Raw genomic sequence first — 72,089 nt, 5'->3', positions numbered from 1 at the left:
AGAGTTAAAACCTTTCTGCGTTCTGGGAAGACCAGTCACGAAATCCATCGTAATGTGCTCCCATTTCCATTGAGGAATCGACAATGACTGCAACGTCCCAGCAGGTCTCTGGTGCTCGATTTTCACCTGCTGACAAGTTAGGCACTGAGAAATAAACATGGCAATATCCTTCTTCACACATGGCCACCAATAGAGTCTACGAAGATCCTGATACATCTTGGTGCCACCTGGATGTATCGAATATGGCGCGGTATGTACCTCTGTCAAGACGTCTTGTCGAATATCATCACCAGCAGGAATACATATACGGCCTCTAATTGTCATCAAACCATCTCTACTCATCTCAAACTCTGAATTACCTCTCTCCTCTGCTCTAGCTCTCATCTCTGTCAACTGTAAATCATTGGCTTGCTCTCTACGGATCCTGTCCGTCAATGTAGCCCGAATTATCAACGCTGAAAAGCAAGCAATGGTTCCCGGAACCACCAAAGCTATCTCTTCTCGCTGCAAGTCTAACAACAACGACTTCTGGATCATAGAACTCAAGGAAGAACTTGACTTACGGCTCAATGCATCCGCTACGACATTCGCCTTACCTGGGTGGCAACTAATAGTCACATCATAATCTTTGACAAGCTCTAACCACCGTCTCTGTCGCATATTGAGTTCTTTCTGAGAAAACAAATATTTTAAACTCTTGTGGTCCGTGAAAATTTCACACTTTTCGCCATACAAATAGTGTCTCTAGATTTTTAGGGCAAAAACCACAGCTGCCAGTTCCAGATCATGCGTAGGATAATTTTTCTCGTAATCTTTCAATTGACGAGAAGCAGAAGCTATAACTTTTCCTCGTTGCATCAGCACTGCACCAAGACTCTTCTTCGACGCATCGGTATAAACAACAAAGTCCTCTGAACCACTGGGCAATGCAAGTACCGGAGCTGTCGTCAATCTATCTTTCAACTCTTGGAATCCACTTTGGCATTCATTGGACCACTCAAACTTCACAGTTTTCCTCGTCAAATTGGTTAACGGCAGGGCAATCTTGGAAAAATATGAAATAAAACGACGATAATAACCTGCCAAACCAAGGAAACTACGTACCTCTGATACAGTGGTAGGGATAGGCCACTTCTATGTCGCCTCAACTTTTACTGGATCAACCGCTATACCATCCTTCGAGACAACATGGTCTAAGAAAGAAATCTGCTCCAACCAGAACTCACATTTCTTCAAATTAGCATACAACCTCTTCTCTCTCAACAATTAAAGAACAACTCTGAGGTGCTCTGCATGAAGCTCTCTGGTCTTGAAATAAATCAATATGTCATCGATGAAAATAATGACAAAGCTATCCAAATACGGCTTGAACACCCGGTTCATAAGATCCATGAAGACTGAAGGAGCATTGGTCAGACCAAACGACATAACAAGAAATTCATAATGACCATACCTGGTCCGAAACGCTGTCTTAGGGATATCAGACTCCCTAACTTTCAACTAGTAATAGCCAGATCGCAAATCAATCTTCAAAAACACTGTAGCCCCTTGCAGTTGGTTAAAAAGATCATCTATCCGTGGCAACGGATATTTATTCTTAATCGTCACTTTATTGATTTCTCTATAATAAATGCATAGCCGCAAAGACCCGTCTTTCTTTTTGACGAAAAGAACCGGAGCTCCCCATGACGAAGAACTCGGCCGTATAAAACCTTTATCCAATAGATCTTGCAACTGCGTTTTTAACTCTTTCATCTCTGTAGGGGCCATTCTGTACGGAGCTTTGGAAATAGGAACCGTACCAGGAACTAGATCAATCACAAACTCTACATCTCTGTCCGGCGGTAAACCCGGCACATCATCCTCAAAAACATCAGGGAACTCCCTCACAACATTAATATCATCAATATTCAACTTCATAATTCTATCCGTATCAACAATCGAAGCCAAAAACCCATCACAACCTCGAAACAACAACTTCTTGGCCTCAAGACATGAAATAAAAGGAAAGACCAGCGAAGTACCTGCACTGGCGAGCATACCTTCCTTATGTTCATCATCTACAAATTTCACCTTCTTGGCAACGCAATCAATCACTGCACTGTAAGCTGATAGCCAATACATGCCAAGTATAATATCAAACGCAACCATCGGAATAACAATCAAATCGGCATAAACCACTCGCTCATCAATTTGAACAGTACACGCATACATAATAGATGTCGGGCAAAACACATCTCCAGAAGGCAATACAACATTAAACTGGAGGGGAAGAACAGAAGGAACTAAACCCAAAGATCTCAAAAATAGTTCAGACATAAAAGAATGAGTAGCACCTGTATCAATCAATGTCGTAGCTACTCTGCCTGAAATTAAAATAGTGCTAGAGATCACAGAAGAATCATTGTTTATACCTTCCTTTATCATGGTGAAGATGCGACCCTGCACCTTCTCTTTACTCGATCCCTTCGGACAGTCCTTGGCGATATGGCCTGCAGTACCACATCGGTAGCATGTGTAAGTACCAAACCTGCATTCTCCCCAATGAGGCCTACTGCACTTGGGACACAACGACTTCTCTGGATCAAATGGAACTGTTGGTGCTTTAAAACTCGGTTCTACCTTGCCTTTCCCCTTGTAACTGCCTTGTCTTCTTTGGCTCGAACCTTGACCTCTTTGAGCAATAGCCTGGTGCCTCGCCTGTCTCTCTCTAGCAATATCTTTCTCATCTTGCTCAGCTAACAGTGCTTTAGCCACGATCTCTTTAAATGTCGCCGCCTTGGACATATTGATGTCCCTCCTGATTTCAGCTAGAAGTCCTCTAATGAAATGAGCACCCTTGTCTTTGTCATTTGAGGCAATATGTGGGGCAAACAGACAGCCCTCCTCAAACTTCAAGATATACTCGTCAACATTCATACTTCCCTATCGAAGCTCTAAAAACTCAGTCACCTTCCGAACTCGAAGTGCATCCGAAAAATACTTGTCGTAGAAAAGATCCGTGAAATCTTGCCACTTCAATGTCGGAACATCAACACCTACCTTGGTAGCATTCCACCAAATATGTGCAGCTTTGACTAGCATGAATACTGCACAATCAACTCTATCCTTGTCTTCATACTTGAGATGATCAAATATCGCCTCAAGTGCTTTAACCCACTCTACAGCCACCAATGGATCGGTACTTCCTGCAAACTCAGGCGAATCCATCCTCTTGAAAGCAGTAAAGATCCCATCAGTTCCAACTGCTTGAGCCACTTGGCCTCTTCCTTGGCCTCTACCTTGACCTGAACCTTGCAAACGAAGCGATTGCTGAATCTGCTCACTATGAACCTTGGCTTGCTCTTTCAGTAATTTGCCGAACTCGTCGACAACTCTCAATGAGGAGCAATCCTCCCCCTCTGCAGCCTTTCTCTTACGAGGCATCTACTCCTACAATGTGCTCACATAATACATATCAACTGATAACAATAATTAGATGAAGAAGAAGACATACCCGAACCGTTGAAAGTAGACGAAGTCATATGCATTGGTCCAAAGAACGTTGCTCTGATACCACTTATGTAACACCCTCTGAACTCAATTAATAAAAATCACAGCGGAACTCTAAATAAAAATTTTGCTTGAAGGGAGGAGGGATTTAAAATACATTTCAATGTACAATCAAAAGTATATACATGATCCATAAAGTGTTGCACCAAAATACAAATATTATTTTGATCATGTATAGCAAAATATCTTCTTCCTTCCATCTTCTATGCATATGACATCGGCTCCAATCAACGTCCTGGTCCGTCGCTCTTATCTGCATCACATGAAATATCTGGAATGAGTTATAAAACTTAGCAAGTGGAACTCTTACATAACAAGCTATACATATCATACTCTGTAAAACATGACTTTGAAATCATTAAATACAATCAACTCTGAAACATGAATATCATAGTATGAATAACAATAACGATGGTATTTCTCTTTTCTCTGTTGGATTGATATCTAGATAGTATCTCTGTCTCTGTACCTATATCCCATCGATATAAATCGATTACTCTGTCGGGATATAAGCCTATGGGCGTTGATCAACTAATTGCATGCAATCTCTGACTATGAATCTATCAATCCAATAAATCATTTGAACTCTCTTTTTGGCATTAAACCAAACACTTTGTATATTTTTTTCTTTTGTATTCCCTTTGACATAATTGAGACATAAAATGCCTCTAATATACAACAAAGTGTATTAATACATAGCATGAATCAAATGGAAGGGAATAACATGTTAAAACCATTGAAATACAATACATATATTATCATGTGAGCACAAGGAATGAATTCCACTTACAACCCTTGCAACACTTGGTTCTATACTCTTGGTACAAATCCTACAACAATAAACCAATTATAGAACCATCAACAACTTAATAATCAAACAACCATACCATTAAATCCATAAAACCAACACAATCAACAAACCTAATATTTCTCCCCAACACCAAAATCAAAAGAATAACTAAACCAAAAGCCTACCTTAGCTCCTTGAACTCAAAAGAACCTTACTCACAATTCAATAATCCAACAATAAGCTTGAATCAAATAAAGGAAAGAAAGAAATGTAGGAACCCTAGTCTCCCTTGAGCTGCAAACCAAGAAATGAGAAGAGAAATGAGGAAATAATGAGCCAACTCTTATATTATATCACTTAAAACCAAAAACACATTTATACTGTTCACAGACCGCGGGTGCGCTACCTTCTTCACAGCGGGTGCGGTGTGCCTTCGGCACTTCATCCAAAAATTTGAAACTGTGGACCGCGGGTGCATTGCATTTTGGAGTGCGGGTGCACTCTGGAAACCGAGGGTGCACTGAAAAATGGAGTGCGGGTGCACTCTCCTCTGAACCAACAATTAACTTTGCAACTAGAATCGATTCGCAACGTCGTTTCTCCTCATATTTTGGCAATACTCCCAACAAGAAAGTTGCACCTCTATGTCTTATCTAACCACTCCAATTGGCCTCATACCAATCGGCTCAACATAGAAATTACCATGAATAAAATCGCAACGACGCTACAATAAAACCACACATCAACTATAAACAACAATACTATAAATCATACATCAAGATTCTAAACATCTAAACCATGCTTAAACTTAACCAAATAGTCCATAAACATACGAAATCTAAAACCTTATCGTTCACCAAGCTTGGATATTACAGGAAAACTCATTGAAGAACCACCATTTCACGTCGCCAAATAATTTGTTTCAACTGGTGTTGATCTTCATCTGGAAGATATTGAGAATTCTGCCAATGAAGAAACGACTTTCTTTGATGACTGGTACAAGGTTCGAGTATATCATCCTCTTACTTTATTCAAGACAAAAGGTGCTTTCGAAAAAATGGCCAGAAATTAGGAAAAAGTGTTTGCGCTTGCCAAAACTGAGAATGTGATCGAACCGATGAAACGCAGAGGTTTTATTCATGATCAGCTTAAGCGACAAAAACTGGAATAAGTTTTAAAGACTATTCAGTCTAACTTTGATGCCAAGATTCCAACTGCTGCTCAGGATCAGAACGTGATCCATATTCTCTCTGAACGCTTAAGATTGATGAATGAGCAACTTCTTGCTCAAGAACAGGCGTTTTGTGAGCCTGTTCAATATTCAGTAGGTTTTGTTCCAGAACTTGCTCAGAATAAGCCAGTTGAGAAAAGAACCATGGCTTCTCCAAAAGCTAACGTTTCTAGTACGTCAGCCTCTCCCAAATTACCTACTCACTCCTCTCCTCTCCTCTCATCTCTATCCGTGAACTGGCTTCAGTGGATGAAGTCGTTCAATCCATTGCTGTTGATATCTCTGCTGCACCAGAAGCAGCCCTGGCTGATGACATGGTTCAACCGGTAACCTCTCCAGCAGCTCAACAATTAGCAGAATCAGATGCTGCCAAATCTCTGTCACTGCCAAATTTGGAGATCTTCTCTTCTGATTATCAAAGAGAAATGGTAGCTATCTTGATTGATCAAAATATAGCCGCTGAACAGTCGGAGGCCATCGAAGCCATGCAACCAGAAGAAAGACAATTTCCTGGATCCTCTGCTGCTGTTGATAGATCTTCTACTGAACAAATTCCAGCTGTCTCTACTGGTCCATCAGATCACACTATTTCTACTGCCTTAGCTGTTCTTCCTACTGAGTCACCTACTCGCACTGCTCACATTGTGCATTTAGCTTAAATATCTGCGTGCATGCTTGCTAAAAGTCCATCCTCCGATGAAGAACATTTTGATCTTGAATTTGAGATTGATTCGCTTAAACGGAACATTGAAAGAATCTCAGAGATCATCAAAAAGATGTCTTTTGAACATGCTGGTGAAGTCAACGCCACCAAATTCTTTCAAGATCGCATAACGAACAATGTCATTAAAACACCAGAATTGTTAGCCAAGCTTGAAGTTGAATCTGAAATCTTCATGAAGAACGTCTTGACCAGTCACGCCAACATAGTTCTTGGACAATCAGATGCTCTACGAACAGTTGCTGCTCATGAGTCATCTCTTCGATCAATTTCGACTAAAATGGAGGCTACTGATTTGAAATTGGAATCCATTGACACCAAGATTGAGTCCCAATCTCAGTCTATTCAGATTATGAATGATTGTGTTTTGAATCAAGTCTCATTTTTGGAAATGATGAAAGATAGCATTATCAGTCTGTCGGGCCGAATGGATGAAATGCTAACTCGCTTTGATGCCAAAAAGGGGGAAGAAGTGAGCAGAACAGAAGTAAGAACAGAGGAAGGTAGATCGGGAAGACATCATCTAGCAGAATCATCCCTCAGAAGCCAGGAACCTCAGGATGACGATGATGCATTCTTCAAAGACATTGAAACTGATGATTAATTTTTGTTTTAATTCTGATTTACGGTTTACTTACCCTTCAATTTATAATTCTTATCTTTGTGATTTAACTGTTTTCTTCTTTTTACTCACTTCTAGGTTTTGGCATCACCGCAAAGGGGAAAATTGATAGACTTAATTTAATTGCGGTGATGATAGTCAATACCAGTAGATCTTGTTAATTGTAACCAGAAGACTATATAAAAACAGAAGTTCTCTTGTCGCCTTAACTAAGCAGTACTCTTCGAGTACTTATCAGTTTAGAAAAACAGAAGCAGAATTTGACTCACTGTTAGAAACAGAACCTATCCTTGATATATTAAATGTTACCGTTACTTTACCAAGTACGAGTATTAAATGCTTCATTAATGCTGAACAAAGTCATTTAATACGCATTACCTATTTTAGTATGTAACAAGACTAATTGTTCTGAAGCCTTTTTGCAGGAACTAATTTTAGCAATAAAGTTGTTTCTATCAGAAGTCAAAGAAGCCGTTTTGATTATAGACGTTGGATTCAAGTCATCTATATATATGGATCAAACCCATTTGACGCAAAAAAAAACGCTTATTTCTTATCGAGACACATAATCTATCCAACTTTACATTGAGCAATCGCAAACAAATCGTTATCTTCCAAGCTCAACTTGGAGAAAAGCAGTACACGCTTAATATCTTACATCTGATCTTTGGAGATAATTTTGTACTGCTGTTTCTTCAACTCTTTTAGTAAAACGCTTTACGATATTCTTTTGAAGAAGAGTTTGTAAACTTTAAAAGAGTCTTTTCCAGAACCTTGTCATATTGAATCATATTTTGTTGAGTTACTAAGAGTTTCAGTAGGTAAAGGATAAGTCCTGCTGTAGTGGGTGTGTACGAGTGTTGTACTGTAAAATCCAAAGTCTTTTAGTAATACCTTCTGGAAATAGAAGAAGGGGAGACGTAGAAGATTTTATCTTTGAACTTTCATAAACAACTATTGTTCTACTGCCTACTGTTATTACTGTTTTTTACCCTACTCCATCGGATTGTTTCCGCAGTTATTATTGTGATCTGCTGGACGTATTCTTGAACAAGAATAACTACAATCTCTAACAGGATTCTAGCACCCTTTGCAAAATCTATCAGTAAAGGAAAGAGTTTATTCACCCCCCCTTTAAACTCTTCATCGATCTCCAACACAATTATTATGATAAACTGTTATCGTTTCTTGATGATGTTGTGGAACAGGGATTTATTTCATTACCTTCACGAAGGATGTTAGTTTCTGCTACAAGTGAAGGTGAATTTATTGACTTACTGCAAGGATTTAGTCATGAACCAGATCCATTCTTATCTCAACTTAATTGACAAACATCCAAGAGTAAGAAAAGAAAATTCATGTTATGCTAAACTTGTGATCCAACGGTATGTTTTAATGTTTTTTTTAAGGTATGAATAATCTGCTCTTCTTCTTCTCTTGGTTTTTTTTATTATATGAAATATATATATATATATATATATATATATATAGTAATAATTATAATAATTTTTAGTTCAATGTCGAGTAAGGTGTCCGTAAAATGCACCTGAGACGCATTAGTTAATAATCGTGTGTGTTTTCAAATTGTGTGTGTTTTCAAATAAAATAATTTCTAAACTTTTTTTGAGAATATAGTTAAAAGATATGGTTTGTGTAAGGCTTGAGATTTATTAGTCTTCATTGATGTGATATTCGGAAGATATGAGTATGCATGACATGTAATGAGAAGCACTAAATGAGATTATGAAATATTGCATTGATGAGACACCGCCCCCGTACTTCCTTTTCTACCGCACCCGCGGTAGGTGGACAGAAAGTTAGAGTTTTTGAAGATAGGGAGACCGCACCCGCGCCTAGAGAAGCACCGCACCCGCAGTGGATAGGCAGAAAGTTGGCAATTTTTACAGTAGGGTCACCGCACCCGCGGTCCAGAAGCAGCGCACCCGCGGTGCTGCTACAGTAGTACAACCGCACCCGCGGTGCAAACCAGACCGCACCCGCGGTCGGCGATGCTAGGATATTGATAGGGTTGCCGAGAGTTAAGCGCACCCGCGGTGCCCTGTGCGAGAAAGCCACCTTTGTTTCTTATGATGACACATGGCATATATATATATATAGAATTGTGATGAGTCTTCATTTCAGGAGTTCCATCAGTCAAGAATCGAGGGAGAGAGTGTGAGAGAAAAGGGAAGGCTCTTTCATCTACAAAGCTAGCTTGTGCAAGATTTAACCATCCCAACCTCAATCCAAACATAGATTATTGCTCCTCTCATCAAGTGCTACAAAGGGATGTAAGTATTGTTCATTTCCAGCATGTTTTGAAATCTATATGTTGGAGGAATGATGATTTGAGTAGAGATATATGTTCTTGAGATTTTTTACATCGTAGAAACGTAAACGGATTGAAGAAATGATATCGTATATGATTGTTCTCAATTTCCATCATATACATATTCCGATTTCCGCAGATTTCGAGATGCTAACGAGTATATTATGTTGGTTATGAATTGAGGATTATGGTTTGTTGATATATGTTGAAATTCTTATTGTTTGAATTGATCGGTATATCGAGAATCCGCCGTTATGCCGTTGAAGTGCATTGAAATGAAATATTGATTCCTGTGTGTATTGAAGTGTACTAGAGCTTGATAGAATGTACATTGATGATGTCATTTCAGATTTGTATTGGCGACTTTGACATCGAGACTTCGACATCGACAGAGATTGTGCGACGAAAGGTATAATTCATGTGAATTCGGGAGATACGACTCGAATCAGACTTGGTTGGAGTTTCCCTAAATCACATACTAGATTTATTATTTATATTTGATTATGATTATGTCTTGTCCCCGTACTCCATTTACCCGGGGAGTACGAAGATGCACAAAGATCTGCAGCTATTGTATTGGTGGCCAGGGATGAAGAAGGATATCAGACGATTAGTATCCGAGTGTCTGACTTGCCAGTTAGTGAAGGCCGAGCATCAGAGACCAGCAGGTTTGCTCAAGCCTCTCCCTATTCCCGAGTGGAAGTGGGAGAATGTTACCATGGACTTTGTGACCGGATTGCCGAGGTCAGCCAGAGGATCGAATGCTATCTGGGTGATTGTAGATCGTCTTACCAAATCAGCGCACTTCTTGCCTATTAAGACGACTTTCACCATGGTACAGTATGCGGAGTTGTATATCCGAGATATAGTCCGACTTCATGGCATTCCAGTATCTATCGTATCTGACAGAGATCCCAGATTCACTTCCTTGTTTTGGAAGAGTTTGCATTCGACTATGGGTACGAAGTTGCTGTTTAGCACAGCTTTCCATCCGCAGACCGATGGGCAGTCAGAGCGAGTTATTCAGATTTTGGAGGATCTTCTCCGTGCTTGCGTCATTGATTTCTCTGGGAGTTGGGAGTCGAACTTGCCATTGGTAGAGTTCACCTATAACAACAGCTTCCAGTCTTCTATTGGTATGGCTCCGTATGAAGCACTGTATGGCCGCAAGTGCAAATCTCCTGTTCATTGGGATGAAGTAGGAGAGAGAGCAGAGTTGGGTCCAGAGATTGTCCAGCAGGCTCCAGATGTAGTAGTCAAGATCCGTGATAGGATGAGGACTGCTCAAAGCCGACAGAAGAGTTATGCCGATCAGCGGAGGAGAGAGTTAGAGAGAGTTAGAGTTTGCAGTGGGCGATCATGTTTTTGTGAAAGTGGCACCTATGAAGGGTGTCATGAGATTTGGGAAGAAAGGGAAGCTCAGCCCGAGATTTATTGGACCCTTTGAGATCCTTGACAGAGTTGGGACGCTAGCTTATCGTGTTGCTCTTCCGCCGAATCTGGCCGGAGTACACAATGTGTTCCACGTCTCCATGCTGAGAAAGTACATGGCGAACCCTTCACATGTCCTGAACTTTGAGCCGTTGCAGCTTACTCCGAACCTGTCTTATGAGGAGAGACCAGTGCAGATCCTAGCCAGGCAGGAGGGAGAGCTTCGGAACAAGCTGGTTAAGCGAGTCAAAGTCAGATGGCTCAACCATTCAGAGGAGGAAGCTACATGGGAGTCTGAGCCAGAGATGAGAAGTCGGTACCCCGAGTTATTCGGTGAGTTCTAATTTCGAGGACGAAATTTCTTTAAGGGGGGAGGATTGTAGAACCCGTAACTTAGACTACGTATAAGCCATACATAATTCTAGTATTTTAAATTAAATTAACTTCATTGCATGAGTATTTAAGTGTTTCTTTGAAGTTAATCCAGTAGCTTAAATTTTTCCCTTTTCAGTTAATTCGGTGAGGCCGGACCGGAGTTGGAGTGAAGAGATAAAATTTACTAGTAAGAAAACATTTTCCCAAAATTTATTTAAAGATAAATAATGAGTAAATTTATTGTAAAAGAAGGTTTAAGGAATTATTTAAATAAGTTGAGATAAGTAGTAAATTGAGTTCAATAATTAAATCCTTAATTCTCTAAAATATTTAATGAGTAGATAATACACTAAAGATTTAAAGTTCAATATTTAAGAAATATTTTCCCCTCCTCTTTTATTATAATTTTCGGCCCCTATGATTTGATTTAAAAGTTTATTTGACAACTCATTTAATTAATAGTCTTCCCTATCCATTTTTATTGGGAAATAGTTTTATCACAACAAATCTTCCATGATAATTAATTTAGCAAGATCCCACCCCACCTAGCTAGATAAAAATCGGCCATGCTCCTTTTTTTTAAGATTTAATTGTGATTTCTTTTCAACTCATTCTTTATTTATCCCCTTAACTTTTCTAGATGGATTTATCCTCCCCAACTTTTAAATCACTACCAAGATTTAATTAAACCAATTCTCCCTTGCACCTAGACCTTAAAATCGCCCATATACACCTCCAGTATCCCCAAGAAAAATCTTTGATATCATTCTTTTCCTTATCACTCAAACTAGTAGATAGAAAGAATATTTTCCCTTCCCTTTATCTTGTATCTTCCCATATATTTTCCCTAGCCTTCCTCCCCATCACAACCACCGAAAATTGGAGAGAATTCAGAGCATTTCAGAGAGGGAAAAACCGTGAGAAAAGTAGAGAAAACAAGAGGGAAAAATCGAAGGAAAGCTAGGTAGAAAAGTGCACTCCGTCTCCTCCGCGCCGTATCGTCTATTCTTTTCGTTTTTCTTTCAAACGAAAACCAAGGCATGTCTTTATTTCTTTCAAACCTCAATCAAGCCATAGTAGTATTTTTAATACACATCAAACTCATGAATTTACTGCATGAAAACCGAAATTTGTTCAACCCATTTTCGAAAATAGTGTGTACAGAATTTGCTGTGTTCCCTTGTGCTTCACGTTTTCTGTGGTGTTGATGATTCAGGTGGTTGGCTCGACTCCAGGGGCTCGAGGTTGCATATAGACACGTACTAGGGTGTGTCAAGACCATGTTGGTCCATTCGTCCAGTCCCATACATGCTGGAAACTCACATGTGACAGCAACACCCCAAGCATGCCCCTTCTCCATTCGATTTTTTTGTTTGCTGTCAAAAAGGGTGACGTTCTGCTTGTGGCTGCCCTAGGGGCTATAGCCATGATTAGAACATCTCCTTGTTATGTCTAAGACGTGACCAAGTCGTCCTTTCAAGGCTTGGCCCATGGTTGCATCGGTTTTTAAACCCAAAGCAAGAACAGCCCCTTCGCCCCTTTTTAATTCTGCATGTGTCCCTCGGTTTTTTGATGGTGTGGTGTGAATCTTGGTTGGCCTATGGCCCTTAGCCATGGTTCATACCCTACCACTGGATGTCTAAATCGTGCCATGGTCAATAAAATGGCCACTGGAACGACAAGAGACAACGAACGAAGCGAAACCCCCCAAGCGCGCAGATTTCATTCTCGGCTAGGAGTGTGGCCGTGTTTCTAGTATGGTTCGGATTGTGGCCGGCCTAGGGCCCTTAGCCATGGTTCAAATCATTCCTTGGGATGTTGTTGAGAGGTTATGGTCGGTGGTTCAAGCCCCAATGGCCAAAAGTCTCGCAAACAACGCGATGCAAGCGAAGTTGCTGCTGCTGGAATTTGACAGCAACTTGCTGTGACGGTTCGGAGGCTCGTTTGAGTTCTTGGTTGGCTTTTAGCCTATGGCCTTGGACTGGACAGTGCCTCATCGAGTTAGGAAGGTCGTGTTTTTGACCGTTTGTGATTCGGATAATTTTTGAGGTCGTACGAGAATTTACAGTGCGGTGTGCCAAATTGACTCTCGAAAGAGCGTTTCATGTTTTGGCCTCCATTTCACCTAGATTTCGACCCTCATCATTTTAGGAGCATTAGTTTATAATTTTAAGCATATTTTAATCATGACTATACGTCGGTTCAGTGTTGGTTCGGAGTCATGATTAAATACGAAGTCGTTAGACGTAATTGTCGCATTTTCAAACTTAATTGCATAGTTTGGTCAAGTAAAATCTATTGCATATTTTTTTCATGGCATATTTAGGTCGCAGCGAGCCTGGGAACGATCCAATCCAGTTGGTAAAATAGTACAGGATTTTTCATTATGTCATTTAATTATATTACGTACATAAAAATAGAAAATACTTATTTTTGAGATTTATGCGATATTGCTTGTGGTCAATTCACTATATTATGGGAGCATTATTTTACTCGATCGCCAGTGACCGATCACTTCTGTTTGGTACCACCCGGTCGCCAGTGACCGGTCAGTTCAGTTTGATACTCCCCCGGTAGCCAGTTACCGATCAGTTCAGTTCAGTGCAGGGGCCACTTGCGTAGACCATAATCTCACCAGAAAATTATTATACTTTATTTCAGTACAGGGCTCCAAGGAGCAAACATTTTACTATGAGTTTTCAGTTCAGTTATGCACGTATTAAATTGCTCAGTACAAGTTATTCTCAGAATGCCTCATGACATGATATTTTATCCATGCAAATTATATTTTTCTCGTTATCTACGATATATGCATGCTGAGTCTTTAGGCTCACTAGACTTGATTGTTGTAGGTACCGATGAGGTCAGGGCCGAGGGCGGGGACCAGTGAGCCAGCTTGGGTCGGCAGTAGTGGCACCCGAGGACCTCAGTTCAGCATTTATTATTTTATTCCTCAAACAATTTTTATCAGTTGTTGGATATTCTTAAATTGTTATTTTTGCAAACATTAAATTCTTTCGCTGCTATTTTTAAATATTAAACATTATTTAACAGTTTATTTTATGAATTTGATACTTCATTTAGTTTAAAAGAAAATTTTTAATTTTCCGCAAATTTTCAAGCACGGATTTCATAGGCCCTCTACATCCCATAAGCGTGAGGTGGCCACAAGACATATCGCATATATCTCAAAAATAAACATTTTATAATTTTATGCACGTAATATAATTATAACCCTGATTTTACCGAATGAGTTGGATCGTTCCCAGGCTTGCTGCGACCTAATTTTATTATGAGACATGCAAATATTTTTATCTTGAGAACAACTTCGTAATCGAACCAAAAACGGGGCCAACGAGACCAACAACTAAATTTTTAACCATGACTCCGTACCAACTCGAACCAAGATCGAACCATCGTTTAGTCATGATTAAAATACACTTAACATGATGAAATAATAACCCTAAGAATTATAATCCACGAAAATTAGTGAATGGAAGCCAAAATCTTGAACGCTCTTTAGGGAGTCACTTTGGAACATTGCACCGTAAATTCTCGTACGACCTCTAAACTTAACCAAATCACAAACGGCCAAAAACATTACCTTACCAACTCAATAAGGTACTGTCCAGTCCAAGGCAATAGGCTATAAGCCAACCAAGAACTCGCACAGCACCTCTGAACCGCAGCAAAGCTGCTGTCAAAACCCGTGACAGCAGCCGTGCTTCCCTTGCGTGGTTTGTGAAACCAATGGCCATTGGGGCTTGAACCACCGACCAAAGTCTCTTAACAACATCCTAAGGCGTGGCTTGAACCATGGCTAAGGGCTAAAAGCCAACCAAAATCCAAGCACACACCTATGACAACTCAAAGCTCCAACCAAGAGCACCAAGAATTCTGTACTGTGATGTATTGAATTATCTTGCTGTCTTGCATCGTTCCAGTGGCCATATGATCGACCATGACTCGATCTAGACTTGATGAGGTATTGTGTAAACCATGGCTAAGGGCTAAAAGCCAACCAAGATCCACCCAAACCCCCAAAATCCGAAACCAACTCACACGAAAAATCAGAAAAAGAAACCGTGGGGCACTTGTCTTATTGTTTAAAAATCTTGATGGATTCATGCACCAAGCCTTGAAAGGCTGTCTTGGTCACGTCCTAGAAATGCTAAGGGAAGGTTCCAACCATGGTTACAGGCCTTGGACCAACCACGATTCGAACAATCACCTTAGACAACCAACAATAAAAAAAAAAACGAGACTCAAAATGGCAACTATGGAAGAGTTGCTGTCAAGTCCCTTTCCTGCGTGCATGGGCTAAAGCCAATGAACCAACATGACCCTAACACACTCTAGTACATGTCTAGATGCATCCTAGAGCGCCTGGAGCCAAGCCAACCTACTGAAATCACCAAACAAGCCAAAACCGTGAAGCATGAAGGAAGGGGGTCGAAGGGACTGTGCAGAATTTTGTGTAAATTTGCTGTCATATTTCGGTTTTTTCTCTTAAATCATGAAAATGTGATGTTTTAAAATACTTATAGGACTTGATTGAAGAGAAATGAACAATATAAACATGCATGGAAATTTGTTTTTGAAAGAAACAAATCAATACGACGAACACGACGCGGCGGAGACGGAGTTGTATTTTCTTTTCTCTCTTGTTCTTGCTGCTACTCACGATTTCTAGCTAGTGTTTCCTCTAAAATTTCGAAGGGATGGGTGGAGAGAATGCTAAGGAATGAAGTGGAAGGTTACTAATTAAATGGGGAGTTTGAATGACAATTAAAAATCTTTCTATCCTGGTTGGATTGATCTAGGGAATTATAGGTGAGATGGCCGAGATTTGGTGTCTAAAGCAAGATAAAATTATTGCTTAATCTTGCATTTTAAATTCTTGAAGTCTTAGATATCCATTATGTATTTTACTAATTTAATAAATTATATTAGGATAATCATTTCTTGCATGGCATGACTTGATCCCTCAAATTAATTATTAAAATGTTAGGTTAAAATTTCTTGAATATATTAGACGTAGATAAATTTTATCCCAATTAGTGACACATTTTAATTTAGGGTTTAATTAACTATTGAACATAAAAGAATTAATTAATAACTTAAGTCTAATTAATTAAATAAAATCTTAAAACATTCTCTATCATTAAAATAAATTATTCTTTGTCTTAAATTAAATTTAGGAATATTTTCTTATTATTAAATTTTATATCAATACTCCAACTTCAGTCCGGCCTCGCATATTTAACCGAAAGGATAAAACTAAACTTCTGCGATTCAAAATAAATGATCATGACTTAACCAATTTTAAAATGAATTAAACACTCCATAAATATATATATATATATTATTTTTAGTTTAAATAATAGTAATTATGCATGGCTTATACATAATCTGATTTTTTTTTTCCCGGGTTCTACATACCCCTGTCTACTGTGGGGGTAGGGTACAAGAGCCTTCTTCTTCTCGCTCTTCTATTGGAGCTCGGGAGGAGAGAGGGGCTGGGTCTCGAATTTCTCAACTTCCTCTTTACCACTTTGAGAATTTCAGCCCTCATGATTCGGTTGTTTGCACGGTGAAAAACAATTTTGTTGGGCCCGAACAATATACATACACGATTTCAGGGATCTGAACCCTACCTACAGACCCCTTTATCTCGACCCCTTAGAACAGTAGTCGAAGTGGCACATGACATCATTCTTCATGAGACTCCTAGTTCTGAAACAACAAGCCAAAATGTTGGCCAATAAATTTTTTAAGAGAAAGAATAGTTTGAAGAGCAGGATATGGCTGAGCAGTCACCGCTACAGCCCAATCCATCTTACAGACCAGTGCTTGGGAGATGGAACGAAGAAAAACCTATTCGAACATCCTTTATGAGAAGTGGGTTTCCCCCTAAGCCAAGAAATTTTTAAGAGAAAGAATAGGTTCAAGAGCAGGATATGGCCAAGCAGTCACCTCTGCAGCCCAATCCATCTTACAGACCAGTGCTTGTGAGATTGAACAAAGAAAAACCTGTTCGAACATCCTTTATGAGAAGTCGGTTTCCCCCTAAAAATTGGTGCTCGGTTTTTGTGTTTTTTGTAAAACTGGCCCATGGCAATACTCTTGATATATACAAACTTAATTAAGTAAAAGAGCCGCACTAATTGGAATTCTAAAATACCTAAAGAGGACCCCTAAAGACAAAAAGGATGGAATAAGAGTTGGGAGCCGACTTACTAAGAGATGCGCAATAGTGCTTGCACATTTTTTGTATGATTCGGGACACATGAAATCTAAGACCCATATCTATTTGATTGGCAAAAAAAGTGTACAAGCCCTCAGTGGATTATGTGCCCTATCATCTATGCCGGGAACGTGTAAGTCAAAGCAAGTAGGCATGCCCGAACTCCTTCGTATTATCACTTGGATTACATTAAACACAATAGATTCGTCTTCATCAAGTGTGTTTTCAGGGAAATTACCTTCAGTGGGATGATGTCATCATCGTGGGATCATAATGTTAAAGCATCATGATTCCTATAACAATTACAGATGATATGACATCACCAACAGTCTTCACCATTCTAGCATAAAATAGACTTTTGGGTAATTGAAAAAAAAATTCCACATTCATTTTTGACCCTCCAGCCGCTTTCAACATATCAAATAAGTTATCAAAGCAAAACCTATAAAGATCAAAATATGGAATCACAAATTTCTCGCCACCTCTATACAAGTCATTACAATGATAATCAAATCTCCCACCTTGCCACAACTTGATATCACTATCGAATACATGATTTTCCTTTACTGTAAATGAAAAATATATGAAATTATCTTACAACAGAATTTCCACTGTTAATTAAACTAATCGAAACACAAATTTAAAAGAAAAAAATAATATACACAAATCTTAAAGGAAAAACAATATTTTGCTCAGAGAAGACACGAATACCTATATAGCTACCAGATACAGGTCACAAAGAGCATTCATTTGACAATGCGATGCAATATGCCAAAACTCTACCTGCTGACGCTATGGGGAAGTGACAAATCGAGAAGTTAGGGCATAAGGTTGCTCGGTTTCAAACATTTGGCAGCTGAAACTTAAGTTTTTAATTTAAGGGTTAGGGTGCACGAAATCTTTTTTGCTATTTTATTGTGGTATTTTAGGTTTTAATTCTTATAATTAATAGAATTCTATGCATTCATTAAAAGTCTATTGATATTTTAAATATCTATAGATTTTTGTAGATTTTTTAAAAGTTGTTTGAATATTATATGACTTTTTAAAATTTTACAAAAGTTTACATTGAATACCACTAAACTTTTATAGAATATCTAAAAGCTTAGATTGAATAACTCTAGACTTTTAAACTCCATAAAAATCATTAAAAATTTAAAATCGATACACCGCATTTAGTTGAAAATTTTAAATTCTAGTCAAATACACTCTTAATCTTAATATATTATATAGATATTAAACCATTGGACTAGAACAATAGTCGACAAATTATGGTAACCATGTAAACCATATATATCATATTAAGCAAGTCATTTATGAAAAATTCATTCGATAAAATATTGATAGGAAAAATCAAATTCCTAAATTATTGATCAAATGTCCACCTAATGTACCGTACCAACTCAGAGCTGGAGGCATAATATTTTGTATCCTTGGATAACGACCAAGCAGTTTGTAATTAACGTTGGGCTTTAAAGTTCACTATTTGGGCAAGCTTGGTGCTGTATTTTGGTTTTTGGGCCCAACAGGCCTGCCACTACAGGTAGTCGATGTAAACCCTAATTCCTCTCTTCACAACATCGCTGCTCACATCTTCTCCATGTCTGTTTCTTCTGCGTCTCTTTGTTGCTAACTGTGATTTGAATCTCAATTGTTTCTTGTTCTGTTGGCAGAGACTTCGTAGAACTTATGGCGAAGCTGAGTAAAGGAGTAAGGACTGGGGCTCAGAAAGGGGGAAAAAAGAAGGCCGCAACGTTTGTTATCGACTGCGCGAAGCCGGTTGAGGATAAGATCATGGAAATAGCCTCACTGGAAAAGTTCCTTCAGGAGCGCATCAAGGTCGCCGGGAAGCCAGGGGCTCTGGGAGACGCCGTTACTGTCACCCGGGATAAGACAAAGATCACCGTTACTGCTAATGACACAAACTTCTCCAAGAGGTAGCTTCATTTAAGCCCACGATTTATAATTTTATCCTTTTTTTAAATTGTTGCATTGTTCTTGTTTAGTGGAAGCATGTGCTGGTAGGGTCCCAACTAATCCTGAAATATTTTTTAGACCATGTTAATATATGGTAGCATAGGGGATAGTCCGAAGGATAACAAACAAACGAAAAATGAAGGATTCAAAGAGAAGATTTTTATGATGTAGTGCAGCTGAGACCTCTGTTGTAACTGCATCGAGTTTTAGCATTTTAATGCAAACACTTTTATTTGCAAATTGGAAATTCTCTTGTGGTGCTACTGATGTGTATATCTGATGCATCTGTGGTTCGTGACTGGTGCAGTGAAAATGAAGAAATTTTCAAAATATGCTGATCAGCTCTTTTGAATAAATTTTATGCACATAGTGGGTAGGGTATTGTTCATGTTTAGGTTATTAACTATGCAATTTATAGGTGAACTTGATGTTCCTCGTCTTTAAAATAGATGTTCTTGTTTGTGCACCTTTTGGTGTAACAATTTCACAACCAGCTGCATCTGTTATTGTAGTGTAGGATTTGGATGTTTGGAACATTTCTTGTGAATTCATTGGGACCATTTCATTCTCATCTTTCCACTGCACCGAATAGTCAAGGAAAGCAGAATAAAAAATGGCCGTGGAGTTGTTGAATGATCTCTTGCATAACCCTTGCATGGCCATAGCCAGTATTTGCATTATGTTTTATAGTATTTGCACATTCTGATGGTGACTCAATTTAGTATATCTATATCATCGTCGTGTTTGTTATGTTTAGTGTGTTTCTTCATTATGCCTTGTTTTCATGTTGATAAGGTATTTGAAGTACTTGACAAAGAAATATCTTAAGAAGAATAATGTGCGTGATTGGCTCCGAGTTATAGCTTCCAACAAAGACCGTAGTGTGTATGAATTGAGGTACTTTCAACATTGCTGAGAATGAGGCTGAAGAGGAGGATTGATCCAAGGGAGTATCTTCAGCAGTCTAATGTATTCCTCTATAAATTTGCTTTGTTTTCTCTAGTATCGTTGCGCTTGTGTCTCAACTGCTATAATCTTGTTGGTTGAACCAGAGATGCTATTTTTATATTATTTCCTTTTGGATTGGAAAGGAGGATATGTATTCTTTTGGGTTAATGTTTTTCTCATTTTACCTTGTTAAATAGACCCAAAAAAGCACATGCGTTAATAAACTATATTTTTTAATTCATCTCCACTTTCAGCTCAAATAGACCCAAAGAAGCACATATGTGTTAATAAACTCACAGCTTAATGGAAAATTTGGAAAGGGGAAGATATGAAAAAGGAGTGAATTTAATCCACTTTCGATGATCGGAAGGGTACCATTTTCATGTGCTTGCTTCTGGTTTTGTTTCCTGAAATGGGAGGAAAGAAGCCAGTTGTGTTGTATTTGATCCTTTTAGGCAAAATAGATTAAATTCACTCCTTTTTCATATCTTCCCCTCGCTCAATATACTACCTATTGATTTGTTTTGTGTAGTTATGATGTTTCTTGGATCGATATTCTGTGTAATTAACCATTTCATGCATGTGAAAAAGGTAATTATTTTCTAGCTTATTTGTAATCTTTTTTGTTTATGTATAGATTGTAATTCCTTTTAGTTTGCAATATATAATAAAATGAATTAAAAAAAAAAATACAATGACAGGGATCATGGAGTTGTGGCACACCTTTATTCGAGTCAAGTTCAAGTTGAAATGTGGGGGTGTTAATTTGGATGGGTTGGGTCGGGTTGAGCAACAGTACTATTCAAAAATTGTTCAACTCGAATCCAACCCGAACCCGATCCAACCCGAAAACTCTCAACCCGAATCTGAACCCGAATCACCCCGATCAATCCGTATAACCAGATTTTGAATTTTTTTAAAAAAATTAAATAAAATTCAAAATAATAATAATAATAATAATATTTTAATTTAAACACATAATAACAAAATGATATGAATCCATCTAACTCCACCTCAAAAGCTAGCTCATGAGAGGAGGATTGTGAATGCATATATATTTTCCCCAAGACAACTCTTGCTAACCGATGTGGGACACATCATTCCCGACCCCTTTAGATTGCATGTCCTCGTGCTAACTTCTTCGTTAACCCGCACTCCAGGGCACTTCCAGGAACATGCACCCACACGACCAGTCAAGAGTATGGCTCTGATACCATATGATGTGAACCCACCCTCGTGCGAATGAAAAGCAAACACAATTAAAAATCAAATTGCGCCCTCAATTCAAATACGAACAAGGATCGTGTTGTGTTGTCCCGACCTTTTGAATCAAGTATGGTGTGATTTTCACCCCTAAACTACGAGGTTTAGTAATAATGAATCACGATGAAAAAACAATCGAAAGTAGAACGAACCTTTAAAAAACAAGTCAATGACAATCCGCACAAGACGATCGACAAACGCCACAGAGTTAAAAACTTTGATAAGTTTGATTTGTAACAAAGCAAAAGCTTTAATGGTTTGAGGGAAAAAACTCTAAAACTTTGATATGTTCAATCAATAATCTGAATTGTGTTCATAATTTTCGTCCATATACAAACTCAAAAAGATATCAAAAAGATAAGTTGCCAAAATAATTGAAATTCTAAACAAAGAAAATATTCTGCGCCGCGCAACTTATCGGGTCCAACCGAACCCGATCATTTTTTTCAGGTCAGCTATCGGATCCAACCCGATCTGACCCGAACCCGAAAATCCCAAACCCAAACCTGATTTTTTTCGAATTGACCCGTATCGGATTGGTGAGTCGTGTCTCATTTTGACACCCCTATTGAAATGGATTTAGTCAAAGTTGAGTCATTCGAGTCAATTGCAAGTCATTCGAGAGCCATCTCAACTTCGAACTTATGTGTTGGTATGAGAGGTCATAACTGTTCTCGCACTCAAGGCACAAGTTTAAAATTTTTAGTTTCGACGTTCGAAATTTTCATTGGGCGTTGTATAAATTTAAACAACCATAAGGTGAAACGTCTACTACTCGTTTTGCTTAAAAAGTACTAGAAATTTTTTTTAAAAATCTTATATTCAATTCGGCCGACACATACCAACACACTTAAAATATTTTTGACACCATTTTAAAAACAACCAACTAATATTTGAAAATCAAAGAAAATATCTCGAAACATAAAATCATCCAACATTTTACCAAACCTAAAAATAATATTTGAAAAGTATAGCCCATACTATCACATCTCAAAAATCACTCAAAAGCATAAATAAATAGTCGTAAAAATCTTTAACATAAACTTAAAATCATAAGTGCGGAAAATAGAAGCGCTGGTCCTCGGGTTATGTGCACATCCAGTCCAGTCAGATCAAGCATCAAGACCTCCACTACTCTCAACATCATACTCACCTGCATCGATCACCCCTAATGAGTCTAAAGATTCAACACACCATAATATTGATAACAACATAATACGTATACAGATCACATGCGACAGTGAAAATACTTGTACTTAAAATAAAATTTTTATGATCATACATAACATAAACATTTTCATATCATCTTCAACATATTCATATTCATCATAAACATATACATATTCATATTCGTGTTCGGTTGATTGTGATTTTCGTATTCGCATTGGGGACGATGGATCCATCTACATGTAACCACATTACTGAGAGGCAGGAACATCATTGACACTCTCACCCGTCAACTGAGCATTGACCTTACGTATTAACATATCATCGTATTCGTATTAGTCACAATCCCTTCACATCATTCAACATTTCGTATTTCCATCACATTATAAAAGCATGCATAAAAATATCATTTTTCTTTTAAACCAAGCATGCAACATATATTTTAAATATTCATAATAAATCATAAAAATCCATAAACATTTAAAATAAGCATTTTAACAAAAAAAACAGCAATCAGACCACTGCCACGACGTTTACTAATTTCTACGTGTAAAATTACCGTTTTACCCCTAGATGTAAAAATCCTCGAATTTGACTTTTTCTTAATAACATTCACTCTAACATGTCCCAAATAATTATATAAGCTTAAATTAAATTTCTCATAATTTTATTTAGCTTAATACAAGACTTTTTAATTAATCCTTAATTATTCGTTTTTAATGTATTTTAATCACAAATTAATTCAAACTTTAACATAAAATTCCTAAATTAAAAACTTAGACTTTTTATATTATTTTAGCCCTCGTGAACCACGACTTGACCGCCGTGAGCCATGTTTCGAATTAATTTGTTCATTGAAAACCCTAACCGAGCGCCTAGAGTACACCTCGAGCCATCTCCAATTTTTATCGAGCCATGCTCAAACCATCATGATCCAACCTCGAGCTAGACCCCTTATGGACCCTACTGGACCCTTAGAACCCTAAGGACTTGACCCTAGCCCCAAAACCGAACCACAAAACCAGAAGCATGAAGTGGCCGAGAACTTTCTTAGAGCTTACGACTCTACGTTTGCGCCTAGGACCTAGCCAACCGAGCCAGCCCCTGACCCTGACCCTTGAGAACCCTTCCTAGGACCCTAACCACTTGGCCTAGCCTAGCCCGAGACTCCTGGCCGAGCCCTTGACTCCCCGCGCGTTGTTGCACACAAGCGCGATGCATGAGTTCTCTCGGACCCAGCACTGGTGTTCGAGTCCTAGCGTGGCTAGGATTCCTTCTCTGACCCTAACACAACCCTAGCCAACCCTGGTCCCAGCCTTGATCGAGCCAAGCCACAAACCCCAAGAACCCGAGCCCCTATGATCATCAAATATCAATTTCGGTTTCCAGCTTTTGTTTTTCATGTTGTGCAGGATATTGGTTGTGTTCTTAGGACCCTAACTCGTGTAAAAACATCCTTGATCAATAACATAATCACGGCATCCCCTTAACAACATAATAAACATGATTTTTGCATCAAATTCAAGTCTTAAAATTAACATATGATACAAAAACGAAATTGTTTCATGATGTAACTTGTTTTTCATGCAAAACGATTTTTTAAATAAATACTATGGTGTGATAGATTATTGAAGGAAAGAATATGGCGTGTCTTTGAGTATTTAACGCACGATTATTCGTTGACGATTGAAGAACGACGACGAGGAGACGACGGTTTTGAAAAACTCTAGTAAACTCGATGCTTTTCCTTAAAATTTGATGTGTGCCGTGAATGAGGAGAGAAAAGAGTTTGTATGAATTAGGGGAGTGGGGCGTGGGGTTTGGTAGGTTATGGGGTAGGTTTTATATATTATATAGTTAATTAACTCACTAATCAAAGCATTGGCCCATTAAGCTCATTAATGCTTAATTAAAATATTTTGTTTAATAAAATTTGTTAATTTATTAGCCGGGTTGCCAAAACGTTCGTATTTTTGTTGAAAATCCAACACCGATAAAACTTACGTCCCGACGTATAAACTTAAATCAAAACCCCTTATTTTCAAAAATATGAAAAAAACATCAACTATAATTTAAATAATTAAAAACAATTATTTAATAAAATTATTTTTCATTTTTCAGCCCTCGGTCTCCGTTTCTCGATCGCAACTCGAATAAATCTTAAAAATACATTTTAATGCATATAAGTAGAAAAACTACTGAAACATCATATAAACATATCACATAATCAATTTAGCAATTAAATAACAATTTTTCATATTTCCTATATTTGCATGCAGTTGGTTTACGTCGTCTTAATTTTGGACTTTACAATTCATCCCCCCTTAAATAAAATTTCGTCCTCGAAATTAGAACTTACCGAATAGCTCTGGGTAGCGACTCATCAAGTCCCTCTCGGTTTCCCAAGTATCTTCGTCTTCCGAGTGATTCAGCCACTTGACCTTGACCATTGGAATGACTTTGTTTCGGAGTTTTCTTTCTTGTCTTCCCAAGAGTTGGACATGTCTTTCTTCATAAGTCATATTTGGAGCCAATTGTAGAGGTTCATGATTTAGTGCATGTGATGGATTCGACATCTACTTTCGCAGCATCGAAATATGGAACACATTGTTAACTCCAGAAAGCATCGGTGGCAATGCCACTCTATAAGCTAGTGTCCCAATCCTCTCCAAAATCTCAAACAGACCTATAAATCTTGGACTAAGCTTGCCTTTCTTACCAATCGCTTAACACCTTTCATAGGTGCTATTTTCACAAACACATGGTCTCGCACTCCAAACCCTAAGTCCCTTCGTCTCTTTTCAGCATAACTCTTTTGTCGGCTTTGTGCAGTCTTCATTCTCTCTCGAATTTTGACTACAAGCTCGGCAGTCTCTTCAATCACATCCGGACCAATCTCTCTTCTTTCCCCAACCTCATCCCAATGAATAGGAGATCTACATTTCCTACCATAAAGTGCCTCAAAAGGAGCCATCCCAATTGATGATTGATAGCTATTATTGTAGGTGAACTTCACTAGGGGTAATTTCGATTCTCAACTACCTTGGAAATCGATCACACAAGCTCTCAGTAGATCTTCTAAAATTTGTATAACTCTCTCGGATTGACCATTGGTTTGAGGATGGATTGTTGTACTGAATAATAACTTGGTCCCCATCGCTGCATGCAAACTTTTCCAGAAAGATGACGTAAATCTCGGATCTTTGTCAGAAACAATAGACGCGAAAACCCATGCAGACGAACTATCTCTCGAATATACAGATCGCCATACTGAATCATGGTGAATTTCGTCTTAATAGGAAGAAAATGCGCTGATTTGGTAAGACGATCAACTATCACCCATATGGTATTAAATCCATTGATAGTCCTCGGTAATCCCACAACAAAGTCCATATTAATATTTTTCCATTTCCACTCGGGAATAGGAAGTGGCTTAAGCTTCTCCGTTGGTCTTTGATGCTCTGCTTTGACTTGTTGACATGTCAAACACTCGGTCACAAAATGCAGAATGTCTCTCTTCATACCCGGCCATCAATATAATAACTGCAAATCTTTGTACATCTTCATGCTTCCCGGATGAATAGAATATGGTATGTCATGAGCTTCCTTCATAATGAGATCCCTCAAAGAATCGTCACTAGGAACCCATAAACGATCTTGATAACAAACTATACCATCCACCTCAGAATATAACTTCCGGCCCTTGGCTTCATCTCTTGATCTCCACTTTTGCAATTTCTCATTAGTGGACTGTCCCTCACGGATTCTATCTCTCAAAGTCGACTATACTGACAAGGTTGCAAGATTAGGTGCCTCGCCCCTAGCATATACTGTAGGCTCAAACCGCTATATCTCGGACTGCAAGGGTCTTTCGAGTGATAGATGAGTAATAACTGCTGCTTTTCGACTCAATGCGTCTGCCACTACATTAGCTTTTCCCGGATGGTAGCTAATGTCACAGTTGTAGTCTTTCACTAACTCAAGCCATCTTCGCTGTCACATATTCAACTCTTTTTGGGTAAATAATTACTTCAAACTTTTATGATCGGTGAATATCTTGCACTTCTCTCCATATAAGTAATGTCTCCAAATCTTCAATGCAAAAACTACCACTGCAAGATCAAGATCATGAGTAGGGTAGTTTTCTCGTGAACCTTCAACTGTCTCGACGCATAGGCTATAACTCGGTCATTTTGCATCAGAACTGCACCCAAACCAAGTTTAGAAGCGTCGGTATAGAGAACATACTCTCCTTGCCTCGATTGAATAGATAACACTAGCGCTGATATTTAAGGCTTGCTTCAACTTGTCGAAACTGTCTTGACACTCGGATCCCCACACAAATTTTGCATTCTTCTTTGTCAAGGCGGTCATGGGTACCGCTATATATGAGAATCTCTGAATAAACTTGCGATAATAGCCAGCTAGTCCCAAGAAACTGTGAATCACGGTAACACTCTTCGATACTGGCCACTCTCTCACTGCCTCAACTTTAGGATCAACTTTAACGCCATTGCTAGAAATTATGTGGCCTAAGAATGCAACTCTATCAAGCCAAAACTAACACTAGCTGAATTTTGCATATAACTTCCTATCTTGCAGTACTTGCAGTGCTGTCCTTAAATGACGACTATGCTCCTCTTTGCTCTTAGAATATATCAAAGTATCATCAATGAAGACTATGATGAATTGATCAAGATACGGCTGAAATACGCGATTCATGAGATCCATGAAGATAGCGCATTGGTCAACCCAAATAGCATGATAATAAACTCGTAGTGCCCATATCTAGTTCGAAACAGTGTCTTGTGAACATCGGACTCTTTCACTTTTAACTGATGGTATCCAGAACGAAGATCAATCTTCGAAAATATTGATGCTCCTTGCAACTGATCAAATAAATCTTTTATTCTTGGTAAAAGATACTTATTCTTAATAGTGTCTCTATTCAGCTCTCGATAATCAATGCAGAGTCGCATACTACCATCTTTCTTCTTCACAAATAATACAGGTGCGCCCCATGGAGAATAACTAGGGCGAATAAAACCCTTATCCAGCAATTCTTTTATTTGATCTTTTAATTATTTCATTTCAGCGGGTGCTAGACGATAAGGTGCTTTAGATATAGATATAGTACCCGACATCAACTCAATAGAAAATTCCACCTCACGATCGGGTGGAATGCCTGAAACGTCCTCGGGAAAGACGCTAGGAAAGTCTCTGACAATATCAACATCTTCCAACTTCTGACTGATAGGAGCATGTGCGGTAGTGACACATGCTAGAAAAGCTTGTCATCCACATCTAATAAGCTTCCTCGCACATAGAAAAGAGATAATGTGCGACATTTGCTTGTTTCTCGCCGCCTCAAAGACAAAAGATTTACCACTAGGCGGTCGGATAGACACTGATCGCTGACGAAAATCAATCGAAGCTTCATTTGCTGATAACCAATCCATACCAAGTATGATATCAATTTCAGGCATAGAAAGTACAATAAGATCTGCCCGAACCACATCTTTGAATAAACGAAGCTCCAGATTCGTGACAATTTTAGATGTGAGCATTAGATCACCGGAAGTAATAGAAACTTTGAAACCCAATCCCATATCTTCAGGAATAATATTCAGTCGCTTGATAAAGGTTTCAGATATGAAAGAATATGTAGCTTCCGAATCTAGCAGTGCATTGGTTGCTACACCTTGAATGATAATCCTCCCTGCGGCGAAAATGTCTTTTAAATCTTTTTGTGTTGAAACTTAAGGAATTGCTATCATTAATTTCTCAAAGTTTAAGTGAAAATTACGCATTAAACTTAAGCATTTCTCGGAAAAATTGCATTTTATCCCTTCAATTTTTCGAAATTTACATTTTTGTCCCCAAAAGTTTCAAATATTTGCAATTTGACCCTTAATATTTTCGAAAATTTACATTTTAGTCCCTTAAATTTCAACAATTATATATTTGGTCCTTAAATTTTATCTTTTCGATAATTTGCATTTCGGTCCTTACATTTTTCGAAAAACTCAATTTAGTCCTTAAACTTTCGAAAATTGCACTTAGACCCCTCAAGAATTTCGAAACCCTTATCCAACTCTTAGTTATGATTTTTCTTTATTTTTAGCCATAAAACTTTTTATTTGGAATTGTTTCCTCCTTTACATAAAATTAAGGCTCAAAAATCAATAACCAATTCTATGGTTTCTAAAATCATATCTTAATTTCCAACTAAGGTAGAGAATGCAACCTAATTTCTACTAGGTTAATCTTGATCCCAATTCAATTCTAATAACCAATTTAACATTTCATACAATTAAAAGCAATATAAAAATGTTAAATGACTAGGTTACCCATAATGAGCGTAGTGTCTAGCTCCTCCTCGGCTTCTTCTGCGAGCATAACATATGCTCTCCCAACAGTAGGTGCATTCTTCTTCGGCCAATCAGCAGCTTTGTACCCTTCCTCCTTGCATATGAAGCATCTAAAAGATCCCCACATGCATTTGCCATAATGCAAGCGATTGCACTCCTTGCAAGCTTGCTATCAGCAGGCTTTGGTGCTCCAGGATGTGGTGGCTTTTGTGGTACTTGCTTCTTGACTTGACCTTGGGGCTTTTGAGGTCCTTGAGGTCTAGGAGGACCCGTATATGGCTTCTTGTTTGGCTGATTATGTTGTTGGTGTTGCTGTCTCTTACGCTGCGCTTCAAAATCAATATCTTTCAAGGCTTGTTCAGCTTGAAACGCATAAGCAGTCGCAGTAGCATAATCTATAGGACGCATCATCATAAAATAACGACGAATAGTGGGCCGTAGCCCATCAAGAAAGTGTCTCAACTTCTCCGCAGCGTCCTTTGCAATAAGGGGTACAAAGTGACAACCCCTATCAAATCTCCTCACGAACTCAGCAACAGATGTCTCTCCTTGACGGAGAGTCACGAACTCTCTCTTCAATCTCCGTCTAACATCGGCAGTGAAGTATTTCTCATAGAAAATCTCCTTGAAACGAGTTCAAGTAAGAGTAGCGATATTGATTCCATGCTCCACTCCTTCCCACCACAAAGAAGCATCATCCCTAAACATGTAAGTGGCAAATCTCACACAGTCGACGTCTCTCATATTCAGATAACGAAAGTGCACCTCGACCTCAGCAGCAAAGGGATCGGTAGTGCCAGAAAATTCATTCGGCGCTAGCCTCCAGAACTGATCATAAACATCTTGATGTGGCCTTGGTGCTTGCTGAAACTGCTCAAAGAAACGAGTCATCCCCTCCAAAGCACGAATAGCAGCATCCCCATTAGGAGGTGGGGGTGCATTAACATGATGATCCTCGGTAGCCTCTGTCTGCCTTTCAGTATTAAGTGCGCGTCTAGGAGGCATTGAATCTGAATGTTTTCTAAATTCTAAACATAACCAACATGCATTTAAATCTAAGTTCTCTAATCACGTAACATGTCCTAATCTATTTAGCAATTTAAGCATATAAAGCATATATTCTCAAAAAGCTAGTAAACATGCGACGTAAACAAATTATTCATGTAATTATGCAGGTAACATCATATTAAGTCATATAAAGTATGTAAACTTACAAATTTGAGGCTTGACGACTGAGCTTCTCGGCACTGATGGTGTCACAACCCTTTACAGAACCATTGCTCTGATACCAACTGAAACGTCCACTACTCGTTTTGCTTAAAAGGTACTAGGAATTTTTTTTTAACCTTACATTCAATTCGGCCGACACATACCCACACACTTAAAATATTTTTGACACCATTTTAAAAACAACCAACTAATATTTGAAAATCAAAGGAAATATCTCAAAATATAAAATCATCCAACATTTTACCAAACCAAAAAATAATATTTGAACAGTATAGCACATACTATCATCTTTCAAAACCATTAAAAAGCATAAATAAATAGTCTTAAAAATCTTTAACATAAACTTAAAATAATAAGTGCGGAAAATAGAAGCGCTGGTCCTCGGGTTATGTGCACCTCCAGTCCAATCAGATCAAGCATCAAGACCTCTACTACCCTCAACATCATACTCACCTGTATCGATCACGTCTAGTTAGTCTAAAGACTCAACACACCATAATCTTGATAACAACATAATACGTATACATATCACATGCAACAGTCAAAATATTTGTACTTAAAATAACATTTTCATGATCATAAATAACAAAAACATTTTCATATCATCATCAACATATTCATATCCATCATAAACATATACATATTCATATTCGTGTTCGTTGAATTCAGATCGTTGATTGTGACTTTCGTATTCGCATTGGGGATGATAGATCCATCTACATGTAACCACAGTACTGGACAGCGGAGACATCAGCGACACTCTCACCCATCAACTGAGCCTTGACCTTACGTATTAACATATAATCGTATTCGTATTAGTCACAATCTGTAGTGCCCAAATTCAATACACGTATAACTTATGCATTATTAAATTGTTAAATATTTTATTTAAGTTTAAAGTGATGTTAGTGATGCATGATTTATTTAAATTGCATTATTTTAATGTTTATGCGATGCACGTTAAAATATTTTTCAAGTGTCATATTTCAGGCGATTATTCGAGGCGGGATTGAGGAATAGAGACCGGTGACGAGTTTGACAATTTTTAAAATGCGGTATTTTATTTTACTTTAAGAATGGGGCATTTCAATTAAATTATGAAGTGTTAGTCTTTTAAAGTCTAATTTATTTATTGGGTGACTTAAAGATTTTAAAACCTTTAAAGATTTAGTGCTTGTGCTTTTTATTTTAGTTAGGAGATTTTTATTTAAAGGTTAGTAGGGATAGTATTTTCATTAATTGGTTAATTGAGTTAACATTTTAATTAGTATATTGATTAGCATGGTTAATGGTTTAATTAAGCAAAAATCACTCCCTAAAAATATCTAAGACACGCACACACACTCCACACACGCACATACACGTATCACACAACACACAAACACATACTCATCCATTCATTAATATTTTTGAAAATAAAACTAGGGTTCTTACTCCTAGAAGCAGCCGCCCACTTCCCCATTAAATTCCCAGCAATTTTCGTGTGTTTTCTTCAAAGATTTTAGCGCCATGTTCGTCCCGGATCAATCCTCACGCCATCTCCGCTTCGGTATCGTCGTTTCGGTATTTTAATCATCAAAAGGTACGTATATTCTGTTATTGCTGCATCGATCTCGTCATATTATGCGTTGTGTTGTTATTTATGCGTAAAAATACATGTGTGAAGCGTAGAAGTTTGAGCAATTATGTTTAGAACACTTTTGAAACCATTTTAGATCTAAAATTTTGTTTTTATTGTCTTTTTTTAATACTGCGATTTTTCGGTCGCGATTTTGAGAAAACTTTCAACACGAAAATTGTAGAAATCTTTGATACATTCGATTTGACAGTAAATTCGAATTATTTGGATAAAAATTGAGTGAGTTATGGCGTTTTTCGTGGGACTGCTCAAACTGCATTTTTAAGAAAAAATTATGTATTGATGCGTTCTTGAAGTTTTATTGATGCAGGCATCGTTGGGGATCGATGGGTGATCGCTGCTGCGTTTACGTAAGTCAGGAACGATGTTGGGTTGGTATTTGGTATGCCGGTGAGTGTCGATAGGCACTTGAACTCGTTAGGAGTCGTAGGAAACAATTTGGTGTCAAATTCCATGTTTTGAGTTGTATTGTGTCGTAGGGTGAACGTCGTTGCTTTGGGGTGTTTGTACGAGGTTGGTTCAATGTTGGGGTATACTAGGATGGGTCTCGGGGTGTCGGTTCATGGTCCGTACAATCGAGTCTAAAATGATAAGCATTGCGTGTGTTGAAATTTCGTGAGTTTGCACTTCCCGTAAGTACCCGGACCCCCTCACGGACCAGGGCACGGGGTCCGTGTCTTTGTTTCCTTCGCAGTGCCAAATTCCAGAGACTAGACGGACCCTAGCACGGGGTCCGTGTCCTCACGTCTTTTCGGTGTCTTTTTACCGAGCCTAGACGGACCCTTAGACGCACCATGGCACGGGGTCCGTGCCCTTCCTTTTCTTCGAGTATACAGACACAGTATCTACACGGACCCAGACCCGGAGGGGTGCACGAGATCCGTGTACTCCGGTCTTTTGGGAATTTTCTTAGGGGTCAGTTGGGATTTCAGGTTATGGTTTAGTGCAATGTTTAACATAGTCGAGTCATGGGAATTTAGAACGTCCTTAGGATAAGATTGAGCTCGAACGTAAGTACGAATACCTACGTCTAAGTTATGCAAGTTAAGCTTTTAAATTAAGGTTAGTATGTGCAGCAACGGCCCCAAACGAAATCCAACGAATCCCTCAACGCCATGTAAGTATGTTGACGTGCAAGAAAAATATTTTCAAGTTTTTGAGATATGCTAAATGTCTTGTGACCAATTTATGTATGGGGTTGGAAAGCATTAAATCATGAACGGGGACCAACCCACCCCGTTAAAGCATGAACGGGTTTAGATCATGATTGGAAAGCGTTAAAGCATGAATGGGGACCAATCCACCCGTTAAAGCATGAACAGGTATCTCATGTATGTGGTAGTGGGTTCGCCCCTGTCAGCCCAGTACTGTGGTTTAGTCTGATCAAGCGATTTATGTTATGGGTCACTTTCTTTGAAACATGCCTCCACGCAAAAATTATGAAGTTCATGTATGTTCAAGTATGTACGAGTATGCAAGCAAGTTTATGAAAAGTTTCACGTTATGGCACGTCTAAGTTATGTACGCATGTTAATGTTTAGTGTGAGTTCAAGTTTCAAGTATGTACGTTCTATTTTAAAGTTGCATGTAGTTTTATTACGTATTATTCGTTACTACCAGTTTATACGTGTTGAGTCTTTAGACTCACTAGACTTGATCGATGTATGTGAGGATGTTTATGAGGAGGCTGGAGGTGGGGACCAAGGAGCAGGCTTGGACTGAGCAGGAGGCTAAACCCGAGGACCGCCATGTTTTAAGTTTTATGAAAACAATTAATACTTTTGTCAAACTTTAAATTTCAATCTTTTGTTGCAATAATTGTGAGACGTACAGTTTATCTCTTTTATCGAATTTTGAATGTTCACGTTTCAATTAAGAAAATTTTAAATTTTTCCGCAAATTTTTAAGTAGTAAAAGTACGGTACGTTACAGTTGGTATCAGAGCGGTGTTCTTGTAAAGGGTTACGCCTACTGCCAGTCGCAAGAAGCTCACGAAGTCACACCTCAAGTCTGTAAGTTTTAAGGTTTCAAATTTATGTTATGTAGTAAGCATTAAGTTCTGATTTCAGCATGTGCATATTTTAAGTTCAAGTACGTGCATCTTATGTTGTCTATATCATGTTCATGCATGTGGGGTTTACGTGTTGGGTAAATTATTGGAACAGTATGCCTCCTAAACGTGTGATCGACCGTGAAGCAAGGGATGAGGACAGAGAGCCTCGAGTGGAGAGAAGAGACGCTCCTCCACCTCCACCTCCGGACATGCAGGCACAGATGCTTGCAGGTATGACGCAGTTCTTCGCACAGTTTGCAAGGAACCAGACTGCAGTAGACGCAGGAGAGAGGCCCAAACCGGAGGCGGTGTATGAAAGATTCAGGAGGATGAATCCAAAGGAGTGTTCGGATACCATTGTCCCGATGATAGCGGAGGGATGGATTAAGTCCATCGAGGTAATCTTTGATTTCATGGAACTGACCGATGCAGATAGGGTCAGGTGTGCCACGTTCCTTCTGATAGGGGACGCTAGATTATGGTGGGAGAGTGCGTCAGTGGCAGTCAATTTGCAAGTGTTGCCTTGGAATGGATTCAAAGAGGTTTTATACTCAAAGTACTTCACTGAGGAAGTACGCTCTCGCCTAACCAGAGAGTTCATGACGTTGCGTCAAGGGGATAGCAGCGTGGCAAAGTTCGTGAGGAAGTTCAAGAGGGGGTGTCACTTTGTGCCCCTGATAGCTAATGATGCCCAGGGGAAGCTGAGGCATTTCATGGATGGATTGTGGCCGATCTTGCGCCATGATGTGAGAGTAGCTGGTCCTACTACCTATGGAGTTGCCGTGTCCAGGGATTTGGCGGCAGAACAGGATCAGAGGAATATCGAGGCCGACCGCCAGGGCAAGAGGCCCTATCAGGCTCCACAGCAACAGCAACAACGACCTCAGTTTAAGAGGCCGTTCCAGGGGCCGCCAGGGAAGAAGCCATATCAGGAACCGCCAAAGGGCAAGGGTCCAATTCAACAGCAGAAAGCTCCTCTGAGGCCGGGAGAGTACCCGGTGTGCCCGAAATGCAACCGCCAGCATCCGGGGCAGTGTTTGTATGGGTCAGGCAAGTGTTTCAAATGTGGGGCCAGTGACCACATGCTGAAGGAGTGCCCACAGTGGAAGCAGCCAACTCAGGGCAGAGTATTCGCCATGCATGCACAGGAGGCGAACCCAGACACGACACTTTTGACTGGTAACTTATTTAATTCGACACCGTATTAAATTTTTGCCTTGCGTGTTGGAATTTTATTTTGGATTATTAGTGTGCTAGTAAAATATTTGAGTGACTTGGTATATTAATTTCTACTATGCTTGAGATTAATGTTAGAAATTTTGGGGATATAAGTTTTGTGTCGTGCTAACGTCTCTCAGGAAATATTTTCATTAAGAGAATTGCTACTCAGGCCCTGATAGACTCCGGAGCCACCCATTCATTTATCTCGGAAACATTCGCTAGTCACTTGGATATCAAGACCATTGGACTCGATGTGAGTTATTCAGTAACTATCCTATCAGGGGAAGAAATATCAGCTACTAGCGTGGTCAGAGACATCGAAGAATAGATTTGCCAATGCCGGAATTCGATATTATTTTAGGAATGGACTGGCTGACGAAGAATAGAGTCTCGATTGACTTCCAGAAGAGATCAGTGCTAGTAAGACCTTTGGGTATGGAGCAGTTTCTCTTCGAGCCAGCTAGATGGAGGAGTTTTCCCTCGCATGATCTTTTGCATGCAGGCTTGGAAACTTATTTCCAAAGGGTGTCAGGCTTTCTTGGCCAGCATCATTTCAACACCTGACATACCCACTCCGTCAATATCAGATGTGCCAGTAGTCAGATACTTCCCAGACGTCTTTCCTGACGACGTCACAGTTCTTCCACCAGAGAGAGAGGTGGAGTTTACGATTGATCTCATGCCAGGCACAGTGCCAATCTCTAAGGCACCGTACCGATTAGCTCCAGCTGAGATGTTAGAACTCAAGCAGTAGATTCAGGAGTTTCTCGACAAGGAATTCATCCGCCCCAGTTTCTCGTCATGGGGCGCACCAGTGATTTTTGTAAAGAAGAAAGATGAGAGCATGAGACTATGCATCGATTACCGGCAGCTGAACAAGGTAACGATCAAGAATAAATACCCGCTTCCAAGGATCGAGGACTTGTTTGATCAGTTGCAGAGAGCTACAGTGTTCTATAAGATAGATCTTCGATCAGGGTATCATCAGCTGAAGGTGAAAGACGCAGATGTTCACAAGACAGCCTTCAGAACCAGATATGGGCATTACGAATTCTTAGTGATGCCGTTTGGATTGACGAACGCTCCAGCAATTTTCATGGACCTCATAAACCGAGTATTCCAGCCCTACTTGGACCAATTCGTCATAGTGTTCATTGACGATATTCTTATTTACTCGAAGAGTCAGACCTTGCAGAGTCGCAAGTTATTTGCGAAGTTGAGGTGTGAATTCTGGTTGGAAAAGGTAGCGTTTTTGGGTCACATAGTGTCTAGCAGTGGTATCGAGGTGGATCCAGCGAAGGTGGCAGCCGTTAAGGAATGGCTTGAACCGAAGAATGCTTCAGAGATCTGCAGCTTTCTGGGTTTAGCCGGTTACTACCGTAAGTTCATTCAGGGGTTTTCTTCGATAGCAGTGCCACTCACTTCACTGACCAAGAAGAATGCTAAATTCGTTTGGAGCGATGAATGTCAGAAGAGCTTCGATACTTTGAAGCAAGCTCTTATTTCAGCGCCTGTGTTAGCCATGCCAACAGGGCAAGGGGATTTTGTGCTTTACACCGATGCATCTAAGCTCGGGTTAGGCGCAGTGTTGATGCAGCATGGTCGGGTGATAACTTATGCTTCAAGACATTTGAAGGTGTATGAGAAGAATTATCCGACTCACGATCTGGAATTAGCCGCTGTCGTCTTTGCGTTGAAGATTGTAGACTTTTGTATGGCGAGAGGTGTTAGATATTCACTGATCACAAGAGTCTCAAATATTTCTTCACACAGAAAGAACTGAACATGAGACAGAGACGGTGATTAGAGTTGGTGAAAGACTACGACTGTGAAATTAGCTACCATCCGGGGAAAGCTAATGTAGTGGCAGACGCCTTGAGCCGGAAACTCGCATTTGTAGAGCTCAGTTGTCAGTACAGAGACCTCTTCAATCTGAGATTCAGAGGTTTGGTTTAGACGTTTATCGCAAGGACAGAGCTCTGAGGCTGTCTAATCTGATAGTCAAATCTTCATTGCTTGACCGTATTCGTACAGGTCAGCCTTCAGATGAGCAGTTACAGAAATGGAGGCTGAAGGATGAAGCCAAGGGCAGTTGAAACGTCTCCCCTTTTTATTGCTTTAAAAGTATTAGAAATTTTTTTTTTTAAATAATTCGGCCAACTCAAAAAAACACATGAAAATATTTTGCCCTTTTTAAATAAAACCTCAATCACTAGTATTTTAAAAATTCAAGTGAAATAATCATAAATCAAAATCGTGTACTGGTTTACCAAACCTAAAAAGCAATAATTTGAAAAGTAAAGCACATACTAAACCTCTCAAAAATCTCTCAAAGCATAAATAAATATTCTTAAAATCTTTAACTTAAGTCATAAAGCATAATGCGGAAAATGTAGCGCTGGTCCTCGGGTTGTGTGCACCTTCAGTCCATTAGTATCACCCATCAAGTCCTCCCTCAAACTCACCTGCATCCATCACACCTAGTGAGTCTAAAGACTCAACACACCATCATCTTTATAGCAAGTAATACGTAATACAGTCAACATATAACAGTGAAAAATATTTGTACTTAAAATATCGTTTTCATTAAGATGTATAAACTTCAAACATGAACATTTTCGTGAACCTTTTATGATGCATGAACTTTAAATAGGAACATTTTCATAATGATGCGTCAACTTTAAGTATAAACATTTTCATGACATGCATAACATAAACCTTAACATTTCCTTTTTCCTCAACATGGCATAACATAAACATTTTTCATGATTATAAACATTTTTCTTTTCCTTTTCCTTTGTTGAATTCAGATCGTTAATTGTGACTTTTCTCAAACCTCAAAAGTTGATGGATCCATCTACATGTAACCACAGTACTGGGCGGCGGGGGACACCAGCAACACTCTCACCGGTCAACGGGGCCCTGGCCTATCATGATCGAATAGAAATACGATCGTCGGAGCTCTCTCTGGGGCCTTCTCCCATAAATGGGCTCCCTCTGGGGCCTTCTCCCCTCACGATATTCTCATTCTTACCTCAAACCTCATATCCTCATAACCTCATATTCGCAATAATGGAAACACGATCGTCGGGCTCCCACTGGGACCATCACCCTCACGACATCGCCATCATTAACGAATTAGTCACAATCACTTCACTTCCTTCAACATTTACATTCTCATCACTTGATAAAAATAATGCATAACATAACATTTTGTTTTTGAAACCAAGCATGCAACATGTCTTTTAAATGTATTCCTTAAATCATAAAAATCTCTTAGACATTTAAAAATCATAATTTAATCATGAACATTTCATAAACATTTAAAAATAACCATAATATCATAAAAATAGCATTTAGGGCACTGCCATGACCTTTACTAATTTCTAGGTGTAAAAAGACCGTTTTACCCATAGACTCGACATTTTACGTTTTCGACTTTTATCCTGATTTCATGACTCTAACATGTCCCAAATAATTATTTAAGCTTACATGAATTTTTTCGTAATTTTATTTGGCTTAATGTTAGACTTTTTCAATTATCTTTTCTAAATTAACGGTGTTTTAATCTCGAAAAATACCAAACTTTAATATAAAATTCCTAAATTCTAAATTTAGTCTTTTTATATTATTTTATCCCTTATGGACCACGACTCAACCCCCGTGAGCCGTTTTCCAATTTTTATTCTTTTTAAAAACCCTATTTGGCACATATATTTCAACCCCGAGCCATCTCTTAATTTTCACGAGTTACTCCCGAGCCATGTCGAACCAAAACTTTCCCAACATGCCAAAGTACCCTACTGGACTCTAAGTTTGTCAAGATATCCACCCAGAACCGAAAACAAGCTGCCCCAACCCACGCCTAATCTGGCCGAGAAACCCACATGCACTATAACACTTGTTTCAGTTGCTAGGGCCTAGCCAACCGACCCAGACCCTGAACCAGCCCCTTGTGCACCTTCTAAGGACCCTAGGGATCTAACCTAACCCAGCCCATAGCCCCCTGGCCGAGCCAATTCTCCCTGCCCAAGCTGGTACAACCTGTGCGTTATTTTCCTTGGGCTCTCGGGTGGAGTCCTTGATGGTGTGGACTCCTCCCCAGCCCACTTAGCTGGAGTCCTAGCGTGGCTAGGACCCCTACTCCGACCCCTCACGGCCCTGGCTAGCCCTGGAACCAAGCCAAGACTCGCCCGGCCTCTAAAACAAGAAACACGTTCACCCGCAAGTCCCATGACAGAAAACCAATTTCAGTTGGGTTTGCTTGTGGTGTAGCGTGTTGTGTGGTTCTAAGGCACCTTAATTTCGTGTAAAACAATACCATATCACTTCCTAATCATGGCAGTCCCTTTACTAAGCAATATACATGTTTTTGGGTTCACAAAAAACAGATTTCTCATGCATAAACACCATGTACCGAAATTTTCTGAAAATAATTCATGTTCTCTTGCATACACAATTCAAACAATAATATGACATGATGGATGAGAAAAGGGAGATTAAGGTGTGCCTTTGCGTTATAAACGCTCGAATATCCGTTGACGACGAAGAACGGAGGGACACCTTGGCTTGGACTTCTCTTGAACCCTTCGAAAAACCTTAGATGTGCTTAGGTGGGTGCTGCCGTGAGGTGGTGGGGTTTGGGAGAGTGTTTTCAGAAAATAAAAACTAGGGTAGCCGATTGATTTGTTTCTAGAATAGGGTTTTGTGATTTAATTAACACATTATATACTAATTTGATCACTAACTAGACCTTAGGCCTAATAAGCCATTAAATTAGGCCCATTAGTCTATTTAGGATTTAAATAAAATAATAACAAAGTTTTTCTTTAATTAAATATGTGAATTTATTAGCCGGGTTGCCTAGAAGCTCGTATTTTTGTTGAAAATTCAACGCCGATAAAAATTACGCCCCGGCGTATAAAATCACCTCAAAGCTTCTTATTATTTTTAAAAATGATAAAAAGCATCTCCCAACTTTTAAATAATTAAAAACAACTATTTAATAAAAATCATTTTCTATTTTCTAGCCCTCGGTCTCCGTTCCTCGATCGCAACTCGAATAACCTTTAAAAATATATTTTAATGCAACAATGAAGAAAAATATATTTTAAACATGTCAAAATGCACAACATAATTAATTCATGCAATTAAAACAATTAATTAAAATACAAAGGAATTTAATAATTGCATGCACGTGGTTTGCGTGGACCTTAAAATTTTCGGGGCGTTACAGCAGTGCTCTTTACACAGTGTCAGATGGTATTGTGAGATACAGAGGTAGAATGTGGGTGCCTAGCGTTGATTCGATCAGAGAGGACATTCTGACAGAGGCACACGCATCTCCGTATTCTATTCACCCAGGAGGTACCAAAATGTACAAGGACTTGCAGATTTTGTATTGGTGGCCAGGGATGAAGTGAGACATCCGCATATTCGTGTCTGAATGCCTCACTTGTCAGCAGGTGAAGGTAGAATATCAGAGGCCAGCAAGAATACTTAAGCCACTCCCTATCCCCGAGTGGAAATGGGAGAATATTACAATGGACTTTGTGGTTGGTTTGCCGAGGTCAGTCAGAGGATTTAACGCCATTTGGGTTATAGTGGACCGACTCACCAAGTCAGCACATTTGCTGCCTGTGAAGATGACTTTCTCCATGATGCAGTATGCAGAGCTTTATATCAGGGAGATAGTTCGATTGCATGGGATTTCAGTTTCTATTGTATCCGACAGGGACCCGAGGTTTACATCGTCCTTTTGGAAGAGCTTACATGCAGCCATGGGGACGAAGTTGCTTTTCAGTACCGCTTTTCACCCGCAGACAGATGGCCAATCTGAGCGAGTGATTTAGATTTTGGAGGATTTATTGCGAGCATGTATGATCGATTTCCAAGGGACTTGGGAATCGAAGCTACCTCTAGTGGAGTTTACCTACAACAACAGTTTTCAATCATCTATTGGTATGACTCCCTACGAGGCGATGTATGGAAGGAAGTGCAGATCACCAATTCATTGGGATGAGGTTGGTGAGAGAGCAGAACTTGGTCCGGAGATAGTTCAGCAGACTGCAGATGTGGTGGTCAAGATTCGAGACAGAATGAAGACCGCCCAGAGTCGCCAAAAGAGCTATGCAGATAAGAGGAGAAGAGATCTCGAGTTTTCCGTAGGTGATCACGTTTTTATAAAGATAGCACCCATGAAGGGTGTTATGAGATTTGGAAAGAGAGGCAAGCTCAGTCCGAGGTTTATTGGACCGTTTGAAATTCTGGACAGAGTTGGGACACTAGCATATCGTGTTGCCCTTCCGCCGAATCTCGCCAGGGTGCACAATGTGTTCCAAGTCTCAATGCTGAGGAAGTACCTAGCTAACCCTTCGCATGTTCTGAGTTATGAGCCGTTGCAGCTTTCTCTAGATCTGTTATATGAGGAAAGACCTGTTCAAATCCTAGACAGACAGGAGCGTAGACTTCGGAACAAGGTGACCAAGCTGGTCAAAGTCCGATGGCTAAACCAATCAGTGGAGGAAGCCACTTGGGAAACCGAAGCGGATATGAGAATTCACTACCTGAAGTTGTTTGGTAAGATTTAATTTCGAGGACGAAATTTATATAAGTGGGGGAAGAACTGTAGTGCCCAAATTCAGTACACGTATAACTCATGCATTATTTAAATTCTTAAGTATTTTATTTAAATTTAAAGTGATGCTAGTGATGCATGATTTATTTAAATTGCATTATTTTAATGTTTATGCGATGCACGTTAAAATGTTTTTCAAGTGTCATATTTCGGGCGATTATTCGAGGCGGGATCGAGGAATAGAGACCGGTGACGAGTTTGGCAATTTTTAAAATGCGGTATTTTATTTTAATTTAAGAATGAGGCATTTCAATTAAATTATGAAGTGTTAGTCTTTTAAAGCCTAATTTATTTATTGGGTGACTTTAAGATTTTAAAACTTTTAAAGATTTAGTGCTTGTGCCTTTTATTTTAATTAGGGGATTTTTATTTAAAGGTTAGTAGGGATAGTATTTTCATTAATTGGTTAATTGAATTAACATTTTAATTAGTATATTGATTATCATGGTTAATGGTTTAATTAGGCAAAAATCACTCCCTAAATATATCTAACACACGCACACACACTCCACACACATACATACACGTATCACACAACACACACAAACACATACTCATCCATTCATTCATATTTTTGAAAAGAAAACTAGGGTTCTTACTCCTAGAAGCAGCCGCCCACTTCCCCATTCAATTCCCAGCAATTTTCGTGTGTTTTCTTCAAAGATTTTAGCGCCACGTTCGTCCCGGATCAATCCTCGCGCCATCTCCGCTTCGGTATCGTCGTTTCGGTATTTTAATCATCTAAAGGCACGTATATTCTGTTATTACTGCATCGATCTCGTCATATTATGCGTTGTGTTTTATTTATGCGTAAAAATACATGCGTGATGCGTAGAAGTTTGAGCAATTATGTTTAGAACACTTTTGAAACCATTTTAGATCTGAAATTTTGTTTTTACTGTCTTTTTTTAATGCTGCGATTTTTCGGTCGGGATTCTGAGAAAACTTTCAACACGAAAATTGTAGAACTTTTTGATACATTTGATTTGACAGTATATTTGAATTATTTGGATAAAAATTGAGTGAGTTATGGTGTTTTTCATGGGACTGCTCAAACTGCGTTTTTCAGAAAAAATTACGTATTGATGCGTTCTTGAAATTTTATTGTTACAGGCTTCGTTGGAGATCCACGGGTGATCGCTGCTGCGTTTAACTAAGTCAAGAATGATGTTGGGTTGGTATTTGGTATTCCGGTGAGTGTCGATAGGCACTTGAACTCGTTAGGAGTCGTAGGAAACAATTTGGTGTCAAATTCCATGTTTTGAGTTGTATTGTGTCGTAGGGTGAACTTCGTTGCCTTGGGGTGTTTGTACGAGGTTGGTTCAATGTTGGGGTATACTAGGATGGGTCTCGGGGTGTCGGTTCATGGTCGGTACAATCGAGTCTAGAATGATAAGCATCGCGTGTATTGAAATTTCGTGAGTTTGCACTTCCCGTAAGTACACGGACCCCCTCACGGACCAGGGCACGGGGTCCGTGTCTTTGTTTCCTTCGCGGTGCCAAATTCCGAAGACTAGATGGACCCTAGCACGGGGTCCGTGTCCTCACTTCTTTTCGGTGTCTTTTTACCGAGCCTAGACGGACCCTTAGACGGACCCTGACACGGGGTCCGTGCCCTTCCTTTTCTTCGAGTATACAGACACAGTATCTACACGGACCCGGACCCGGACCCGAACCCGGAGGGGTGCACGGGGTCCGTGTACTCCAGTCTTTTGGGAATTTTCTTTGGGGTCAGTTGGGATTTCAGGTTATGGTTTAGTGCAATGTTTAACATAGTCGAGCCACGGGAATTTAAACATCCTAAGGAAAAGATTGAGCTCGAACGTAAGTACGAATACCTACGTCTAAGTTATGCAAGTTAAGCTTTTAAATTCAGGTTAGTATGTGCAGCAACGGCCCCAAACGAAACCCAACGAATCCCTCAACGCCAAGTAAGTATGTTGACGTGCAACAAAAATATTTTCAAGTTTTTGAGGTATGCTAAATGTCTTGTGACCAATTTATGTATGGGGTTGGAAAGCGTTAAATCATGAACGGGGACCAACCCACCCCGTTAAAGCATGAACGGGTGTAGATCAGGATTGGAAAGCGTTAAAGCATGAACGGGGACCAATCTTTAACGCTTTCCAATCCACCCGTTAAAGCATGAACGGAGATCTCATGTATGTGGCAGTGGGTTCGCCCCTGTCAGCCCAGTACTGTGGTTTAGTCTAATCAAGCGATTTATGTTATGGGTCACTTGCTTTGAAACATGCCTCTACGCAAAAATTATAAAGTTTATGTATGTTCAAATATGTACAAGTATGCAAGCATGTTTATGAAAAGTTTCACGTTATGGCACGTCTAAGTTATGTACGCATGTTCATGTTTAGTGTGAGTTCAAGTTTCAAGTATGTACGTTCTATTTTAAAGTTGCATGTAGTTTTATTACGTATTATTCGTTACTACCAGTTTATACGTGTTGAGTCTTTGGACTCACTAGACTTGATCGATGCATGTGAGGATATTTATGAGGAGGCTGGAGGTGGGGACCAAGGAGCAGGCTTGGACTGAGCGGGAGGCTAAACCCGAGGATCGTCATGTTTTAAGTTTTATGAAAACATTTAATACTTTTGTCAAACTTTAAATTTCAAATCTTTTGTTGCAATAACTTGTGTTTTTCTCTTTTATCGAATTTTGAATGTTCACTTTTCAATTAAGAAAATTTTAAATTTTTCCGCAAATTTTTATGTAGTAAAAGTACGGTACGTTACACAATCCCTACACATACTTCAACATTTCATATTTACATCACTTTATAAAAGCATGAATAATAATATCATTTTTCTTTTAAACCAAGCATGCAACATATCTTTTAAATGTCCATAATAAATCATAAAAATTCATAAATATTTAAAATAAGCATTTTAACATATAAAACAGCAATTAGAGCACTGCCATGACGTTTACTAATATCTATGTGTAAAATTACCATTTAACCCTAGACGTAAAAATCCCCGAATTTGACTTTTCTTAATTCCATTGACCCTAACATGTCCCAAATAATTATTTAATCTTAAATTATATTTCTCATAATTTTATTTAGCTTAAATACTAGACTTTTTAATTAATCCTTAATTATTCGTTTTTAATGCATTTTAATCACAAACTAATTCAAACTTTAATATAAAATTTCTAAATTAAAAAATTAGACTTTTTATATTATTTTAGAACACGTGAACCACGACTTGACCCCCGTGAGTCATGTTTCGAATTAATTTGTTCATTGAAACCCTAACCGAGCGCCTAGAGTACACCTCGAGCCATCTCCAATTTTTATCGGGCCATGCTCGAACCATCATGAGCCAACCTCAAGTCAGACCCCTTATGGACCCTAATGGATCCTTAGAACCCTAAGGACTTGACCCTAGGCCCAAAACCGAACCACAAAACAAGAACCATGAAGTGGCCGGAACTCCCTTAGAGCTTAGGACTCTACGTCCGCGCCTAGGACCTAGCCAACCGAGCCAGCCCCTGACCCTGACCCTGACACTTGAGAACCCTTCCTAGGACCCTAACCACTTGACCTAGCCCAGCCGAGCCCACTGGCCGAGCCCCTGACTCCCGCGCGTTGCTGCACACAAGCGCGATGCATGAGTGCTCTCACCAAAACAGGCAGTTTCACTCTCTTTCTTCAATTAGCAATTAAGCTAACTTTTATTTCTTCCATCTTATGGAACCAACTTATAAACTCTTTTATAAACATTCTGTTTGATCCCCATCAAACTACAGACGCCAAATTCTACTCTTTGAACTTTGACTTCTCAACGGGAACAAAAATTCGATATTTTTGTGATCCTCAATAGTTCAGGGATACAGCTAACTATAAGTTCACAGCTTCATGTGATTCAGAATAACATTTATTCTTATTTGGACTTACCCTAATTAGCTCCACTCCTTTCATCCATACCTTGATCAATAATGTAAGAACTCATTTCTGATTGCACCAATCGGATCATGGTAAGATAGTATCATCGTCCCATTATCCCCCAAGTATCATTGATAGTGTCTGGAAAAACCTTAAGTTATGGTTAGCGTACAGTACAGACCCTTCAACTAATATATATAAATAACTATTTTCAATTATATATATATATATATATATCTATATTTAAAACTATTTTTTATGACATGGGAACTCGCAGTATTATCCTTCAATGCACATTGGATAAACTCTCGAACTAACGCAATAATATAAAAACCACGTTAGTCAGGTAAAATAGACTGGATAAATATTGTGTGACAAGCTCGCCCGAGCATGAGACGTTGAACGTGAAACATGTATAGTTGGCAAGTGAAAATTTTATTGTATAATAAAAGTAATGGTATTCAGAAGCTGAATCAAATAAAATCGCATGGTTTGGACCAATTTTCAATCAATTACAGTTTGAATTGATTTTAAAATTAACAAAATCGTAAAATTGGTTTTGTTCAAATTTGAATAAAAAGGAACCGAACTAAATCGATTACGTTAATATAAAAAGAATAAGTAATAAAATTTTGTTATTTTTTATTTGTACTAGTGAACAAAACCAATTTTACGATTTGATTAATTTTCAAATCAATTGAAACTGTGATTGATTGAAAATTGATCCAAACATTGCGGTTTTATTTGATTCAGCTTCTGATTGTTAATTTTTATTTGTATTAGTGAGCTAAAAGTTTTAATTACATTGAGAATTTAATTATACAATTTTTTGTCCAAATAAAACATAACTACAACTTAAAAATTTAAGTTTTTTAAAATTTACAAAATTTTATAATCAGCATTATTGTTTTAAGGGTAAATTGACATAAAATCCCCAACTCCACTCTCAAATTTACTATCGGTCAGTTCCCACTTTCAATTATTTCTTTGTTTCAACTCCCTATTTTTGTAAAATGTCTAAAATAACCCTTTCTATTCACAATTCTTTCATAAATCAAAACACATGTTTCAACGATAGTATGTTTACCAACAAAAAAAAATAATAATTCAAGATTAACAGAGAAAAAATGTTGTGAAATTTCTTCGTCGATTCCGGTGTCATTGAGGTCTAAAAAAATGGTCTCAAATCTTTGCAGATTCAAAGCTCAAAACATCAAGGTTATTAATTTTTAGGAATATAAATTTTTTTCTTCCACTTTTCTTCACAGATTAAAAAATTCAATTCTTAATAATCAGACAAATTCTCGCACCCAAGACGCAGCGGAAGTTTAAAATTTTGTTTTTAAGCGTCGTGTGTTTAGAAACATTCATAGGGTTTAGGATTATACCTTTGCGTATTAAACGATGGACTTCAAACTATTCCGGTGTGAAGCGGATATAGCCCTTCTTGTAGTTCCCTACGAACGACTATTCTCCTTTGATATTCTAATTGAGTCCATGATCAAAGAATGATTTCTTTGTTTGGATTGCACTAGTAATTCCAAACAATTTACGCGTTGAGATTGAAGCCTATGAATTTCCAAAATTCAGATATGGTGTGGCGCGGCGGCGCGGTGTGGAAGCAACAAGAAGAGGCCGAAATTTTTTTCAAAATTCTTCAAGGTGGCCGTGACCTTGCTCGAGAGGAAGGGAGGTTTTTTTTTTTTTTTTTTTTTTTTTTTTTGCAAAATCATGTGCTCTCAATAATGAGTCCTATTGTTGTATGCATAGAGGTTGACTCCTAATCTCATTAGGAATTCATCTTTCATAAGGACTCTAATAATTTCATTATTTTTAAAACTATCATAAAATTAATATATAATGTATTTTGTTGGAACATTTTATGCTCGCAATCTTGATTTTGATGCTAACAAAACTTGTTATTCTGTTTCTAATGATTTATCGAAGTGCGCAGAAAACTGGAACTGATCAGAATTCAAACTGATCAGTTTTCTCGCTATAACTGGAGCTATCGAGAAGCAAACTAAAAACACCAACTGACCAATCAGTCCAATTGATGTATCAAGAACAGTTCAACTGATTGATTGGTTGATAAATGACTCAGCAGAAGACCTTCAGAAGCCCGACCAGCTGATGAAGAGCTCAACTGACCAGTTAAACTGAATCAATTAAATTAGTTCAGCTGATGAGCCAACTGATTTCACCGCACCAATTTTAGACCAATGCAACTGACCAGTTCAGAATATCAGTTAGGAATCAATCAGTTTGAAGAACACAACAAGCATACTCAATGGAATCCAGCTGTGCACAACGGTATAAAAGCAAGTGTCCAGTCAAAAGACAATAATGGATGTTCCAACAAAGCTTAAAGACAAAATGTTCCAGAAGAGCTGTCGAAAAAGTCGAGACACAAATCTCAAAGAACGCATTCAAAGCTGCAACGATCACATGTGATGATTCTTGGTGTACGGTCATCTTGCTGCTATAAATACAGACCAAGACTATCAGCAAACATAGATATATAGAGGTGTGGAAAAAGAAAGTGCACACTTATTTTCCTATCAGCTTTCAAAAAGCAATCAGCCCGGAGGGAATACTCAAGTCATATCAGCTTAGTTTAGAAACTCATTTCTCTTAGTGTGTGAGAACACCTTCTTGGTGTATTCATTGTTTAGTTCTCACAAACACGCACACACACCACCACTCAAATACAGTATTGCACAAAGACAATAAACTTGTGTATGTAATATTTGACACACAGACGTTAAAGAAGTGTTGGCTGAAAGGTGCAAACTTCAGTCTAGGCTAGGAGTTCAGATTAGGCAGTAGCGTAAGTCGTAAGCTGAGTGGGTTTGTACAAGATGTTGTATAAATCAAAATCTTCTAGTGGATACTACCCGAGGTGGTAGAAGGGGTGACGTAGGAAAATTTGAAGTCTCCGAACGTCCATAAACATATCTTGTGTACTTAACTGATTAACTGTTGTTTTCAAACTGATTTGATCAGTTCGAGATGTTATCAGTTCAGTTCTCACTATAATTGAACTGATATATCCCAGAAATGATCCAACGCTTTTCAGTTATTTAGTTTACATAAGTTAAAACGCTTTCAAATATAACAGCTTTATTTACGAAGGATTACTTCGAGTTTTTTCCGCTTGGCTTGAAAACCAAACTCGATTTAATTAATCGGTGTTAACATTCTTAGAACATGAGCTATTGCAGCTCATTGGATAATATTGTGTTTGAAGCATCTCAAAGGTGTCCAACACAAGATCTTTCATATTTATTAACTTTTAATAATACATGATATAATAACATCATACACATATTTTATATCACCATATAAAATATATACATATATATGTACATCAAATTAAATAACCATCATTTAATTCAAATTTACTCCTTGGTTAATTTAATTCTAGACTCCTCTATATCATCTATGAAAATTTGTGCATGTTAGTAGTCATCACTACTAGCAATATCATTTAATTAGTAAATTTCAAATTCACTAAATAAATGATTACAAACTAATTATAACCCTGATCGACGATCCGAGAGCGTCAATATACCAAGGATACAAGTCTTGTTTGTATAATGAAAATTAAAAATTTAGAAGATCAAAATTTTCATTTACCAAATTTAGAACTTACCATATATGGCAGTTACCATGTTTGTCAGCTGCCAATTTTGTAAACTCCTTTACTAAAACAGGCAGTCTCACTCTCTTTCCTCAAATTGCAATTATGCTAACTTCTATTTATTCCATCTTATGGAATCAGCTCATAAACTCCTTTATAAGCTTCCTGTTTGATCTCCATCAAACTATAGTCGCCAAATTATTACTCCTTGAAATTTGATTATCTCAACAGAAACACATAATCCGATACTTGTGTGACCCTCAATGGTTCAGAGATACAGCTAGCTGTGGGTTCACATCTCCATGTGATTCAAAATAACATTTATTCTTATTCTGGCTTACCCTTGTTAGCCCATTCTTTTCATCAACACCTTGGTCAAGAATGTCAGAACTCATTTCTGATTGTACTCATCGGATCATGGTAAGAGCATCTAGTAGCATCGCCCCATGATCCCCTAGGTATCACTGATAATGCCTGCAAGAACCTTTAATCATGGTTAGCGTAGAGTACGGTCTCTTCAACACATATATCCCGGTCGAATCTGCAACCATTGGTATATCGAGAGTTGCATATGAATTCGACAACGATGTGATTTATTTTCGAGTACTAATAGTGGCATGGTATGTGCAACGGTGAATCCCCATAGGATATCTTCACCCGTAGGCTAACGGTGAATCCCCTAACTACAATGCACTTGCTACTATGTATTTCGAAACTACACCCAACCTCGCCACCTGATGACCCTCGATGGAGTTGATAAACGGATCAAAGTGCATGCTAGTACTTATAGCCCCTACATTGTCTCAATTCAAAGGACTAATGTTGTACAACAATAACTGCAGACTATTCCATTCGATAAGTGAGAACCACTTGGACAGTCAGAGGGAGGGTTGTTCAGTGCATCATCATATGATCACTCCTCCGTGTGAAGGGACATCTCCATGCTCTTGCCAATGAAACATGGCATTTACATCACATATGCTAGTCTCGAGCTCGATCGACCTTTATCCTTGTTTTAGGTGGCTGATTCGACTAATACCTGTTTAGAATATACGTTAAACATCTACTAATTTAAAATGCGGAATTTATTTTTTTTAAAGCTCACATTTTCGTAATTATCATTTAAATATTTTTGCATGCATAAAACCCTACCGAAAAATATATCATTTAAAAATAAGCATAAATATCTACCAATTTAAATATTTGTTGTTTAAAATGACCAAACTCGACCAACTGAAAATGCGTAAACATAACGAGTAAAAATACTAGAAATCTTTATCGTATCAAAACCAATGTATAAAAATGCTAATGTTCTTTCAAATCTCAAAAATCGTAATGTGCGGAAGAAACGTGGTCCTCGGGTCGTGCACGCATATCCAGTACTGCCTACAAAGAGTTCAGCACCTCCAGTCCCCTCATAAACTTGCTCACCTGCATCACACACGTCTAGTGAGTCTAAAGACTCAACACACCTGTACCGGAAATAACAAGTACATATACATAGCACACAGCTGTGAAAATATACCGTAATCAACATACCTTTCATGAACTTAAAAACGTAAATGTAAACGTGCCATAATAAATCATAACATGTCAAAACAGCTCATCGTATCGTCATATAGTTATACCTTTGCTTTAATTGAATTCAGTTCATTAGTTGTGACTTTAGTATCATCATTCATCATTATATGATGGATCCATCTGCATAAAACCATGGTACCCGGCGCCTGTCGGACATCAGCGACAGTATTACCCATCCACTGTGCCTAAGCCTCATCATCAGCATTTACATATACACTTTATGTATTTACATATATATCGTTAGTCACAACTAATTCTCATCCTTCAAAACATCATCATTTTCATCACTTATCAAAATCATGCACAAACGTAAATGTTCTTAAAATCAAGCATGCAACGTAATTTTTATAATTTCATAAAAATCATAGCCACGATGCATAAAAATTTAAAAGCATGATAAATTTGTGCTCGGGGCTCTGCCAGGACTAAAAACTCACCCGGGTGGAAAATGACAAATTTGCCCCTGAAAACCCAAAATGACCGTTTTATTCCTGGACCTCTAAATTTTGACCCGAGGCTTACCAAACTCCTTAAAACATCCCAAAACATATTTAAAAGTATTTATTAGACCTAAACTCGAGCCCATTTCAAAACTTAACCGATTCGTTTTAAAACTTGGACCGGGGTCCCGGTTTTAACCCGAATCGAACCGAAACTTAACCAAATTTCTCCCAACCTTTTACCACACCTTATAAACATATTAACCACCTTAAAACCTTCAAGACCAGCCCCTTAAACCCCTCGACCATGACCCTTATGCAGCTGGAAAAATTCTGTGCAAAACATCTTCAAACCCTAATTCACTAGACTTGCAAATTATCGATCCTAGCTCAAGACTACGAAGACCAGCACCTAACCAACCCTACTAGGACCAAGTTCGAACCCAAGATACTCTCCTTGACCAAACCTAGCTGACCTTACTGACCCCAAACACCAGCCCTGTGACGGCCCGTATTTCGTGTTCATAATTTTACAGAATTATTAAAAATTTTCTCTTTGAATAAATAAAATTGCAACGTATAAAAACTTTCGTAAAATAACCCAACGGTTTAACATAAACATAGCAGCGGAAACTGAATAATGTTTTAAACAATAACTTAAAATATATAAAAGTTATAGCAAGTGTTTGGACATAAAATTGAATAACTAAACATGAGGTCCTCAGGTTCGTACTACCGCCGATCCGAGCTAACTCACTGGTCCCCGCCCTCAGCCTGAAAGGGATCGATTTTAGGTGCTCAAATGCGCAACGGAAGCAACAAAATGTTTTCAAAACAAGAAAACCGAAATTTGAAGAGAAATTTTTGCACCTCTCATGTACTAGGATGTAGCATATACAAAAACACAACCATGACATTCATAGGGTGTTTATAGAAATGTACCTATCAATCTTAAAAGATTGATGATAGCTCCAACTAAGGTGTAAACACCTTAGCTCTTGAATGGCAAGACAATCTTCAAGCTTCCCTTTGAGCCCACCTTGCTCAAATATTAAGCCCACCACCAACTAGCTAGAACCACTCTAATTTTGCACTAGAAAAATTAGAGCATTTTTCTTTGAGAAGTATTTTCTTTCTTCAACAATTGAAGAACAAAATGGAGAGAAAAATGAGGGAGAGAACCCTTGCAATTTTCGGCCATGGAGAGTTAATTGGGAGAGTGGAAGACTTGTCTTGGTGTGTGAAAAAGTAGTGTCCAACTTTTGCATGCCATGCCTTGGTTAAATAAAAAGTTGTCTCCCAACTCTTCACCTTCCATGCATGCATTTTTATTTGATTTTTAACAATTAAAAATCCATGGACTTAATTTAATTATCTCAAACAAATTTGAGACTAATTAAACATTACATGAATTTACTCAAGTCAATAGTTGAATAACTATTTTACTATTGTGCTCTACAAGACCCAATATGATTTAATTAATTCAACAATTGAATTAATTTATTTATTTGAACTATACTAGGCCCACTAGTTTTTAATTAATTCAACACTTGAATTAATTTAATTTAGTCCATAATAATGTTTATGAAAATCACAATTTTCAAATACATTATTTATTTGGCCAACTTTTAATTTAGGAACACATTCATAAATTAAAAGTCACATTTCTATCATAGAAGTCATACTTCTATTTTTCTTTACGCTTATAAACTCATTTATAAGCCGTTCAACACATTGAACTATTTTACTTCTCAACGGGATCTAGAAAACTAGTACTTGTCTGGCCCTCAATGGTTTATTGATACAACTAGCTGTGGGTTCAAATCTCCATGTGATTCGGACTAAACATGTCCTTATATGAGCATACCCCAATTGCTCCATTCTTACTTATCAAATCCTTGATAACAAGAACGTCATAACTCAAGTCTGATAGTACCCAACCAATCATGTTAAACGCTTAGCAGCATCGCTTACATGATTCCCTAGGTATCAAATGATAGTGCCTGCAAGAACCATTCAATTATGGTTAGCGTACAGTACGGTCCCTTCAACTCATTTATCCCGACCGATTCGACAACCATTGGTTTATCGAGAGTTGTCAATGAATCGATACTATGTGTCATGTCGTAGTTGCATCGATGGTGTAATCTATGAAACCCCTTTCATAATTACCACCATACTCTGATCAGAGATTTCAACCTACACACACATGAGAACACATAGGATATCCATACCCGAAGGTAAGCGGTGAATCCCCGACTACAATGCATCGACTCCTATATGTTTCGACAAAACACCCAACCTTGCCACCTGATGACCCCATGAGAGTCGGTAAACAAGTCAAAGTGTAATTCTAGCACATAGAGTCTCAATGTTGTCTCGGGTCATAAGGACTAATGGTGTGCAACCATAAACTAGGACTTTTCCACTCGATAAGTGAGAACCACTTGGAAAGTCCTTTATGGAGGGTTGTTCAGTGCCTCTACTAGGAGAACCTATCTGCATGCTCGGACATCACAATGTCCCCTACCAATGAAACATGGTACTCACATCGCAGATACTAGTCTCGAACTCGAGCGGCCTATATCCTTCTTAGCGGCGGCTGAATCTACTAGGAACTGTTTAGAATATACAGTATTCCAAATATGAGTTTCATGATACTCATCATATGAGCATCTCATATTCTTTCTACTATTTGTATATTCAAGGGCTTTATCTATGCAACTAGCATAGGTATACAGATAAATATGTGCCAAAATAATAATTTCAAATATTATTAAAATAAAGATTGTTTATACATAGAGTTTCATTGTGAACACTCGGCCAACACTTGGCTCGACGGGCACCTACTCTAACAATCTCCCACTTGCACTAGAGCCAACTACCCATATGCTTCAAACCCATCGATTCGCGATGCTTCTCGAATAATGGTCCAGGTAAAGGCTTAGCTAGTGGATCTGCAACATTATCTGCGGAGCCGACTTTGTCATTGAGACATCTCCTCTTTCCACAATCTCTCGGAGGATGTGGTACTTTCTCAATACATGTTTGGATTTCTGATGAGACCTTGGCTCCTTTGCTTGAGCTATAGCTCCCGTGTTGTCACACAACCGAGACAGGAGCATCTTCCATAGGAACGACGTCCAACTCTTGGACGAAATTTCTTATCCAAAAAGCCTCCTTTTCTGCATCTGATGCAGCAATGTATTCGGCCTCTGTGCTGGAATCCGTAGTATTGTTTTGCTTGGAACTCTTCCAAGAGACAACATCACCTATTGAGCATAAATACAAACCCAGAGGTTGACTTCGAGTCATCAATATCGCTTTGGAAGCTAGAGTCGGTATAGCCTTCCAATTTCAGTTACCCCATAGACCAAGAACAACTTATTGGTCCTTCTCAAATACTTGAGGATGTCTTTCACAGCTTTCCAATGTGGAAGACCAGGGTTCGATTGATATCTACTCACTACACTTAGTGCGAAAGCCACGTCAGGACGTGCAGATATTGTAGAACCCGTAAATCAGTAGACGTATAAGCCATGCATAATTCTAGATTTTTAAATTTAATTGACTTCATTGCATGATTATTTTAAATGCATTTATTTGAAGTTAATTATTCATTATTTCACTTCAGTAGTTTGATTTTTAGCATTTCAGTTATTTCAGTGAGGCCGGACCGGAGTCGGAGTTTTGAGATAGAATTTAAGATTCGAGAAATATTTCCAGAAGTTAATTTAACTAGCAAGTAAGTTCATTTAAGTTAGAAAGGGAGGTTTGAGGATTTAATTTAATTATTTGAGGTGATTAAGAAATGAGCTCATTTAAGTTACTTAATTAAGGGGTTAGCTCACTAAATTAATTAAAGGATTAGTAAGACTTTTAAGGGTTATTAAATTACTAGATAATCAATTTTCCCCTACCATTTATCATGCATTTTCGGCCTCACCCCTAGAAGAACAAACTAGGACTTGCCAACTCACCTTTGACCCATTGTTGGTTGATTAGCATGCTAATTCTTTTAGCTATTTTTCCACCTTAATTAATTAATACTAGACCACTATCCTAACCCTTGTTTGGCATGATAAAATTGGCCACTATACTCTAGAATCACCCAAGAGATCATTTGATAGAAATTCAAAATTCAAAATTCAAATGCATGAAGACTTGGTCTTGATATGATCCTTATATCTTGCACCATCCTCCTCACCCCTCATAACCACTCCATCACACTCCCTCCCCACCGAAATCAGACCCATTTTCAGTAGAGAAAAACGTGAATAACAGCTAGGGAGAAAGGGAGAAAAATCGAGAACTAGAAAGAACAAGAGAAGCGCTCCACCTCCTCCGTGCCGCGTCGTCGTCGTTTCGTTCTTTTTCTTTCGTACGGAAACCAGGCATGTCTAGATTATTTCTAAACCTCAATCAAGTCATATTATCATTTATTTTTCAGTACATGATCATGTTTATTCAAGCAAAAATCGAGATCCATGTCCAAACATTTTGAAACAACACATGCAGAATTTCGGCTCTTCATGGCAGCTTCACGTTTTCTTTTAGTTTTGATGGTTTCAGGTTGTGGTTCGACCCCAAGCTCCCAAGGCGGCTTATATACATGTAGTAGGATGCACTAGGACCATGTTGGTCTATTCAAACCAGCCCCATGCTTGCTGGAAATTCAGAATGACAGCAAGTTCCCATAGGCGCAGATTTGTGTTTCGAAATTTCAGTTTTGTGTCAAGGGTTGTGGATCTGATCTTGGCTGCCCCAAGGGCCTATAGCCATGGTTAGATCACTTCCCTAGCAAGTCTAAGACGTGACGAAGTCGCCCTTTTGGTGGCTTGGTCCATGGCCCCTCGGTTTTTAATCAAAACAGCCCCTTTCCCCATTCGGCTTCTTCCTTTGTTCAGCATATGGTTTCGGTTTGTGTTTGCTTGGTGTGGATCTTGGTTGGCCTATGGCCCTTAGCCACGGTTCATATCATGCTCCTAGATGTCTTGATCGTGCCATGGTCAATCAAATGGCCATTGGAATGACACGAGACATCGATCATAGCATAAACACTACACACGCATGCACGTTGCTCTCGGTTGGACCCTTCGGTTGAGTTTTGGTGTGATGCGGATTGTGGCTGGCCTAGGGCCCTTAGCCATGGTTCACATCATTCCTTGGGATGTTGGTAAGAGTCTCTGGTCGGTGGTTCATGCCCCTAATGGCCGATAGTCTCGAAACCAACGCAAGTCTTGTAGTTGCACAGCTGCTGGAAATTACAGCAAGTTGCTGTGTCGTTTAGAAGGCTCGTTTGAGTTCTTGGTTGGCTTTTAGCCCATGGCCTTGGACTGGACAGTGCCTCATTGAGTTGGGAAGGTCATGTTTTTGACCGTTTGTCATTCGGATCATTTTCGAGGTCGTACGAGAATTTACGGTGCAATGTGCCAAATTGACTCTCGAAAGAGCGTTTCGTGTTTTGGCCTCCATTCCACCTAGATTTCGACCCTATCATTTTAGGAGCATTATTTTATAATTTTTCAGCGTATTTTAATCATGACTATACGTCGGTTCGGTGTCGGTTCAGGTTGGCTCGGAGTCATGATTAAATGCGAAGTCATTAGGCGTCATAGTCGCATCTTTTGAACGTAAATTGCATAGTTGGTCAAGTTTAAGCTATTGCATATTTTCATGGCACAGTTAAGTTGCAGCGAGCCTGGGGACGATCCGATCCAATCCAGTTGGTAAAAATTACAGGAATTTTCATTACGCCAGTTAATTATTTTACGTGCATGAAAATAAAAAATGATTATTTTTGAGATTTATGCGATATGGCTTGTGCTTCATTCACTATGTGGGAGTGTTATTTTATACGGTCGCCAGTGACCGATCAGTTCAGTATGGTACCACCCGGTCGCCTGTGACCGGCCAGCTCAGTTTAGTTTCAGCCTCCCCGGTAGCCAGTTACCGATCAGTTCAGCTTAGTGCAGTGGCCACAGGCGTAAAACATAATTGCTCAGTTCAGTTACGCACGTATTATAATTGCTCAGTACAGATTATTTTCAGCATGCCTCAGGACATGATATTTTATCCCATGCATATTTTAAATTCAGATTTTTACTCGTTACCTGCGATATATGCATGCTGAGTCTTTAGGCTCACTAGACTTGATTGTTGTAGGTACTGATGAGGCCAGGGCCGAGGGCGGGGACCAGTGAGCCAGCTTGGGTCGGCAGTAGTGGCACCCGAGGACCTCAGTGCAGCAGTTGTTATTTTATTCCGCAAACAATTTTTATCAATCGTTGGATAATTTTTAAGTTGTTATTGTTGGCAAAACTTTATTTTCTTCCGCTGCGATTATTTTAAACATTGAACTTGATTCATCAGTCGATTTTATGAATGAGGCCATTTAAGTTCTAAAAAAAAAAAAAAAAATTTTAATTTTTCCGCAAATTTTCAAGAAAGGAGTTTTAGGCCCTTTACAGTTGGTATCAGAGCGGTGGTTCTGTATAGGGTTTCACTACTACTGACCGCGAGAAGCTCACGAAGCCACGTCTTCGGTCTGTAAGTTTTTCAGTTCAGCATTTTGTTCAGCATTTCAGTTAAAGCATGAATTATTTTGTCAGCATGCTTCCAGATTTTCAGTATTTCAGTGTTCATTTAAAATAAATTATGGAATTATGCATGTTAGTTACGTATGGGTTATGTTGGAACAGTATGCCCCCTAGACGCATTTTAGAGCGCAACAGAGAGGAGGAGCCTCGCCGAGAGGACAGGGAGGAACGTAGACCGGAGGGAGACCTACCATCTCCTCCACCGCCCCCACCGGACATGAGTGCCTAGATGTTAGCTGGGATGGCACAGTTCTTCGCACAGTTTGCGGGGGGCGATGCCGCAGCCGTAGCCGCAGCCGCAGCCGCAGCCGCAGCCAGGCTGTCAGGGCCCGAGGCTGTTTATGAGCGATTCATGAAGATGCGCCCGAAGGAATTCTCTGGGACATCTGACCCCATGGTTGCCGAGGGATGGATCAAATCCCTCGAGGTCATCTTTGAGTTTATGGAGCTGGGGGACGCAGACCGAGTCCGATGTGCCACCTACCTGTTCACTGGAGACGCCCGCTTATGGTGGGAAGGAGCTTCGGTAGCCTTGACTTTGGCTACACTTTCATGGACCCGCTTTACGGAAGTTTTCTACTCCAAGTATTTTGCTGAGGAGGTTCGCACCAGGCTGACCACCGAGTTCATGAGCCTGAGACAGGGAGATATGACGGTTACAGAGTTTATCCGTAAGTTCGAGAGGGGCTGTCACTTTGTGCCCCTGATCGCGAATGATGCCAGAGCCAAGCTGATGTATTTCCTGGTGGGTTTACGGCCGATCTTGCGCCGGGATGTTAGGGTATCTGACCCTGCTACTTATGAGATTGCCGTCTCCAAGGCCTTAGCCGCAGAGCAGGATCTGCGGGATATCGAGAGGGATCGCCAGGGCAAGCGCCCAGTCCAGGCACCGCACCGCCCTTTTCCTCATCAGCATCAGCAGCAGAATAAGAGGCCTTTTCATGGACCGCCCAGGAACCGAGGCCAGCAGCAGCAGCAGCGGGGACGCCCAGCCCCGAGGACTCAGGAGCACCCAGTTTGTCCCAGGTGCTCACGTCGCCATCCTGGAGCATGTATGGCTGGCTCAGGAAAGTGTTTTAAGTGTGGCAGTCCAGACCACATGTTGCTGCAGTGCCCTCAGAGGAATCTGCATACCCAAGGCAGAGTTTTTGCTCTCCATGCCGCGGAAACCAACCCGGAGACTATGTTGTTGACAGGTACCTTTAAACTTTAAGTTATTATTTGAATTTCCGTGTTTTGGGAATCGGGATTTAGATGTGAACTTAGAACTGTTATAGGATTGCATGCTCTACTCAGATTTATTTTGGGGGGAATTAAGCTAGAGGAACCTTGACCTTTGCATGTCTATAAGTTTAGATCTTGTAGTGGGATTCAACTTAGAGCTCCGCTCTTTCAGGGAGAATTTTTATATCTGGTTCCGCTACCAAGGCCTTGATAGATTCATGGGCCACTCACTCATTTATTTCGGAGGTCTTTGTAAACTTTCTCAAGATCCAGACCATTGGGCTAGATACAGCCTTTTCAGTAGTGTTGCCGTCAGGCGAGGAGATGGCAGCCACCAATGTTATCCGAGCTATAGACCTTGAGCTGCACGGTAATCTTGTTTATGCTGATCTGATTGTGCTACCGATGCCGGAATTTGACATCATCCTAGGGATGGACTGGCTATTGAGGAACAGAGTGTTGATAGACTTCCAGAGGAGATCTGTTCTGGTCCGACCGCCTGGAATGGAGCAGTTCTTATTTGAGCCGGACAGGTACTTTCCTTTACTGCGCATTATTCCTTATGTTCAGGCTAGGAAACTCATGCATAGAGGGTGTCGGGCATTTCTAGCGACCTTTTTATCTGTCCCCGAGGAACCCAGCCAGTCAGCCTCAGATGTTCCGATTGTCAGAGATTTCTTAGACGTTTTTCCCGAAGACGTCTCTGGTATGCCACCCGAGAGAGAGGTGGAGTTTTCCATTGAGCTTATGCCAGGTACGGCTCCGATATCCAAAGCGCCATACCGACTAGCACCGACAGAGATGGCAGAGCTTAAGAAGCAGATTCAGGAACTTCTCGACAAGGAGTTCATTCGCCCGAGCTTTTCTCCATGGGGCGCGCCGGTCTTATTTGTGAAAATGAAGGATGGCTCGATGAGGCTTTGCATTGACTACAGGGAGTTGAACAGGGTTACAGTGAAGAATAAATACCCACTGCCGAGGATTGAGGATCTGTTTGACCAGTTGCAGGGAGCTTCGATTTTCTCCAAGATAGATCTACGTTTCGGTTATCACCAGTTGAGGGTGAGAGATGCTGATGTCTCGAAGACAGCTTTCAGGACTCGTTATGGCCACTACGAGTTCCTAGTGATGCCGTTCGGTCTGACGAATGCGCCAGCGATCTTCATGGATCTAATGAATCGCGTATTTCAGCCGTACCTCGACCAGTTTGTGATAGTGTTCATAGATGACATTCTCGTCTACTCCAAGAGTCGGGAGGAGCACAGCAGGCATCTGACCACAGTGTTGCAGACATTGCAGAAACACAAATTATTCGCAAAGTTCAGTAAGTGCGAATTCTGGTTAGAGAAGGTGGCGTTCTTGGGACACATTGTTTCTAGCAGTGGCATTGAGGTAGACCCGGCGAAAGTTGCAGCAGTCAGAGATTGGGTTGTGCCTCAGAATGTATCGGAGATCCGCAGTTTTCTTGGGCTAGCAGGATATTACAGGAAGTTCATTCAGGGATTCTCATCCATTGCCGTTCCACTCACAGCACTGACAAAGAAAAATGTGAAGTTTGTGTGGAGTGAGGAGTGTCAGAAGAGCTTCGATACTTTGAAGCAAGCTCTTATCTCAGCACCCGTTTTGGCTGTACCGTCAGGATCCGGTGAGTTTGTCCTTTATACCGATGCTTCGAAGCTTGGTTTAGGTGCAGTTTTGATGCAGCATGGGAGAGTGATAGCGTATGCTTCTCGACAGCTGAAAATTCATGAGAAGAATTATCCTACCCATGATCTGGAGTTAGCGGCCGTAGTTTTTGCTTTGAAGATTTGGAGGCACTATCTGTATGGAGAGAAGTGTCAGATCTTTACCGACCACAAAAGCCTCAAGTATTTCTTTACGCAGAAGGAGCTGAACATGCGTCAGAGGCGTTGGTTGGAGCTTGTGAAAGACTACGATTGTGACATTAGCTACCACCCGGGTAAAACTAATGTAGTTGCGGATGCTTTGAGCAGGAAAGTCGCAGTGATGGCTCACTTGACGATTCAGAAACCTCTTCAGATTGAGAGGCAGAAGTTCGATCTTGAGACTTATCCGCGAGGTAGAGTTCCTCGTTTATCTACCTTGACTATCAAGTCCTCTCTTATTGACCGTATTCGCAGCGGTCAGGCAGCAGATGAGCAGTTGGCACAGTGGAAGAAGAGAGATGAAGCCAAGGGCAGTGTTTTGTATACAGTCAGCGACGGTATTGTGAGATACCGAGATAGGATATGGGTTCCCAGCAGTGATTCTATCCGAGCAGACATCTTATCAGAGGCCCATACGTCCCCGTACTCCATTCACCCTGGGAGTACGAAGATGTACAAAGATCTGCAGCTATTGTATTGGTGGCCAGGGATGAAGAAGGACATCAGGCGTTTTGTATCCGAGTGCCTAACTTGTCAGTTAGTGAAGGCCGAGCATCAGAGACCAGCAGGTTTGCTCAAGCCTCTCTCTATTCCCGAGTGGAAGTGGGAGAATGTTACCATGGACTTTGTGACCGGATTGCCGAGGTCAGCCAGAGGATCGAATGCCATCTGGGTGATTGTAGATCGTCTTACCAAATCAGCGCACTTCTTGCCTATTAAGACGACTTTCACCATGGTTCAGTATGCAGAGCTGTATATCCGAGAGATAGTCCGACTCCATGGTATTCCAGTTTCTATCGTATCTGACAGAGATCCCAGATTCACTTCCTCGTTTTGGAAGAGTTTGCATTCGACTTTGGGTACGAAGTTGCTGTTTAGCACAGCTTTCCATCCGCAGACGGATGGGCAGTCAGAGCGAGTTATTCAGATTTTGGAGGATCTTCTTCGCGCTTGCGTCATCAATTTCTCAGGGAGTTGGGAGTCGAACTTGCCACTGGTTGAGTTTACCTATAACAACAGTTTCCAGTCGTCTATAGGTATGGCTCCGTATGAAGCGCTGTATGGCCGCAAGTGTAGATCTCCTGTTCATTGGGATGAAGTAGGAGAAAGAGCAGAGTTGGGACGCTTGCTTATCGTGTGGCTCTTCCGCCGAATCTGGCCGGAGTACACAATGTCTTTCACGTCTCCATGCTGAGGAAGTATATGGCAAATCTTCGCATGTGCTGAATTTCGAGCCGTTGCAGCTTACTCCGAACTTATCTTATGAGGAGAGACCCGTGCAGATCCTTGACAGACAGGAGAAGAAACTTCGGAACAAGCTCGTTAAGCGAGTCAAAGTCAAATGGCTCAACCATTCAGAGGAGGAAGCTACGTGGGAGTCTGAGCCGGAGATGAGAAGTCGATACCCTGAGTTATTCGGTGAGTTCTAATTTCGAGGACGAAATTTCTTTTAAGGGGGGAAGGATTGTAGAACCCGTAAATCAGTAGACGTATAAGCCATGCATAATTCTAGGTTTTCTAAATTTAATTGACTTCATTGCATGATTATTTTAAATGCATTTATTTGAAGCTAATTACTCATTATTTCAGTTCAGTAGTTTGATTTTTAGCATTTCAGTTATTTCAGTGAGGCCGGACCGGAGTCGGAGTTTTGAGATAGAATTTAAGATTCGAGAAATATTTCCAGAAGTTAATTTAACTAGCAAGTAAGTTCATTTAAGTTAGAAAGGGAGGTTTGAGGATTTAATTTAATTATTTGAGGTGATTAAGAAATGAGCTCATTTAAGTTACTTAATTAAGGGGTTAGCTCACTAAATTAATTAAAGGATTAGTAAGACTTTTAAGGGTTATTAAATTACTAGATAATCAATTTTCCCCTACCATTTATCATGCATTTTCGGCCTCACCCCTAGAAGAACAAACTAGGACTTGCCAACTCACCTTTGACCCATTGTTGGTTGATTAGCATGCTAATTCTTTTAGCTATTTTTTCACCTTAATTAATTAATACTAGACCACTATCTTAACCCTTGTTTGGCATGATAAAATCGGCCACTATACTCTAGAATCACCCAAGAGATCATTTGATAGAAATTCAAAATTCAAAATTCAAATGCATGAAGACTTGGTCTTGATATGATCCTTATATCTTGCACCATCCTCCTCACCCCTCATAACCACTCCATCACACTCCCTCCCCACCGAAATCAGACCCATTTTCAGTAGAAAAAAACGTGAATAACAGCTAGGGAGAAAGGGAGAAAAATCGAGAACTAGAAAGAACAAGAGAAGCGCTCCACCTCCTCCGTGCCGCGTCGTCGTCGTTTCGTTCGTTTTCTTTCGAAACGAAACCAGGCATGTCTAGATTCTTTCTAAACCTCAATCAAGTCATATTATCATTTATTTTTCAGTACATGATCATGTTTATTCAAGCAAAAATCGAGATCCATGTCCAAACATTTTGAAACAACACATGCAGAATTTCGGCTCTTCATGGCAGCTTCACGTTTTCTTTTAGTTTTGATGGTTTCAGGTTGTGGTTCGACCCCAGGCTCCCAACGCGGCTTATATACATGTAGTAGGATGCACTAGGACCATGTTGGTCCATTCAAACCAGCCCCATGCTTGCTGGAAATTCAGAATGACAGCAAGTTCCCATAGGCGCAGATTTGTGTTTCGAAATTTCAATTTTGTGTCAAGGGTTGTGGATCTGATCTTGGCTGCCCCAAGGGCCTATAGCCATGGTTAGATCACTTCCCTAGCAAGTCTAAGACGTGACGAAGTCGCCCTTTTGGTGGCTTGGTCCATGGCCCCTCGGTTTTTAATCAAAACATCAAAACAGCCCCTTTCCCCATTCGGATTCTTCCTTTGTTCAGCATATGGTTTCGGTTTGTGTTTGCTTGGTGTGGATCTTGGTTGGCCTATAGACCTTAGCCACGGTTCATATCATGCTCCTAGATGTCTTGATCGTGCCATGGTCAATCAAATGGCCATTGGAATGACACGAGACATCGATCATAGCATAAACACTACACACGCATGCACGTTGCTCTCGGTTGGACCCTTCGGTTGAGTTTTGGTGTGATGCGGATTGTGGCTGGCCTAGGGCCCTTAGCCATGGTTCAAATCATTCCTTGGGATGTTGGTAAGAGTCTCTGGTCGGTGGTTCACGCCCCTAATGGCCGATAGTCTCGAAACCAATGCAAGTCTTGTAGTTGCACAGCTGCTGGAAATTACAGCAAGTTGCTGTGTTGTTTAGAAGGCTCGTTTGAGTTCTTGGTTGGCTTTTAGCCCATGACCTTGGACTGGACAGTGCCTCATTGAGTTGGGAAGGTCATGTTTTTGACCGTTCATCATTCGGATCATTTTTGAGGTCGTACGAGAATTTACGGTGCAATGTGCCAAATTGACTCTCGAAAGAGCGTTTCTTGTTTTGGCCTCCATTCCACCTAGATTTCGACCCTATCATTTTAGGAGCATTATTTTATAATTTTTCAGCGTATTTTAATCATGACTATACGTCGGTTCGGTGTCGGTTCAGGTTGGCTCGGAGTCATGATTAAATGCGAAGTCATTAGGCGTCATAGTCGCATCTTTTGAACGTAAATTGCATAGTTGGTCAAGTTTAAGCTATTGCATATTTTCATGGCATAGTTAAGTTGCAGCGAGCCTGGGGACGATCCAATCCAATCTAGTTGGTAAAAATTACAGGAATTTTCATTACGCCAGTTAATTATTTTACGTGCATGAAAATAGAAAATGATTATTTTTGAGATTTATGCGATATGGCTTGTGGTTCATTCACTATGTGGGATTGTTATTTTATACGGTCGCCAGTGACCGATCAGTTCAGTATGGTACCACCCGGTCGCCTGTGACCGGCCAGCTCAGTTCAGTTTCAGCCTCCCCGGTAGCCAGTTACCGATCAGTTCAGCTTATTGCAGTGGCCACAGGCGTAAAACATAATCTCGACAGAAAATTTAATCAGTTAATTTCAGTACAGGCTCCAAGGAGCAAATATTTTTACAGTGATTTTCAGTTCAGTTACGCACGTATTATAATTGCTCAGTACAGATTATTTTCAGCATGCCTCAGGACATGATATTTTATCCCATGCATATTTTAAATTCAGATTTTTACTCGTTACCTGCGATATATGCATGCTGAGTCTTTAGGATCATTAGACTTGATTGTTGTAGGTACTGATGAGGCCAGGGCCGAGGGCGGGGACCAGTGAGCCAGCTTGGGTCGGCAGTAGTGGCACCCGAGGACCTCAGTGCAGCAGTTGTTATTTTATTCCGCAAACAATTTTTATCAATCGTTGGATAATTTTTAAGTTGTTATTGTTGGCAAAACTTTATTTTCTTCCGCTGCGATTATTTTAAACATTGAACTTGATTCATCAGTCGATTTTATGAATGAGGCCATTTAAGTTCTAAAAAAAAAAAAAAAAAAATTTTAATTTTTCCGCAAATTTTCAAGAAAGGAGTTTTAGGCCCTTTACAGATATCATCCCATACATGATGCTACCAATTGCAGATGCATAAGGAATGCTTGTCATCGCCGCTATCTCTGCATTAGTCTTGGGAGACATAGACTTGGATAGGGACACGCCATGACGCATTGGTAGATGTCCTCTCTTGGACTCATCCATCGAGAACCGCTTCACGATGGTATCAATGTATGTGGACTGGGTGAGACCAAGCAATCTTTTCATTCTATCTCTATAGATCTGTATTCCCAATAAAAAAGATTCTTCACCCAAGTCCTGCATCGAGAACTTACTCGCTAACCATATCTTAGTTGATTGCAACATTCCTACATCATTCTCAATGAGCGGAATGTCATCAACATACAACACCAGGAGTGTCACAGCACTCCCACTGACCTTCATTGTAAGGCTTGAGATTATTAGTCTTCATTGATGTGAGACTTGGAAGATATGAGTATGCATGATATAAAATGAGAAGCACTAAGTGAGATGGGAATAGGAAAGACATGGAAAAAGATGAGAAAATATTCAAATAGTTGTGAAGGGCCGAAGCTATGACGCACATGCGCGAAGAAATGCGCGCATATGCGCGACACGTCCAGAAACATTGGTGCACATGGGCGAGGTAAGGCGCGCATATGCGCGACACCTCCAGAGACTTTGGCGCACATGCGTGAGATGAAGCGCGCATATGCGCAACATGTTGATGCTGAGACAATATGTCTCGCGCATATGCGCGAGTTAAGGGCGCACATATGCGCGAGAAGTCCAGCATGCACACTAAGTTGACACATGGCTTGAGCTATATTGTAATGCCCTAGATTGTATGTGGATAAAATGAAAAGATGAAGTGTTGCTTGAAGAAAGGGACCGTACCCGCGCCTAGAGAAGCACCGCACCCGCGGTGCATGGACAGAAAGTTAGCCATTTTTACAGTAGGGTCACCGTACCCGCGGTCCAAGAAAGAGTGCACCCGCGGTTGATGGACAGAGAGTTGGAAAGTATTTACAGAAATGACACCGCACCCGCGGTTCAAACGTAACCGCACACGCGTTGATGTCACCGTACCAGAACTTGGGCCTGATATGATTCGTGAGATGACCGAGAAGGTAAAAATAATTCAGAAGAGGATGAAGACGGCACAGGATAGGCAAGCCAAGTATGCCAATATCAGACGTAGACCGCTAGTATTTGAACAAGGAGACAGAGTGTTTTTGAATATTTCTCCTTTCAGAGGCGTTGTCAGATTTGGCAAACGCGGGAAGTTGTCCCCTAGATACATCGGTCCATACGAGATTCTTGAAAAGATTGGCGATCGAGCATATCGACTGGCTCTTCCTCCTTCTCTATCCGGGATACATGACGTATTTCATGTATCGATGCTGCGTAGATACATGCCAGATTGTTCTCAGGTCATTCGGCCTGACGAAGCTGAGCTGGATAAGACATTGAGTTATGTTTAACAACCGATACAGATTCTTGATCGGAAAGAGAAACAGCTCAGAACGAAGACTATTCCCCTAGTGAAAGTCCAGTGGAATCGTCATGGAACCGAGGAAGCGACTTGGGAGACAGAAGCAGATATGAGAAAGAAATATCCCGAGTTATTCTCATGATGTGAGTATTTATTCAGTTTTTGATTTTACTGTTGTTTGTACATACTTTGATTAATTGATTTCACGTTCGAGGACGAACTAATATCTAAGAAGAGGAGAAATGTAATGCCCTAGATTGTATGTGGATAAAATGAAAAGATGAAGTGTTGCTTGAAGAAAGGGACCGCACCCGCGCCTAGAGAAGCACCGCGGGATGAAAGTTAGCCATTTTTACAGTAGGGTCACCGCACCCGCGGTCCAAGAAAGAGTGCACCCGCGGTTGATGGACAGAGAGTTGGAAAGTATTTACAGAAATGACACCGCACCCGCGGTTCAAACGTAACCGTACCCGCGTTGATGTCACCGCACCCGCGGTTTTATATGTAGCGCACCCACGGTCGTCGATTTTGGAAAGAGGATGGACCGCCGAAGCTTGAGCGCACCCGCGGTTCCCGAACTACCGCACCCGCGGTCATGCGTGTTACTTGAAAAATATGACACTTGCCCCTCAACATGCAAGATATATATAGTGTGTGTCTTCTTTTCTCTCCTAACACAGCTGAGACCACCGAGAGAAAGGGAAAAGTTCAAGGAAAGGGAAAGTTCTCTTCTTTTAAAGCTAGTTTGTACAAGAATTACACATCCAAACTTTAATTCAAGCATAGAACCTTGCTCCTTTCTTTAAGGGACACAAAAGGATGTAAGTTTTGTTAAGTTTTAACATGTTTTGAAGTATACATGTTGGAGAAATGCTGATATACTTGTGATAATATGTTCTTGAGATTATTGATATCGTGGAAATGCAACCGGATCGAAGAACGGATGTTGTATGCTATAGTTATTATTTTCCAGCATGTTTAGAGTTAACTTGTACATATTTTGAGTACTATCATATGCTTATGATGATGATTATGAGTTGAGACCTATGAATTATTGATATATGTGGGAGTTGGATTGACCGGTATTGAGAAATTACGTTGTTATGCCGTCAAATGGTACCGAAGTCAAGTATTGAATTGGATATGTGTTGATTGAGATTAGAGATTGATAGAATATGTATCAACATTTCCATTTCAGATTTGATAGTGACAGATTCGTCATCGAGACTTTGACATCGACTGACATTGTACGACGAAAGGTATAATTCATGTTTTGTTTGGGGAAGACACAACTCAAATGAGATTCAATTTGAGTTTCCCAACCAAATCACATACTAGAATTGTTGTTTATCATTTGATATGAATTTGATTTGTTTATAGATCTATATTCAAATCTCTTGATAGGATGCTGTCTTGTTTATAGATTTATATTCAAGCCTTTGAGATAGGAGAGTCATTGGCAGACTTGCTAAACTAGATGTTCGGTGGTATCGACGCTTCGGATCAGATTCACTCCGAGTGTAGACATTCGATACAGACATGACCGAAGTCTAGGAATAAGACGTACAGTTACCCCGATTGGGAGGGTAGGTGACAGACAGTGACGTCTTATTCACACCGGGATCCCTAGAGTAGAGTCGAGTCGAGTCAAGACATGATTTGATTTGAATTTCATGTTTATATAGACTGGTTTCATAGACTATGGAGCCCATTATTATTGCTTTGATTCATGATTTATGATTATGTATCAGCATGTATACATGTTTTATACTGGGATTTGTTCTCACCGGAGTTTCCGGCTGTTGTTATGTCTGTGTGTGTGCATAACAACAGGTGGGGCAGGATCAAGGTCGCGACAGAGGTGAGGGATGGACATAGCGTGGTGACTACGGGCGCAGAATATCACTAGTGATGTTGTACTAGATTTGTACTACTCGTAGTTTATGGTTTGTATTAAACACTAGTGATGTGTTTGTAGTAGAACATGACATGTATATTATATGTGTTGTAATTAAATAAAGAAAGATATTATGCTTAGTATTTACATTTGAATTAATGTTAAAAAGCGAAAATTTTGACCCGTATTTTTGAACAAGGATCCGATTAATCCCGAAATGAATGGAGTTAGAGCCCGGGTCCCCACATATATAATGTGTAACACTTTCATTTCTTCAACTCCATCAGCAATAACCGAGAGAAAGAGATTCAGAAAAGCTCCAAGTTCTCCCTAGCTTAGTATTGTGATTGTCTCACATTTAGTTATCCGATTTTCGATCCGGGGTGATATTCGTACTCCTCTTGCTATTGGCTACAAAAGGAAGTAACTATTGTTAACTTTCAACATGTTTTGAAGTTAAGATGTTGAAGAAATTAGATATTGATGGTTATTATGTATTCTTGTGATGTCTCCGAACGTATATTTGAAAACAGATCGAAGAAAGTTTATCGTATGTGATTATTTTGTATTTTCAGAAAATGTGTATAGGAGATAATGCAGATTTTGAAGTGTGGTGGATGATTATTGAGAATTGGGAATTGTTGACATCATATATGTGTTATTGAGTTGATCGGTATCGAAATAATACGTCGTTATGCCGTCCAAAATGTACCGAGAATGAATATTGTTACGTACATGTATGGATTGAATAGAATGTTGATCTTGTATCTATTGAACATTACCATTTCAGATTCATTGTGCCTCACTTCGACTTCGAGACCTCGACATCGATAAAAGTTCAACAAGAAAGGTATAATTCATGTTTTGTTTGGGGAAGACACAACTCAAATGAGATTCAATTTGAGTTTCCCAACCAAATCACATACTAGAATTGTTGTTTATCTTCTGATATGAATTTGATTTGTTTATAGATTTATATTCAAATCTCTTGATATGATGATGGCTTGTTTATAGATTTATATTCAAGCCTTTGAGATAGGAGAGGCATTGGCAGACTTGCCAAACTAGACGTTCGGTGGTATCGACGCTTCGGATCAGATTCACTCCGATTGTAGACATTCGATACAGACAGGGCCGAAGTCTAGGAATAAGACGTACAGTTACCCCGATTGGGAGGGTAGGTAACAGACAGTGAGGTCTTATTCACACCGGGATCCCTAGAGTAGAGTCGAGTCGAGTCAAGACATGATTTGATTTGAATTGCATGTTGATATAGATTGGTTTCATAGACTATGGATCCCATTGTTATTGCTTTCACGCATGATTTATGATTATGTGTTAGCATGCATACATGTTTTATACTGGGATGTATTCTCACCGGAGTTTCCGGCTGTTGTTATGTCTGTATGTGTGCATAACAACAGGTGGGGCAGGATCTGGGTCACGACAGAGATGAGATCGAGATAGCGTGGTGACTACGGGCGCAGAAGATCACTAGTAGTTTTTACATTTGATATGTAATGTCTTTAATTACTGGTTTGTAGAATATGAATAAAACAAGACATGTATATTATGTTTGTGTAATAAAATAAATATAGACCTTGTGCTTGTTTATAGACATTCGAATTAATGTTAAAAAGCAAAATTTTGACCCACATTTTTAATAAAGATCCTATTAATCCCGAAAAGAATTGAGTTAGAGCCCGGGTCCACACAACATGTGGTATAAGAGTCGTAGGTTCTGTAGACTGAGATAGAATAGAATGAGCGGGGTAGATCAGGTCTTCTTCCTTGCTATTGATGTGTTAGCATGATTTATTGCTTTCCCTATTACATGTTGTATTGTTATCTGAATTGATTTACAGCATGTACTTGTAAAGACTGAATCAGAACCGATTCTGGATCAGAGGTATATGATCAGAGGAGGGCTGAGACAAATTGTATATAGATTGTGTACTAATCTGTTTGATAATAAGATATGCCGCCTAGAAGAATACCACAACCAGTTGCAGGTCAAGTGCCGGAACAGGGTAGTACGTCAGGTACTCAGATGGACGTTACTGCGACACCGATGGAGACTTTGTTGAAGAGGTTTCAATCATTCCATCCACCTACCTTGAAGGGCATGGAGAATGCAGTGGATTGTGAGAGCTGGCTAGACGATATAGAGATGTTGTTTGAATCTCTTGCTTATACCGACAAACGGAGAGTGAAGTTGATTGGGCATCAATTACAAGAAGTGGCAAAAAGTTGGTGGCTTACAACGAAACGAGCCCTGGAGCATAGAGGTATCGATATTACTTGGAAAGTGTTTAAAGATGAGTTTTATCAACGTTTCTTTCCAGTGTCGTATCGAAAAGACAAAGGGGCCGAATTTGCCAACTTGCGACAGGGGCAGTGGAACATAGAAGAGTATGTTGCCAAGTTTTCTTCTTTGCTCCGATTTGCGCCACACGTGGCAGGAAATGACGAAGCGGTCGCGGACCCAATACCTTTTCTGATATTTTTACTTTGGTGAACACGGGACGACCCAATACCTTTTCTGATGCACTGAACAGAGCAAAAGGAGCAGAGGCTGGCTTGATCAGGCAGCGATGAGCTTCCTATAGTGCTCAGTCAGAGACCGCCACAGCCCGCCGTCCAGTTTCCACCACCTCCTCCTCGATTTGATAGTGGAAGCAGTAGTAGTGACAAGAAGGATTTTTTGAAAGCTTAGGGCAAGCAGTTCAAGAGAGAAGGGAGCAGTTCGTCGAGCTCCAGCGGGCCTCGACAGAGAGGTCCTAGCCAGAGTACAGATGTGACAGGCGGGTATTGCACTACTTGTGGAGGCCGACATGCCACAGAGCAGTGTCAGGGAGTGATGGGCAGATGTAACATATGTAAGCAACAGGGACATTTCGCCAGAGTCTGTCCCCAGTGAGGTGCACAGAGATTTCAGAGTGCAGGGTCATCAGCATCAGTGACCCAGCCCGAGAGGCAAGCTTCATCTGTCCATTCCTTCTAGCCCACGCCTACACAGTCCCAACCTAGAGCCAGAGGTGGCCAGACAGTGAGTCAACCTCCTAAACAGCAGGCTAGGGTGTTTGCACTGACCGAGGAGCAAGCCCAGGATGCGCCAGATGATGTTATTGCAGGTAACTGT

The 72,089-nt window shown here is 39.7% G+C and overlaps 1 long non-coding RNA gene and 1 pseudogene across 1 annotated transcript; both read left to right on the top strand.

Annotated features, from left to right (window-relative positions):
• The first annotated feature begins 13,258 nt into the window (after window positions 1–13,258).
• LOC142523010 (uncharacterized) lies at window positions 13,259–65,380 on the top strand. The gene is made up of 3 exons (XR_012814570.1): window positions 13,259–13,339; window positions 64,700–64,812; window positions 65,284–65,380. It is a non-coding gene; the product is annotated as an uncharacterized LOC142523010 (long non-coding RNA).
• On the top strand, window positions 18,823–20,391 carry LOC142523052 (large ribosomal subunit protein eL22y-like; annotated as a pseudogene).
• Window positions 65,381–72,089: the final 6,709 nt, after the last annotated feature.

This window comes from Primulina tabacum, chromosome 13 (genome assembly GCF_025594145.1).
Source record: "Primulina tabacum isolate GXHZ01 chromosome 13, ASM2559414v2, whole genome shotgun sequence".
In the NCBI taxonomy this organism is placed as follows: domain Eukaryota; kingdom Viridiplantae; phylum Streptophyta; class Magnoliopsida; order Lamiales; family Gesneriaceae; genus Primulina; species Primulina tabacum.
This window is presented reverse-complemented; position numbering and strand designations above follow the sequence as displayed.